This window comes from Anomaloglossus baeobatrachus, chromosome 4 (genome assembly GCF_048569485.1).
Source record: "Anomaloglossus baeobatrachus isolate aAnoBae1 chromosome 4, aAnoBae1.hap1, whole genome shotgun sequence".
Lineage (NCBI taxonomy): Eukaryota > Metazoa > Chordata > Amphibia > Anura > Aromobatidae > Anomaloglossus > Anomaloglossus baeobatrachus.
In genome coordinates this window covers 24013642-24085730 of record NC_134356.1, presented here as the reverse complement: position 1 = coordinate 24085730, position 72089 = coordinate 24013642, and the positions used below count along the sequence as shown (strand labels likewise).

General features: G+C 49.6%; 1 pseudogene; it reads left to right on the top strand.

Moving 5' to 3' along the window:
- Positions 1-34401: 34401 nt before the first annotated feature.
- Positions 34402-36015, top strand: LOC142301082 (E3 ubiquitin/ISG15 ligase TRIM25-like; annotated as a pseudogene).
- The last annotated feature ends 36074 nt before the right edge of the window (positions 36016-72089 follow it).

The following is a 72089-nucleotide window of genomic DNA, read 5'->3' as shown; positions in this document are numbered from 1 at the left end:
CAGCTCGGGCAAGTGCCCGCCGGTGGTCAGCCCAGGAGTCCTTTGGTCCCTTCTGCAGGGTCCGGAACTTCTTGCGGTAGGACTCCGGAGTGAGGTTGTACTGTTGGATCAGGGCCCGCTTGATGGTGTCGTAGCCCTGATCTGCCTCAGTAGGCAAGTCCCCAAGGATTTCCAGGGCCTTACCCCTTACCCCTTAGCCATTTGAAGAAGGCTATCCGAGCCTCCCAGGCTCGGTGGAATGGCACGTGGTGATCTGCGGCATGCTGCAGAGCTAGGCGATTCACTGTCCCTTTCAGAGCGGAGGACTGGCATCTGGCTCGTTGAGGACCCTTGGGTGAGCTCCTCCTCATCTTGTCCATGAGTGCCAGGTTGTGCACTGTCCTCTGCAGAGTGGCTCTCTGCAGTCGGGCTCCTGGAGGACTCGTGGTCAACCTCCTCATTACTGTCCACAGCACCGTCCTCCCTCTCTTCGGCTCCTGCCTTAGCATTGGCCAGTTGCATAGCTCTGCTCCTGGTGCCATCAGCCATTCTTGCAGACTTTGGTCACTGACACAGAACTGCCACCTGATGCACCCACACACCTTACAGTATCTGCACTCTGACACTCTAGTGTTGGTCTGGTCTGAAGACCCCAGCAGCCACAGCTGCTGCAGGCAGTCTTTAGTGTCTGGGAGTATGGGTCTCACACTCACACACACTATTATCTCGATCCCACCGCTATGCCCCCAATATGTCACGAACCACCGGGGGGGTCACTCAGAAATCCCCTGCGCTGGCTACCAGTACGTCACAATCGGGGGGTAACAAGTGGGGGGTCACCCCTCCTTTATACCTCCCGACCGACAGACAGAGCACGTGACGCGCTCTCTAGCGCCCCTCTTATAGTCAGGCCAATTATGGGATTGCCCGACAATAAGCAAGGAGGCCGCTATACTACATATGCCGATTATTGAAGGGTCCCCAGTGAGAGTAGGGTATATATTCCCCCGACCTCCGCGGGCGCAATATATAAAATCTTCCCGAATCTCACTGGCCTCCCCACAATAATCCTTGGCACAAACTCGCTGCCACCAACCGCTTCACGGTAACTATTAGCCGAACACACGGACGTGGGATTCAAGATCGAGATAACAGAACAGCCCAAGATTAATTATATAATTTAATCAGCCTAAAGCACACTAGAAACTACAATATATACAATAGGGAATCTACAGAATATACAGTTATGTCAGAGTACAGTTACATATAAAGCATGGTTTACAAACAGGCATACACAGTTCCAGCAGATACCTTGTGCGTCTGGCCACAGGGGGGCGCCGCGGACCAGGTTTCCAGGATCTCCCTCACAGGTCTTCCCTGACCAGACCCCCGAGCAAAAGAACACTGGGAAATGGCCGAAGTAGGGTTATCAACCTGGGCAAATCCAGGTCCCCTCCTACCTTAGTGACCTCACAGGGAAGCACTGCCACTCCCCCTGCATTGAGTCAGAGTAATATCCCAGAAGGGGCTATTACCTGCAACTCCGGACTGGGAGGTCCGATCGGGATGGTTCTGGTGCCATCAGATCCGCCCGGGTCCCCTCTGCATTTTGAGTCCAAGCACGACTCATTTACCGGACTCCTACTAGCAGTTCTCTATATCTCGCCGCCCCAGGGTGCCATATACACTCCGAGGATATGCACAGATTCGGCTCGAAGTCCCGATTCTAACGATGTAGGGGGTGTATGGCTGAGACGCACGGTAATATCATAACTGGGTATGATATTACGGAGCCAGCAGTATGCTCTCCTGTGGTGACTAGCTTCCTTTTGATTTTGCCAGGTCACTGTCCACTTTCTTTGATGAGTGGACACAGCTCCCAGGGGCTCTTCCTCTCTCTCTTTGTTTTAGAGGCCCGAGAGAACAAGCAATCTCCATATCAGAGGAGATGGCTGTTGGAGGTGTAAGTGGGACTTCACACCTTTCCAGATGCTGGACATTGAGAACAAGAAGGGAGGGGCACTGCCATGGAGTGATGAGAGCGATTATGACTGGAAATCATAATTCCTCTTCATATCCCAGGATTTTCCTCACAGGAGGTCCCCCATGCTAGGTAACACCAGCAGTCAATACTTTCCTCACTCCATGCCAGAAGGGGGAGCTCTAACCCAGTACATGGGAAGCTTCCCTATGCATTCTGACCTGGGGGAGTAGTTGGGGAGAGACAGGAAGTGAAACTGAAAAAGGAGTTGAAAGTAAACGGTCACTGAGAAGGGAGCTAGGACTGAGCTCCTATGGGTCGAGCACAGAGAAACAGGACACCGGGGTCCAAGGCTATGCGGGTGCTAAAGTCCCCGCAGCTGAATCCGGAGGGCAGGACCCTGCAGGTCTTCTGGCCCCACAGAATGCTCGGGCCATAGTAGAGCCAAGAGTCGTGACAGGAGGAGCGGTACCAGTACGGGGCTCACGCTACCTGCCATACGGGTGAGAACGAGTACCGACACAAGGGAGAGCACCGCAGAGTAGCTTCAAACCGCAGGGACCCATAAATTCAGTGCCAGAGGGAAGGCCTCTGAACATACCCGGCTGTGTGAATCCTCTCAACTGCTTCCAGGCTGACCGGACCTCCATCACTAGCTGGACCTGTCTCCCTGGCCTGTACCAACTATTACCGAGTAAAAGGTAAAGGAAACTACGGTCCCTGTGTTGTTCAGTTATTACCGGCGTCCTCACTCCTGCACCCCAACGATTGAGTCCCTCCATCAACTACAAAGACTACTACTCCCAACAGCCCTAGGGCCTAGCTCTACCTGTGGAGAGCTATTCCAACTCAGCTGCATCACCACCTGCCCCAGCGGTCCCATCCTGCAGTATCAGCCATTTGTGGCCCACTACCACAGGTGGCGTCGCAAACTATCATCCCCTGTAAATAACCCCCTCATCTTTAACGACACCGTTGGGGTCACGAAACCGGGTCTTGCCGCCACGACAACCTCTAGACAGACACCGGCTCCGTAACAAGTGTCCCACGATCCCGTTGGGCGTGTCAACTTGGCATCACGAACAGGATTTCGTGTCCGCTACAACGGGTATGGTGCGCCTTAAAGACTGTGTAAATAGCGTTCACTAACAACAACGCTTGCCATTAACCACGTGACGCGGGAAGAAAGGGGGCAGGCTATCATGGGTGGAACCCAAAAAAGCACGTGAAGAGAAGCCCCGCCGCCAGTGCGGCTGTGAGTTAACCCCGGATTCCCCAAGAGGGAGACGCGGAGCCTGGCTGAGGTTCACTAGAGGGGAGAAACATGTCCAACCCGGCTGGAGATCAGGCTGCTGCTGTAGTTGCAGCACCTGTAATGCTGCTCTCTATGCCATATATACAGGGAGAAATGTGGTTACCAGGGGATTTGCATAGCCTGAGAGACTTTCAAGAAATACTGTGTAGTTTATTTGAAGTATACCCCCTGGCTGAGGGCCAGAAAGCGAGCATTCTAATTGGCCAGTTTACCTCCCTCTGGACCGCACTGGTTAAGTCCTTGTCAGACACTGACAAAAGAATTGTAAAACAAATTCTGGCCAGGCTGAAGGACACCTTTGATAAAAATGAAGTTCTTCGGGTGCAAGCAAAGGGTGCAGGACAGCGTACGGGGCTATGCTCTGAACCTTCAAGAGACGATGAGGGCTGTTAAGCAGGTGGATCCCGACAGTGTGCATGATGAAGACCGGCTGCTAACTGAGCAGTTTATGGAGGGGCTCCTGTCTAACGCCTATCGGACACAGCTGCGCATTATGGCCCTAAAAAATCCTGACCTCGACTTTGCACAATTCAAGGTGCTGCGAGACTCGACCCCAGGTGACGCTACACCCCCTCCGGCTCCCTGCTATCACGTACACAGAGGTGATGCCCTCAACGCGGACCACCGTGGGGGCAGATGCAAAGACCCTAGGTAATGAAGTCGCGGGCGGAGGGGTTGAGAACGCCGCTCGCCTGGGAATCGCTGGCGCTCGGGTCCGGTGCTGCTGCTCCTCGGTGGCTCGAGCACGGGGCCGGACCCGGGGGCTCGAGCAGCGCCTCCTCGCCCATGAGTGAAAAGGGGAGGTTTGTGGTGGGATGTCGGTCGTGACGCCACCCACGGGGTTGTGGTGATGGTTGGGCACCACCACTGCTGGTGATGGGGGTTCTCGGGAGCGATGGCGGAGAGCAGCTGAGGTGTTGGCCCCTCCGTGGGTAGGGGCTGTTGGGGAGGGAAGGTATAGGTGCAGGTGCAGGGGCCAGATGCGGGGAGGCAGCGTGGGCGCGGGTGCAAGGTTGCGATGCAGCGCGGTGCCGAATGGCACTGTTGTACTCACTCAGACACAGAAGGACAGAGTCTCTGGTAAACCAAACGGCTGGATGGATGGGGCCCACAGTTGACTGCGGTGTTTTCACTCTCCCCGGACGGGTTGATGGTGGCTGTCGTTTCCCTGCACCTGTGTATGTGTTTGACTCCTATGGCTTCCACGAGTAGTCCGCTCCCCGGCGTGTACGTGTCGGGAGAGCCCGTTTTGCCAGCAGGCGCTGGCCCTTGGATCTCTGGCCCTTGGCGGTGGCTCTTATCCGGACGGGTTGGGCTGTTGCCTTCTGACGGGACTTGTTTGGGAATGAACCCCTGAGGTCCAGACCGCAATCAGGGAATGTGACCTTTTCGGCGGCTCCTAGCCTAGTCGGGGTCTGAGTACCCTGCCTTGGTGCTTGGCTTCAATCTGCTCCCCGGTTCGGTACCGGCGGGCCACCGCCCGACCCCGGTCCTACGGTTCCGCTGACCTCCACCAACTCCTGCAGACGGCCACCACCGTCTGCCAACCTTGCTGATCGTGCCTGGGCTCCAACCCAGACACGGACAGTTTTTGCTCCTCTCACTTCCACCTCTCAACTTCAACTTTCTGCTCAACTGACTTTTTCCGGCCTCCAGGCCTGTGAACTCCTCGGTTGGTGGGGCCAACCGCCTGGCTCCACCCCACCTGGTGTGGACATCAGACCCTGGAGGAGGCAACAAGGATTTTGTTTGACTGATGTACCTGGCCGGGGGAGGGTGTGTGTGTGTGTGTGTGTGTGTGTTGTTAGTGTACTGTGACCCCTGGGATCCAGGGTGTCACACTCCCCCTTGGTAAAATGCAGACCGTCCGCGGGCTGCCCGTCCATCACGGGTTTTCTTTTCTGAAAAGATAAATAACAGAGAAAACAAACAAACGGTATGCACTTTTATCAAATCTTCCCTGACAGGAGGCATTTTACTTTAAACATTGCAAAAAGTAGTAAAACATTTTTAATAACAACGGACGGGTACCAGTTCTTCCGCTTTCCCACCCAAACAACCTAAACCTTGATGCTGCCCCTAAGAAGCGGGCAGCACCCCTTTTCCCCAGTCCGGAAAACAGAACCTGGTTCAGGTTGCCCAAGCGGGAACGGGTACGGTGTCTCGCACCCGGCTGTCATTCAGGGGGCCCCACGTTCCGGGGGACCCCTGACCCCGGAGGATGGTCACCGGTCCTGGTGGTGACCGGACCCCAGCCTGCTCTCTCTGCGGGTCCCTCCTCCAACCTGCCTCTCCGGAGGCGGTTAACGGAACTCCACCCCGGAATTATTTACAAGCCCACAAGTTCGTGGGTGGCCTGCTAGTTCTCGGCCGTGTTCATGAGCATTTAATTAACCCAGATACCTCAAACAAATGTTGGAGAAACTGGAAATTCAGGCAACATAACTCACATATTTTGGTCGTGTCCAAAAATTAAGAAATTCTGGAGAGACAGTCAATCACTTATAAGGTCCATTACACAGCTAGATGTAGCTCTAATTCCAGAATTAGTTCTTCTCTTAACCCCTTCACCCCCGGCCACTAAAACACCCTAATGACTGGGCCACTTTTTGCAATTCTGACCAGTGTCACTTTGACAGGTTATAACTCTGGAACGCTTCAACGGATCCTGGCGATTCTGAGATTGTTTTTTCGTGACATATTGTACTTCATGTCAGTGGTAAATTTAGGCCGATATTTTTTGCGTTTATTTGTGAAAATTTAGGAAATTTTGCGAAAATTTTGAAAATTTCGCAATTTTCAAACTTTGAAAATTTATGCCCATAAATCTGAGAGCTATGTCACACAAAATAGTTACTAAATAACATTTCCCACTTGTCTACTTTACATCAGCGCAATTTTCAAAACAATTTTTTTTTTCGTTAGGAAGTTAGAATGGGTCAAAGGTCATCAGCAATTTCTCATTTTTCCAACAAAATTTACAAAATAATTTTTTTTAGGGACCACATCACATTTGAAGTGACTTTGAGAGACCTAGGTGACAGAAAATACCCAAAAGTGACCCCATTCTAAAAACTGCACCCCTCACACTGCTCAAAACCACATCCAATAAGTTTATTAACCCTTTAGGTGCTTCACAGGAACCAAAGCAATGTGGAAGGAAAAAATGAAAATTTTACTTTTTAACACAAAAATGTTACTTTAGCCATAACATTTTCATTTTTACAAGGGAGAAAAGAGAAAGTGCACAATACAATTTATTGTGCATGTTCTCCTGAGTACGCTGATACCCCATATGTGGTAAAAATCAATTGTTTGGGCGCATGGCAGAGCTCGGAAGGCAAGGAGCGGCATTTGAATTTTTGAGTGCAAAATTAGCTGCACCTGTTAGCGGACCTCATGTCGGGTTTGAAGACCCCCTAAGGTGCCTAAACAATGAAGCTCCCCCACAAGTCACCCCATTTTGGAAACTAGAGCCCTCAAATAATTATTCTAGATGTTTGGTGAGCACTTTGAACACCTGGGGGCTTCACAGAAGTTTATAGCGTTGAGCTGTGAAAAGAAAACATTTTTTTTTTTACCACAAAACGGTTGCTTCAACTAGGTAGCTTTTTTTTCACAAGGCTATCGGGAAAAAATGCACCATAAAATGTATTGTGCATTTTCTCCTGAGTACGCAGATACCTCATATGTGGTGGAAAGTAATTGTTTGGGCGCATGGCGGGGCTCAGAAGAGAAGGAGCGCCATTTGACAGCAAAATTGGTTGGAATCATTAGCGGACGCCATGTCACGTTTGGAGACCCCCTATGGTGCCTAAACAGTGGAGCTCCCCCACAAGTGACCCCATTTTGGAAACTAGAGCCCTCAAATAATTTTTCTAGATGTTTGGTGAGCACTTTGAACACCTGGGGGCTTCACAGACGTTTATAGCGTTGAGCTGTGAAAAGAAAAAATTTTTTTTTTACCACAAAACGGTTGCTTCAACTAGGTAGCTTTTTTTTTCACAAGGCTATTGTTACGGTTGCTGTGGCACTGGAGTCTATGTCCAGATTTCTTGCTACTGCACATGTGCAAGCGCTGGAGACTAAGTCCTATCTTGGAGCCATTGCACATGTGCGGGTGACATCATCGCTGACACGAGGTCACATGTCTCTGACACCTTCTATGCCGATTGGCCGCTGGTCATGTGCTTGTGACGCTTTGCTCGGTGATAGGCCAGCGTGACGTCATTCCTGTCGTTCTGGCAGCGGATTGGCTCTGGTGTCCTCCATCTTGGATGAGGCACAGAGTCTATATAAGACCCTGACGCACGCCGCACGGCGCTCAGTCCTCTTGGTTCATACATGAGAGTAGACGCTCTGTGCACGTTCCTCTAGGCATCTCTCTGTCTATGCTAGGTGAGCGCTACCGGCAGGGTAGCGTTCTTATACCTTACAGCTTCGGCTGCAGTCCGTATCCTTACCTCTTAGGTTAGCGGACATAGGCAGGTGCCTGAGGCACATGGTCCGGCTGGGCTTTGTGATTCTACTCGTAGGTGGACGTTGACGCTAGGGTAACGTTCCTTATACTGCGTCTGGCAGTTGTTCGTATCCTCGCACACTAGGGGAGCGAACAGAGGTAGGAGCTTTGTGCGGCTTATGTTGCTGTCCGTCTCTTTTGCACCACTAGAAGAGCGGACCTAGGCAGGTGCCATATCTAGTGGTTCGTGTCCTAACACACTAGTGGAGCGAACGCAGGTAGGAGCTTTGTGTGGCTTACGCTGCTGTCCGTCTCCTGGCACCACTAGAGGAACGGACCTAGGCAGGTGCCATTTCACACTCACTGCTTTTGTCTCTGTGATCATTAACAGAGACCATTCCACACACCCTAAAAGTAAGGGAGGAATTGCCTTATTTACTAATTATATTCCTCTGTGAGTTTAACAGAGGTATTGCACTCTGCCATAGTCTGCAGCAGAGTCTTTGCATGGTGGACCCTGACTGTCTGATATTCCTTTAGGTTTTATTATCAGACAGCCCCCCGTAACATTAGGACTGAGCCAAGGGTCTGGCAGTTATGGCAGAATATCAGCAGTTACACCGTTACATACAAGTACTTGAGTCGCGGCTCAAGAGTATAGAGGATAAACCTCAGACCATGGTGACATCTGCACATGATCCTCGACTTGCTCTGCCAAACAGATATTCTGGCGATGCCAGATCATGTCGTGGTTTAATTAGTCAGTGTCAGATACACCTAGAGGTCAACTCTTCTCGCTTCTCTATGGAGAGGTCCAGAGTAGGCTTTATCATCTCCTTACTTCAGGACAAAGGCTTAGAATGGACGACTTCCCTATGGGAGCGCTCTGATATGGTTACTCTGAGACATCAAGACTTTCTTGATGCTCTTAAGGCGGTATTCATGGGTCCACAGGTTACCCATGATGCGGCTCTGAGACTGTTAGATCTGTCTCAGGGATCGTTATCCACTAGTTCTTATGCCATTGCTTTTAGAACTCTGGTGGCAGAACTAGATTGGCCAGAGAAGGTGTTGATTCCTATCTTCTGGAGAGGGTTGGCAGGCTATGTCAAGGATGCTCTTGCTACTCGTGAGGTCCCTGCTTCTCTGGAGGACTTGATCACAGTAGCAACGAGGATCGACATACGCCATAGGGAACGTAGACTCGAGGTCTCTTCCTCACGCCCTAAGCTTCGGGCTATTCCAGTTGTTGAGGGTCCACTACCATCTTCCTCAGCATCTGAAACATCTCCCACTCCTATGGAGTTAGGTCATACGTCCTCCAGACTACGCAAGTCTGGTCCTCCTATATGTTACGTATGTCGTCAGGCTGGACACTATGCCAACAAGTGTCCTAGCCGTCAGGGAAACTCCCAGGCCTAGTAACCATTAAAAGGGGGTTACTAGAGACGTCTTCTGCACCCTCTAAGTGTAGTATCCCAGGTCAGCTCTCATTCTCTGAGAATACATGGCCTATTATGGCTTTTGTGGATTCCGGAGCTGACGGGACTTTTGTGTCCTTAGCATTTGTAAAGAGACACAATATTCCCTCTATCATGTTAGAGGCGCCTATTCCTGTCCGTGTTGTTAATGGGACTATGTTGTCTGACTCCGTTACATTGAGGACAGTTCCCTTGCGCCTTTCCCTGTCTCAGGGTCACATAGAGGAGATTTCTTTTCTTGTTTTGCCTGAGGGTATAGACAACGTTCTTCTGGGTCTCCCATGGCTTCGGACCCATGCTCCTTTAATTGACTGGGAGTCTGACAGCATTATTAGTTGGGGTTCGAAATGTCAGTCCCGATGTCTTCCCTTACCACCTAAGGTCGTGGCGGTTGCATCAACTGATCTCTCTCCCATACCTACACCCTATTTGGATTTCGCTGACGTGTTCTCCAAACAGGGTGCTGAGGTTCTTCCACCCCATAGGCCGTATGACTGTGCCATAGACCTTATCCCAGGTTCGGTTCCATCCAAGGGCAGGGTTTGCCCCCTGTCAATACCTGAGTCTGAGGCCATGTCGACCTATATAAGAGAGAGTTTAGAGAAGGGGTTCATTCGGAAGTCTGCCTCTCCCGCGGGAGCTGGGTTTTTCTTTGTTCGGAAGAAAGAGGGTGATTTGCGTCCCTGCATAGATTACAGGGGTCTCAACGCAATCACGATAAAGAACAAATACCCGTTACCTTTAATTTCGGAGCTCTTTGACAGACTGAGGGGAGCTCAGGTTTTTACGAAGTTTGATCTGCGAGGTGCGTATAACTTGGTACGAATTTGAGAGGGTGACGAATGGAAGACCGCTTTTAACACCCGAGATGGTCACTATGAATGCCTCGTCATGCCTTTTGGTTTATGTAATGCACCCGCAGTATTTCAGGACTTCGTAAACAATGTGTTCAGGGATTTACTGTTATCCTCCGTCGTGGGGTATCCGGACGACATCCAGATTTTTTCTCCTGATCTGGAGACTCATCGTCAGGATGTCGTTCGTGTCCTTTCCCGTTTAAGGGAGCACTCTTTGTTTGCTAAACTCGAAAAATGTGTATTCGAGCAGTCATCCTTGCCTTTTTTGGGTTACATTATCTCACAAGAGGATCTGGCTATGGATCCTGCGAAGCTCTCTGCTGTCCTGGAATGGTCCGAACCTCATTCCTTGAAGGCGGTGCAACGCTTCTTAGGATTCATAAATTATTACAGGCAGTTCATACCCCATTTCTCTACTTTGGTGGCCCCTTTGGTGGCCTTGACTAAGAAAGGTGCTAATCCAAAAGTCTGGTCTACTGAGACATCCCAGGCTTTTGAGGCAGTAAAAAGACACTTTTCGACTGCTCCCGTTCTTCAAAGACCCGATGAGAATAAGCCCTTCCTCTTGGAGTTTGATGCCTCTTCAGTGGGTGCTGGTGCGGTCTTGTATCAAAAGAACGGTGCAGGTAGAAAAAGGCCGTGTTTCTTCTTTGCTAAAACCTTTTCACCGGCAGAGAGAAACTATACCATTGGGGATAGGGAACTGCTCGCCCTGAGATTAGCCTTGGAGGAGTGGCGTCACTTGCTGGAAGGAGCGAAACATCCTTTCCAGGTCTATACAGACCATAGGAATCTGACGTACTTACAAACTGCTCAGCATCTGAATCCTCGCCAAGCCCGCTGGTCCTTGTTTTTCTCCCGCTTTCACTTCTCCATCAACTATCTGTCTGGAAGTAAGAATAACAAGGCAGACGCCCTGTCTCGCTCTATGGTTTCTACCCAGGAAGAGATTGACGAACCTCGTCTTATCCTTCCCTCCAGGGTTTTTCATACGCTCTCCCCTGTGACGACAAATCCCACCGGGCAAGACCTTTGTTCCGCCGGATCGACAGAATGATATACTGTCGTGGGCCCACACCTCAAAGGTGGGTGGGCATTTTGGTATTAGACGGACACGAGAGTTACTCGAGAGGTGGTATTGGTGGCCACACTTAGCCAGCCACGTCAAGAGATATGTCGGTTCCTGCTACTCGTGTGCTCGCAACCGTTCGTTACGGCAGAGACCGGCTGGGCTCTTGCATCCTTTACCAGTGCCAGATAGACCATGGGAGGTGGTAGGCATGGACTTTGTGGGTGATCTTCCGTGTTCACAGGGACATAGATTTGTGTGGGTCATTACGGACCATTTCTCCCCGATGGTTCATCTCGTACCGTTATCGAGAATCCCATCTTCCAGGGTACTAGCCAAACTATTCCTCAAGCATGTCTTTAGGCTTCACGGGATGCCAGATCGTATCATTTGTGATAGAGGCCCGCAATTTGCTTCCCGTTTCTGGCGAGATCTTTGTAGCCTTCTGCAAATTGAGTTGAATCTCTCTTCGGCATACTATCTGGAGACCAATAGTTGGTTGAGCGTACCAATCAATCCATGATTATATACCTTCGACACTTTGTTGCTGAGAACCACGATAACTGGTCCTCCCTCCTACCCTGGGCAGAATTTGCCCTTAACAATTCGGTGGCTGAGGCCACTGGGCAGACACCGTTCGTACTCAATAATGGGCAACACCCTAGGGTACCGGTACCGTTTCCCGCTGCTGCACCTCCTCCTCTTGTGGCCGACTGGGCAACTAATGCCAGAGAGGTTTGGGATTGGACTCAAGAGTCGATCCAAGCAGCTAAGGACCGTATGAAGATGGTGTCCGATCGGTTTCGTCGCCCGACTCCTGTCTTTTCTCCAGGGGACTTTGTGTGGCTCTCTGCAAAACACGTGAAACTTAGAGTGAGCTCTGTCAAATTTGCTCCTCGCTTCCTGGGTCCTTATGAGGTTCTTTGACAGGTAAATCCTGTAGTCTACCAATTGAAGTTACCCATCCACCTTAGGATCCATGACAAATTCCATGTTTCACTGCTAAAGCCGGCAATTTTACCTCACGCTCGTGAAGTGCACTCTCCTGCCTCTGATTCCTCTCGCTCTAGCTATGAGGTACGAGCCATAGTTGGTTCTAAGATGGTTAGAGGGCGCAGGTTCTTCTTGATAGATTGGGAGGGCTACGGCCCGGAACATCGCTCTTGGGAGCCTGAGGAGGCTGTCCATGCTCCCGACTTAGTTGCCGATTACCTGCGTCGCCGGAAGGGGGGCCCTTGAGGGGGAGGTACTGTTACGGTTGCTGTGGCACTGGAGTCTATGTCCAGATTTCTTGCTACTGCACATGTGCAAGCACTGGAGACTATGTCCAGATTTCTTGCTACTGCACATGTGCAAGCGCTGGAGACTAAGTCCTATCTTGGAGCCATTGCACATGTGCGGGTGACATCATCGCTGACACAAGGTCACATGTCTCTGACACCTTCTATGCCGATTGGCCGCTGGTCATGTGCTTGTGACGCTTTGCTCGGTGATAGGCCAGCGTGACGTCATTCCTGTCGTTCTGGCAGCGGATTGGCTCTGGTGTCCTCCATCTTGGATGAGGCACAGAGTCTATATAAGACCCTGACGCACGCCGCACGGCGCTCAGTCCTCTTGGTTCATACATGAGAGTAGACGCTCTGTGCACGTTCCTCTAGGCATCTCTCTGTCTATGCTAGGTGAGCGCTACCGGCAGGGTAGCATTCTTATACCTTACAGCTTCGGCTGCAGTCCGTATCCTTACCTCTTAGGGGAGCGGACATAGGCACATGGTCCGGCTGGGCCTTGTGATTCTACTCGTAGGTGGACGTTGCCGCTAGGGTAATGTTCCTTATACTGCGTCTGGCAGTTGTTCGTATCCTCGCACACTAGGGGAGCGAACAGAGGTAGGAGCTTTGTGCGGCTTATGCTGCTGTCCGTCTCTTTTGCACCACTAGAAGAGCGGACCAAGGCAGGTGCCATATCTAGTGGTTCGTGTCCTCACACACTAGTGGACCGAACGCAGGTAGGAGCTTTGTGCGGATTACGCTGCTGTCCGTCTCCTGGCACCACTAGAGGAACGGACCTAGGTAGGTGCCATTTTAAACTCACTGCTTTTGTCTCTGTGATCATTAACAGAGACCATTCCACACACCCTCCAAGTAAGGGAGGAATTGCCTTATTTACTAATTATATTCCTTTGTGAGTTTAACAGAGGTATTGCACTCTGCCATAGTCTGCAGCAGAGTCTTTGCACGGTGGACCCTGACTGTCTGATATTCCTTTAGGTTTTATTATCAGACAGCCCCCCGTAACAGCTATCAGGAAAAAATGCACCATAAAATGTATTGTGCATTTTCTCCTGACTACGCAGATACCTCATATGTGGTGGAAAGTAATTGTTTGGGCGCATGGCGGGGCTCAGAAGAGAAGGAGCGCCATTTGACAGCAAAATTAGTTGGAATCATTAGCGGACGCCATGTCACGTTTGGAGACCCCCTATGGTGCCTAAACAGTGGAGCTCCCCCACAAGTGACCCCATTTTGGAACTAGACCCTCAAATAATTTTTCTAGATGTTTGGTGAGCACTTTGAACACCTGGGGGCTTCACAGAAGTTTATAACGTTGAGCTGTGAAAAGAAAATTATTTTTTTTTACCACAAAACGGTTGCTTCAACTAGGTAGCTTTTTTTTCACAAGGCTATCAGGAAAAAATGCACCATAAAACGTATTGTGCAATTTTTCCTGAGTACGTAGATACCTCACATGTGCTGGAAAGTAATTGTTTGGGCAAATGGCGGAGCTCAGAAGAGAAGGAGCGCCATTTGACTTTTCAAACGCACAGACGCAGTGCACTGATCAGCCGCTGCAGGACGCACGGTCGTATGCGATACAAAAAGCGTCGGGGATACGTAAAAAAAAAAGTCACGCCAAAAATTGAGCAGGGATGCAGATACGTTATCTGCATCCCTGATCAGCGCTTGGCGAGACGCACGGAAGGATGCCATACAAAAAGCGTCGGGGAAACGGAAAAAATAAAAAAAACGCCAAAAATTGAGCAGGGATGCAGATACGTTATCTGCATCCCTGATCAGTGCTCAGCGGGACGCACAGACGGATGAGGTGTAAAAATGGACAGGGGATACAGAAAAAAAAAAGTTATACTCACAGTACCCAGAGGATCACTGACCAGAAGAGCTGCAGGAGGAACAGATGGCAGAGAGATGGACAGCTTTACAGGAGCAGCAGGCAGATCAGCAGAATGCCCAGGAAGGACCCAGCGATGGAGGCAGATGTGATCGGGCCGGTGAAGACAGGTAAGAGGACGTTGGGGGAGAGCAGAGGGGGGGAGAGCAGAGGGGGAGAGAGGGGGAGAGCAGAGGGGGAGAGGGGGGGTGAGAGCAGAGGGGGGGGAGAGCAGAGGGGGAGGGGGGAGAGCAGAGGGGGAGACCGGAGAGGGAGCTGCAGAAGCAGAATAGAGATAATGGGGGAGGCAGTCAGATCGCGGGGGGAGCAGATCGGGATGTCGGGGGGGGAGCAGATCGGGATGTCCGGGGGGCAGATTGCAGGGGGGCAGGGGCTATCACGGGAGCGCGCAGAGGCACCACTGGAGCGCGAACGGGCTGCAAGGTGAGCACAGTACTCACGTGCAGCAGGAGCGGTGACCTCAGCTACGGCGGCGGCGGCAGCAGCAGCGGCGGCATGGTACCACAAGTACCAGCCACTGCACGCTGCAGACATGTTGGGGGAGGGCTCGCAGGCCAGCACAGGCCTGGGGAGGGCGGCCACCGGCAGATCAGACCGCCCCACTGCACACTGATTGGAGCGATTGCGCGTCATAGCACGATCGCTCCAATCAGTGCTGCAGGGGCTGGGGGCGACGTTTGAGGTCCACCTATGATATGCTGCAGCAGCTGCAGCATCCCATAGCTGGATCTCACAGTATCGCACTAATTCGGGCATTATTTTTGCCGAAATTAGTGCGAACGATGTGGTTGGCGGTTCAGATTTGAACAGCCAATCACATCGATCGTCGATAGGAGGTGGTGATGCCGCCCCACCTGGGGTCAAGCAAAGGTCCCCTGCTGTAAGAAACAGCAGGGGACATCATTTGAAAGCCGTTGCTATGGCCACGGCAATCAAATGAAGTTTAGGCAGTAAAATTATGTCCCTGGTCGTTAAGTCATGTTAAAATAGGACGTAATTTTACTGCCCGCGGTCGTGAAGGGGTTAAACATTGAAGCAATACCTAAACATTTTAGGCCCATAGTAATACATATTCTACTAGTGTCCACTAATGTCATTGCATCCAAATGGAAAAGTGAGAAAGCTCCTAATATTCAAGAAGCTAAGGAGAAACTAACTACATAAAACTTGAGTACTACTATGCCATAAAAAATAATACTCAAACAAAGTACCTCACCAAATGGGACCCATGGCCAGAGCCCAATCACCGACAGACTACCGTATTTTTTGAATATTTCGAAATAGGAAAATAAACTTTAAGCAAAAAAATGTGGTCATGACACACTGTTATGGGGCGAGGATCTGCTGCTGACACTGTTATAGGGGTAATGTCCCCAAATTCTCTACTAAGGTACCCCATCCTGGTAATGATCCTCCTGCCTTGTATATGATCCTGCTATAAACCCCCATCCTGCTCATATACCCCTATCCTGCTCATATACCAGCATCCTGCTCATATTCCCCCTTCCTGTTCATATACCCCCATCCTATTGATATACCCCCCATCCATCCTGTTCATATACTCCCATCCTGCTCATATACTCCCATCCTGTTCATATACCCCATCCTGTTCATATATCCCCATCCTGTTCATATATTCCCATCCTGTTCATAAATTCCCATCCTGTTCATAAAATACCCCCATCCTGTTCATATACCCCCCCATCCATCCTGCTCATATACTCCCATCCTGTTCATATATCCCCATCCTGTTCATATACCCCCATCCTGTTCATAAATTCCCATCCTGTTCATAAATTCCCATCCTGTTCATAAAATACCCCCATCCTGTTCATATACCCCCCCATCCATCCTGCTCATATACTCCCATCCTGCTATATGCCCCCATCGTGCTCATATACCATCCTTGTATATGGCCTGTATCCTATAGCACAGAGAAAAAAAAAATAAACGTTTATACTCACCTTCTCCTCACTCCCTCCAGCACCGATCATCTTCCACTCTGCGCCACTGATCTGTGTGTGTGGAGCCGTTCCCCTGCAGCATCGCGATGTCTTCCTGTCTGTGCCGATCAGCTGATCAGCACAGATCAGCTGACCGGCACAGACAGGAAGACATCGCGTGCTGCAGGGGGACGGCTCCACACACGAGGATGGGTGAGTACACTGATTCACTGCACCCCGCGCTGATGATGACGTGCGGGGAGCAGTGAATACAGCCGCACATGATCACTCCAGGCTGTAATTGCCAGGGGTGATCATGCGGACCGGCTCTTTACTATACGCGCGTCCCCGCTCGTCCTCCCGCCCACCTGTCAGTGTCGGCTTCTGCGCTGAGAGATGGACGGGAGGATGGGCTTGCATATGTAATGAGCGGGCCCACGTGGTCACGTCAGGCGCTGCTACAGCCTGCTCGTGCCCCCGATGACCCGCTCCACCCTCATTCCCGGCCGCAGCCCTATAGTCAGACCATAAGATGCACCCCCAACTTTCCCCCAACATTTGGGGGGAAAAAGTGCGTCGTCTTGTCCAAAAAATATGGTATATAGCCTAACCGACGTTAAGAAAACACGAACTATATTCGAGAAATACAAGCTCACTAATTCCAGGCTTGAAGCTCTAGTCTTTGATACCTCCCTGATCTAAAACTCACTAGAATTATATGTTTCTGATCTCACAAATTTGCTGGACTGTCTACGGAATCCATGTCAGGAAGTTGTTAATTTTATTTGTTGTTTAGTTATGTTTTGCAAAAAGTTAATTCATAAGCAATTGATTTGAGCAACAAAATATACTGCTTGATGTATCAACACTAACAAACTGTAGGGTCAAAATATGTGCATTCTCTTAACCTTGTTATTGTGCTGTTTCTATTTGTCTTAGTTAAAACTGTTATTTAATATTTTTCATGCCTGTCTCTGCTGCCATCTACTGGTCAGACCTTTCGGCTCCTGTTTCTTTTGTCCAGCCCATGGGAGTGTCTGATGACCCTCTTGCATCACATCCTGGTATGTTCATTCCAGCCAGAGTTTTGTGAGAATCACATCCCTTATTGGAGCTGCTGAAGCAAAGTCTTCTGACCACGTAGTAGCTTCAGAGACAAGCATCGCAGGAGAACTACAATGCCAAGTACTTGGACCGCTGAACCCCTGTATGTCCTTAACCTTTGGAGAAAATAAACCACCATTGTTTCATCTCAGCTTGTGCATGTGTAACTCTGGAGCGCTCTGGTGCTGTCTGCCTCACCTATAGGAAAAACGAAGGTAAGATTCTCACAACCTCTCACAACTACGCGCCTTCCATCGCCTTTAAGTGGGGACAGACAAGTCAGAAGTCTGCTTAAGAGCCCACAGCAAAAACTTCCTGGAGAGCCCAATCAGTCAGAAGACTGCTTAACAGCTCAATACCCCAGCTACAGATCCCTAAGAACCCTGTAACTTCCCCTGTAATCTGCCTAGCAACAAGCCTTGTGCACTAGTCTGCCTGCAACAGTGCATGCCTGGACAAGCCTAAGGGGAAGCTCTCCCATCTGCCACGTCCTGTATCACCTCTGCTTGCATTGTAAAGGGACAGTTTATGCACCTGCTGTTTCCCTCTTGCTATACTCCTTCTATAGACTTGCAGTACATTATACCTCATTACTGCACATTGCTGGACTGCGAACCCCAAGTTTTGCTAAAGACACCTTGGGAATCTCATCAGGGAGTCATTGCAGAGCCGCACAACAATTTTCGGACCCCTAATCAAAAGTCAAGTTTCTTAAAGAGACAGTACACCTTAAATCAAAATGGCCGAAAAAGACCTCGGACAGTTCCCCACTGCTGAAACAGAGCAAATACAATCTGATACTGTCCATTATGAAGCCCAGGAGGCAGATCCCATGCTTCCAGCAGACCAAGTTGTCCGACCGAAGCGCTCTTCCAAACCCACGATAAAGGCCACTGAAAACTATCACACTATGAAAGATGAGCTATGTGAACACCTGGAGGAACTGTGGGAACGAGTCACCTATTACATGTCAAGACTTGAATCCTCATCAGCTGATGCCGCATGCTTACAAGCCGCTATGGAACGGTTGAACACAGCTCACGAAAGATACAAGAGACTGTCAACAAGGTACATTACCTTTCTAAAAGACTCTAAAATTGATAAGCTCTTTCAGACCTGAGCAAGGCAGAAGAGGTGGACAAGGAAAGAGATGCTAAGGTGCAAAATGCCATAGACAAGGCCGAACACCGTATCTCTCACCAGCAAGAAACCAGATCACAACGATCAACCTCATCTAGACGTTCCTCTTGGTCATCCGGATCATGATCCTCAAGAAGCTCAGCCCTGAGCGACAGGATACTAGAGGCCCGCATAAGAGCAGAGGAATCCAAGGTGAGACGTTCCTTCACAGAAAGAGAAGTAGAGGAAGAAGCCAAAAGGGCAGAAGCCCTTGCAAAAGCAGAAGCCACTAAAGCAGAAGCCCTTGCAAGAGCAGAAGCTGCTAAAGCAGAAGCCCATGCAAAAGCAGAAGCCGCTAAAGCAGAAGCCCATGCAAAAGCAGAAGCCGCTAAAGCAGAAGCCAAAAGGGCAGGAGCAGAGGCTCGGATAAAGATTCTTCGGTCACAGATGGAAGAGGAAGTTGTGACTCGCCCACCCCAGGGCTATGGGACACCCGGTGCCGGGCCGGACTAGTCCGGTGGTAGTCAGTGGTGGCTGGGCCCGGCTCCGTGGCCCTGGTGGGTGTCAGTATAATATGTGGCTGAAGTTAAAGTTTGTGTTCGTGACGCCACCTGTGGTATGCGGCTACTAGGCCGCCGCTGCTGTGTGAGGCCTCCGGGATGATGTTGTGGCAGCAATGGTAGTACTGCTCCCCACAGGTGGAGCAATGCCCGGGGCACAGTTGGTGCTTGTGAATGTCTATGCAGATGAAATGACTGAGGCAACTTCAGAGGTGCAGTTCAAGTTCTTTACTCACAGTTCTTGTCAGGGCAGGCAGGGCCCTTGGACTGCTGAGACCACTGTCAGGGACCTCCGTCTTCTGGGTGATTCTGAGCGTGAAATCCGGTACCCTCTCTTAGTGTCTCTTTCTCTGCTGTCTTCACTAGCCTCGCCTTAGGTAGATGGACTTGGCTTGGCCTCCATTACAGCCTCCAGGCTGGGGGGTCACCTGTCGGCTGATTACCCCTTTTCTGAAGGTCTGCTCTGGGTTCTGGCCCTGGGAGCTTGCAATTCCCTGGGCCTCGGTTTTTACTGTCTGGAGATTGTCTTTTCACTCCTCCAGTCTCTAGGGACCGTCCCCTGTCGCAGCTAATCACTCCACCGATGTCACTGTGGAACGGGCCACCGCAGCCTGCAGCTACCCGTAGCGCCTCTGGGCCCTCGGCGTCGGTACCCAACAAGGACTGCTCGTGGTACCTTACAGGACTACCCGCGGCCCTGCGACCCTTTCTTTTCTTCTCTTCCTACATGCTCATTCCTCACTCTCCCACTCCCTGAGCGAACTAACTAAACTTGACCTTCCCATCTCTGTCTGCTGTCCGTGGCTCCTCCCACCTCCCCAGTTGCTAATCTGTAACCTATGGGAGCAGGGATGGGTCTTACAGCCCCTCTCAGCATGCAGCATGGGAGGGTTGCCTGCCACTTTCCCTGGTCCTGTGTGTCCCTAGCAATGGGTGTAGTGTGAATTTACCAGGGGACCGGAGTTCACTCTCTTCCTCTCCCAGAATGGGGCATCACACCGCAGATGGGGTGCAATGACCTGTGGCGACGGAAGCCTCAGGGGCGCCACACTCCCCCACAGCAAATCCCAGCACGTCCTCGGGCTGAAAAACAACAAAAACATATGGAAAACTGCAAAACATTTTTGGTATGCAATAACATAAACTGTAAAACATTTCTTCCCTTTATGGGAGGCACATCTCATGAACGTTGCGAACTTCTTATAAAGAAAACTCTAAGTGTGCACTTCCAGTCCATTGCACGGTTCAGGCAAATCCCCCATAATTCTGGTAGGGGGCGCAACGGGTGCAACTAATTACATTTTTGGCTACTACAAGTCCAGTAGCCCGGCAGTTCGTTTCAATCAAACAAAAACGACATCATCAACCAGCCATTAAGTCCAATGGCCTGGTTACATATAACATCTCACCAACATACCAGCCACTAAGTCCAGTGGCCTGGTAGAACATGACACATACACTTCCACCGGGGCCCACATTCCAGTTCAGTGGCCCGGTAACACATAACATGGGGGGTGACGTCTTCAAAAAGCATAAGGGGCAGTACAGCAGGATAGGGTGTCATCTTCGAAAAGAATGAGGGGCAAAACAGGGGCTATTTACAGTTCAGCAGCTCTTCATCTTTACTCTTCATCGCAGGGGTCCTTCTTTGGCAGGGCCCTGGGCAGCATGTAGGCCATGGAGATCCTGGTCCGCGTTTCTTGCGTGGCTGTCGCAGGACCTCTGCTCAGTTCTGTGACCTGGGTCTGCCTTGAGGTAGTGTTGTGGCTGCTGTTGACAGGAGAGACGCCGCACGCTGGCATAGTGCGGCGCCACTCCGGTTCTTCTGAGGCCGTCTCCTCCCAGGCCTCCCGCTCCTGCTGGTACTCCTGCACCAATCTCCGGCAGGTCAGCTCGTTTGGCAGTGCGGTTTCCTTGGGGCGCAGGGGCTTTTGCAGTCCCCTACTCTCTATGGGCGCTGCGTCCCAGTGCACTCCCGGGGATGTCGCTCCCAGGAGACTCACAGGGGGACTCGGTAAGGGGCCCACTAGCTGGTCGGGGTCCACCCCTCCCCAGGCTCCGTCTGCGGGGGTTTCGGGCAGGCCTCAGGTGCCCCACCGGGCATCAGCGGGGCTGGCGGGGAAGGCCTGCGGGACAGTGGAGGGACAGGGCGGTGGCGCTTGGTGGGTCAGTGGGTCCGGACGGGTCGGGGCTTCACATTGCTCACCCGGTCGCTGCTCCGCGGCCTCCATCCTGTGGCCCACACTCTCCGGCACCATCGATGTTTCACTCCGCCGATCCACCTCTGCTTGCAGGTTACGCAGTCTCCGAGCCAGGATTCGCATTTCCTCCCGGAGCAGGTCCAGCTCGGGATCCATCTTCCCGGTCCCTGGGGTACACTCCTGCAGCCTCTCTGCCATGCTGCCGACCTGGGGAACGCTTGCTGGATCACTGCTCGGGTGCTCGACCACGCCACTCGGCTTCTCCCTTTCCCTTCTCGGCGGCGGGGCCGGAGGCTGCACTTGCATCTGGCGCCAGACTGGCGCCCAGCCCATCACGGCCGGCACCGCTCCACTTAGTATCAGGTACATTTTCTTTTTCTTTATCTGTTGGTCGGGCGTTTAAGCTTTTTCTGCCAGCCGGCCAGCTTATTTGGTCGCCGCTTCCTTTTCTTCCGCTTTCTATGGCGGGCACCGCTTCGCGCGCTTTTCTTGGACAAGGGGGCGGGGCTTCTCTTCGCGCCCTTTCTTCTTACACGCCCCCCTTCTTCCCGCTCTCAGCAGCGCTAATGGCGGCGGTTTCTCAGTAAAGTACACAGTCTGTCACACGGTTCTCCAGGCGCACAGTACCCGGTTAGACCGGGCACGAAATCCTGTTCGTGACGCCAAAGTTGACTCGCCCACCCCAGGGCTATGGGACACCCGGTGCCGGGCCGGACTAGTCCGGTGGTAGTCAGTGGTGGCTGGGCCCGGCTCCGTGGCCCTGGTGGGTGTCAGTATAATATGTGGCTGAAGTTAAAGTTTGTGTTCGTGACGCCACCTGTGGTATGCGGCTACTAGGCCGCCGCTGCTGTGTGAGGCCTCCGGGATGATGTTGTGGCAGCAATGGTAGTACTGCTCCCCACAGGTGGAGCAATGCCCGGGGCACAGTTGGTGCTTGTGAATGTCTATGCAGATGAAATGACTGAGGCAACTTCAGAGGTGCAGTTCAAGTTCTTTACTCACAGTTCTTGTCAGGGCAGGCAGGGCCCTTGGACTGCTGAGACCACTGTCAGGGACCTCCGTCTTCTGGGTGATTCTGAGCGTGAAATCCGGTACCCTCTCTTAGTGTCTCTTTCTCTGCTGTCTTCACTAGCCTCGCCTTAGGTAGATGGACTTGGCTTGGCCTCCATTACAGCCTCCAGGCTGGGGGGTCACCTGTCGGCTGATTACCCCTTTTCTGAAGGTCTGCTCTGGGTTCTGGCCCTGGGAGCTTGCAATTCCCTGGGCCTCGGTTTTTACTGTCTGGAGATTGTCTTTTCACTCCTCCAGTCTCTAGGGACCGTCCCCTGTCGCAGCTAATCACTCCACCGATGTCACTGTGGAACGGGCCACCGCAGCCTGCAGCTACCCGTAGCGCCTCTGGGCCCTCGGCGTCGGTACCCAACAAGGACTGCTCGTGGTACCTTACAGGACTACCCGCGGCCCTGCGACCCTTTCTTTTCTTCTCTTCCTACATGCTCATTCCTCACTCTCCCACTCCCTGAGCGAACTAACTAAACTTGACCTTCCCATCTCTGTCTGCTGTCCGTGGCTCCTCCCACCTCCCCAGTTGCTAATCTGTAACCTATGGGAGCAGGGATGGGTCTTACAGCCCCTCTCAGCATGCAGCATGGGAGGGTTGCCTGCCACTTTCCCTGGTCCTGTGTGTCCCTAGCAATGGGTGTAGTGTGAATTTACCAGGGGACCGGAGTTCACTCTCTTCCTCTCCCAGAATGGGGCATCACACCGCAGATGGGGTGCAATGACCTGTGGCGACGGAAGCCTCAGGGGCGCCACAGTTGCACTAGCTAAAGTGAGACTACTTGAGCAAGCATTGATCCAAGGTCCTGATCCAGCTCACTCGCCACCACTAGAAGCAGACAATCCAGTTGATCGCCCAAGAGACTATGTACTGAATCAGTTACCTGTAGCAACCCCGGTTTGCAGTACCGTCCAAGCCGACAACACCGACACCTCCAACTTACCCCTACCAGTGCCAGTACCACCTAAAGCACCCGAGCAAATTAAAAACAGTCACCAAGAGGTGCCCTCCCAAACACAGTCACCACGGCAAGATGGCAACCAAGTGTTTCCTGACCCACTTCCACAGCTCAAGCAGCGGTCATCAGAATCTACAGAGGCTAAACCACAGCTCAACCCTGCAGCAACGTCATTCTACCCGGGAACATCTCATCCATTCACGCCAGGCAGCCCATACGCCCCAGGGGCATCACGAGTCGTCATGGCAACAAGTGGTGAGAAATCAGATATGTCTGAGTTTGCCAGGTTCATGGTGAGCAGAGAGCTAATCAACACTAGTCTCACGAAATTCGATGATCGTGCAGAGAGCTACAGGGCCTGGAAAGCAACTTTCAAGGCAGCCATCGCCAATCTCAACTTAACTGCAGAACAGGAGCTCGACCTCCTGATCAAGTGGTTGGGCCCAGGCTCTACAAACCATATCAAGAGCCTCAGAACCGTCTATGTGGGACAAGCAGAAGCAGGTCTCGCTGCTGCATGGCAAAGACTGGAACGCACCTTTGGCAGCGCAGAAGCAATAGAGAAAGCCCTATTCAAGAGACTGCAGGACATCCCAAAGATCAACCTTAAAGAAGTCCACAAGCTTCAAGACCTAAGTGATCTGCTCATGGAGCTGGAGCTCGCCAAAAGAGATCCTCGTCTGTCTGGGCTGTGCTACCTGGATACAGCCCATGGAGTGAACCCAATCGTGGTGAAGCTGCCATACAGTCTGCAGAAGAAATGGGCAACGTCAGTCTCAAGGTACAAAAGAGTGCATGACGTCACCTTTCCCCCATTTATTCAGTTCTGCAAGTTCATCGACGAGCAGGCCCAGATGAGGAACGACCCCAGCCTCGACTTCCTAGAGTTCAACACTTCGGCAGCTGCAACATCATCATCATCAAGGTATGAAGGTGCCATACACAAACGCAGAGACATTAAGAACACTGTGAGTGTCAGGAAGACTGAGCTACCATCACCTGCAGCACCCACAGATAAACAGTACACCATCTCATCACGAGATAAGTCTTTCAATCAAGAATGTCCCATCCATAAAAAAACGCACTCACTGAACAAGTGCAGGGGGTTTTGATCCAAAACCCTACAGGAGCGCAAGAAAGTCATCACAGAGCTTGGGATCTGTTTCAAATGCTGCGCATCACTTGAGCACATGGCCAAGGACTGTAAATCCATCATCAAGTGTGAGGAGTGTCATAGCGAAAAACACGTTTCAGCCATGCACCCAAACCAGCTACCAAGAGACACACCGGCTGCGGTCACCACCACTCCCACTCCAAGTCATGGCGGGGAGTCCAAGAATCAGACTGACACCACCACAGCCGTCTCCTGCTCATGCTCAGAGGTATGTGGAGAGGGCCAAACGCAGAAATGTTGTGCCCGAATATGCCTCATCAAGGTTTATCCCGAGGGACATCCAGAAAAGGCAATGAAGGTGTATGCCATCATAGATGACCAAAGCAACCGGTCCCTGGCAGGAACCAAATTCTTTGAAGCCTTCGGAATTAATGGACCATCAGAGCCCTACACCTTGAACACCTGCTCGGGTCGCATAGTGACTAACGGCAGAAGAGCCCAGGGATTCATTGCGTCTCCTATCAATGGGAAGACTGAAATACCTCTACCAACGCTCGTTGAATGTGACCAAATACCCAGCCACAGGAATGAAATTCCTACCCCAGAAGCTGCATTTCATCAACCACACCTAAGACACCTCGCTAGTGTTATCCCACCTCTAGACAATAACGCAGAGATTCTACTCCTGCTCGGCAGAGACAATCTAAGGGTACACAAGGTGCGACAGCAGTGTAATGGGCCTGACTATGCACCATACGCCCAGAGACTGGACTTGAGATGGGTAGTCATAGGAAATGTGTGCGTTGATCGATCAGGAATTGATTCCTTCAAGACTTACGTGCATGGAGATGGGCGCACAACCTGCCTAAAGCCATGTCCTCATCATTATGTAGTGAAAGAGAAGTCTCCAGACACAATACAGCTACCTGACATCGCTTCTTCTCTGCATATCGACAACTTGGGAAGATCAGTCTTTCACACAACCAAGGACGACGATAAAGTAGCCTTGTCAGTAGAGGACAGAGAATTCATCGGAATAATGGACTGTGAGTTTTCTAAAGACGAAACCAACCACTGGGTCTCTCCATTACCCTTCCGATCTACCAGGGTAAGACTCCCAAACAACCGAGATCAAGCTCAGACTAGGTGTAACTCTCTTCAGCGTTCCATGAACAGCAAGCCTGCAATGAGAGAACACAGCGTCGCCTTTATGGACGAGGAAGTCTGCAACAACCTAGCAGAACCTGTACCATCTGAACTCAATCCGGCAGATCACGCAACCAGACCTATGTCTATAAGTTCTTTTGCTAACTCTTCTTGGCTTACAGGTCCAGAGTTCCTGCTGAGACAGTCAGAAGAAAGTGTCCAGGAAGCCTTCAGCATCCTAGATCCAGACAACGATCCAGATGTCCGAGCTGAAGTCAATACCCTGGCCACCAGTGCAGAAAAGACTTCCTACCTCGGTTGCCAACGTTTTGAACGTTTCTCCAGCTGGATGAGGCTCGTCAGGACTGTCGCTAGGTTAGTGCACATCGCCAGATGCTATCATACCGACCTTAAAAACAAAGACTGTCATCGCTGGCATGTCTGCCACAAACCCCTTTCTGCTGAGGACATCTCCCATAGCGAGTCCCTCATAATGCGCCACCTCCAACAGAGTGAATTCGCCATAGAATGGTAGTGTTTACACAACAAACAGCAGATTCCATTAAGAAGCCCTCTTGCCAATTTAAACCCAGTTATCGACAGTTTCGGCTTACTGAGAGTTGGCGGTCGTTTGAACCAGGCTCATCTTGGAGTTGCAGAACAACATCCTCTTATCATTCCCAACAAACACCATGTTACAGGCTCCTGGGAGAGGATGATCGGGATTTCACGCAACATCTTGAACTCCATGCTAATGGACGTCAATTCCTCAAGACTCACGCATGAGACTCTAGTCACTCTTTTAGCTGAAGTCTCAGCCATTATCAATTCAAGACCCCTTGTGCCGGTGACCATGGATCCAGAAACACCAACCATATTGACTCCTACTATTCTTATTACCCAAAAAACTGACAACGCGGTAATGCCCAGTGGAGAGTTCACCCACGCAAACACTTATCAAAAACACCGGAAACGGGTTCAATACTTGGCTGACTATTTCTGGAACCGATGGAGGAAGGAATACCTCACCATTCTTCAAGGAAGAAAGAAGTGGCGGCATCCCAAGCCAAACCTCAAAGAAGGAGACCTAGTCCTCATGAAAGACCAGACCACAGAAAGGACTGACTGGCCTATGGGACTGATTACTAGGATACTGCCTAGCCAGGATGGCAATGTTCGGAAGGTGGAGCTAAAGGTCATCAGGAAAGGTGAGACGAAGACCTTTGCAAGGCCAATCCACGAACTTGTTCTGCTTTTGCCCATAGAGAGCGTCATAACGGGATGAACGCTACCGGACCTGAACTTTGAGCCATCCTTCTTGTTTGAACTCAATTGATCTTGTTTTGCATTTAACATGCCTTTCCTTTCAGGTTATATTATGTACTCAATAGTGAAATCCCCAAAGTGAATTTTAGACGGGGAGTGTGCTGTTTCTATTTGTCTTAGTTAAAACTGTTATTTAATATTTTTCATGCCTGTCTCTGCTGCCATCTACTGGTCAGACCTTTCGGCTCCTCTGTTTTTTTTACGTCCTCTAATAAAATTGCATCAGTTTTACTACTACGCCGGAAGCTGGATTTTTCTTTCTTCTACTGGACCCTTGCACTGCCAGAGTGTTATCCCTGCATGCCGGACTTTGCCCCAGTTGAGCTGGATCACTTGTTTTTCCTTCTCATCGATTTCTGACACTCCGCGCTCCTGGTGGTAAGCTGGACGTTTGATTTATATTACATTACTTATAAATCAATATTTCATGAACGGACATTATTATGGCTAATAGGGAAGCCAAACCTGCCTCTGTGTTTGAAAGCGTTAATCCTCAATCATCATCAGGCTCCATGTTATCAGATATGCGTGAGCTGGAAAAATTATTATTTATAGAAAATAAAATGTGGTGGGATTGTATAACCTTAAACAAGTACGTTTCAAAGGACATGATCCCAAGAGGTCTTCGCATTAAAAAATCACCTACCACGATTTTCTGTTCTGCCTTTCAAGAGGAATGGAATCAGATTCTTAGTACCTGTTCATTGAACCTGATGCGACTCATTGTCAAGTATGAGGAGCTCAAATTAACAGAACTTCAAAAGGATATTTCCACATTAAAGCAGAGTGTTGTCTCACAATATAACAAACTGGAATTTGATACTGCCATGGAACGAATTCATAAATCAGTTTCAAATTTGGATGACAACATTATGTTTTTAAAAAAGAAAAGGTTCCAAAGGGACCTCAATGACTATGCTGCAAACAAAATTTATGATTGGCATGAAGAATTCTTCTATAACAGGACGCCAAAATCCATTCTCAAGAAGAAAAAATTTAATCGAGTTTCACGTGTAAGTTTCAGTTCTTCTGAGGCAGAAATGTCTGATGTACATAATGTGGACACTGATAATGTTTCCAATAATTCCTCCTTCAATGAATTGCCCAGGACTTTTGTACCTTCCAAATAAAAAAACGGAGGAGGGGGAGGAAACATCGGAGGAACCTACAATGTTATAACAAGAGGCAAGAAGCACAATTACCGCTAAATCAGAACAGTGTTCTTAATTTGTCATCGCGTCTTTTATCAGATGACCATATTGAACTCCTATCATGAGGTATGAACTTTGTTCCTGCACGGGACTTTAATCTATTTTCAACATTACTGGATATTAACAGGTTTATGAGAATTCTCACTGTTAAAAAAACATTTTTTTCATGATGCTGTTGGGAAAAATTTTTCTAATGTGAATAATCCTGTCAGTATTAACCCTTATCGTTCTTATGACTCTTCAGAACAACGTGCAGTGTTGTGCTTGGAGGATTTGAGTGTGAATACTGCTGATGATAATCCCATTGATCAAGCTACTCAGTTTTTTCCAAAAAACCCTGCATTTTATCCAATAAATTCACGGGCTGAATGCATGGATAGATTTCAGGATTTAATAGAACAGGATTCAAAAAAGCTGCATGACAGTGTTCACACTCTATCTTCCAGGCACAATTTGTCTTTTAAATTAAGAAAAGCACTGCAGGATCTTGAAACAATGACTGATATTGTAATTAGAATGTCAGATAAGGGTGGGGTTGTTGTAGTAATGGATTCACTGGCTTATTGCACCCAGGTTGAATCCATGCTCATGCTCAATGACCCCACTGTATACAAAAAATTGGATTTTGATCCTACTGAGAAATTTTCTGCATTGATTGTCCGATTGATTGATGAAGGTGTACATTTGAATTATATTACTGAGAAACAAAAGGTGTATCTCATTGTACAACATCCTGTTACCCCGACTCTGCACGCTTTACCCAAGACACACAAGGGAATATCACCTCCCCCAATGAGGCCAATAGTCTCAGGTATCGGCTCTTCTAATGAACACATGAGTGAATGGCTGGATTCAATACTGCAGCCTTTAACCCATAGAACTCCAGGGTACATCAAAGATAGTATTGACATTCTTGATCAGTTCTCCAATAAAATTTGGCAAACAGGCTTTAGTTGGCTTAGTTGCGATGTTATATTACTGTACACTACCATTCCTTTATCTGTAGCTATACAAGCTTTGATTTTTCACTTGAATAAATATAGCTCCTATTCTTCAGCGTTTCAAAATTATATCGTACAAGTTGCGCAATTTTTGATGGAGCATAATTTTCTCGTGTTCAGTAAACAGTTTTATTTACAGTACCACGGAGTTTCTATGGGTGCTAAATTTTCGCCTTCAATTGCGAATTTGGTTATGGCTCACTGGGAGGAAAAATACTTATGATATTAATAACCCTTACTGTAAATTCATCCACTGGTACGGTAGATTTATTGATGACCAGTTATTCATTTGGAATGGTCCCACCTTATTAATTCCGGAGTTTATGAATTATTTAAACAATAATCAATTCAATCTAAAATTTACCCATTTTTGTGACAATAATAAAATTTAATTTTTTGGATTTGACTTTCACAGGCATGCCTAATCAGATTATATCCACTTGTATTTATCGTAAACCACTGGCCGGAAATACAATTTTACATGCTATGAGTAGTCATCCCAATCATACAATCAAAGCTGTACCAGTGGGTGAATTTACCAGGGTTTTGCGTAATTGCAGTGAGCATTCTGTATATAACAATGAAGTCAGGTCAGCTGAATCCAGATTAAGTGCAAGGGGTTATCCATCCTGGACACTTCAGAGAGCACGCAAGATAGTAGAAAATAAAAAACGTGATCATTTTTGATAGATTTTTCAAATAAAAACTCTGAATGTAAAAATAATAAGAATAATATGAAATTGCATAACAAAACAGTGCTATCTTTACAATACAGCACACAATTTAATCACATCAAAAATATTATTAAACGGTATTTACCCGTTTTAAATGAAGACCCTGTTCTTGCAACCATACTGCAATCTGGTTGCAGTGTGGTTGCTAAAAAAGCACCTTCACTGGGCAACATTCTTTCACCCAGTTTTTTTGTAAAAAATAAACCTGTTTCCACCTGGCTTGAACACAAGGGATTTTTTAGGTGCGGCACCTCACGCTGCCGCACATCACGCTGCCGCACATGTGAATTTGCCTTACCTTGTAGCTCATTTTCAAATACTGGTGAGACTGTCACATATTCCATTTTGAGGTACATTAATTGTAATACCACCAATGTGGTTTATTGCATTAAGTGCACCAGCTGCAACCTACTTTATATTGGTTGTACAGTGAGAAAACTCAAGGTGCGTTTTAATGAACATATCCGGGATATTTATAATTCTAAGGGCACCGTTATTCCAGCCAGAAATCTCTCATCGGCATCCAGACATTTCATTTCACATCACAATTGCAATACTGACTCCCTGCGTGTTTTTGGTTTAGAAAAAGTTAAAATCGCTCCTCGTGGTGGTGATATCCAACATCAGGTTCTCACACGTGAGGCTTTTTGGATATTTCATTTGGGAACTAGAATACCCAATGGTCTTAATCTGAGACAAGATGTCACGTTTCATTATTAAATCTTATTAAATCTTGGTAGATAATGTTCACATGTACATTTCGGATGATAAAGTTTTTTTTTTTTTTTCTTTTTTATGTGGAATTTTAATATCAAAAATCTTTTCTGTATATATATATATATATATATATATATATATATATATATATATATATATATATATATATAAAAAAAGCTGTTCACTTATTGTTGAATTTTTGTATTGTTGTTTTGTATGTTATCTACCCCATGCTGGCACATGTGCTTTCTGATTAAACACACTCCTCCCATTGGTAGGAGTGAGTTTAAATGCTTGTGAGCAAGACATGTTCACTCAGGCTTGACAAAGAACGCAGGCAGCGTTCGAAACGCGTAGCCTTACGCCGCATATGGGCTCCCTATTTTTGTCATCGCATTAATTTTTACGTCCTCTAATAAAATTGCATCAGTTTTACTACTACGCCGGAAGCTGGATTTTTCTTTCTTCTAGTAGCTTCAGAGACAAGCATCGCAGGAGAACTACAATGCCAAGTACTTGGACCGCTGCACCCCTGTATGTCCTTAATCTTTGGAGAAAATAAACCACCATTGTTTCATCTCAGCTTGTGCATGTGTAACTCTGGAGCGCTCTGGTCCTGTCTGCCTCACCTATAGGAAAAACGAAGGTAAGATTCTCACAACCTCTCACAACTACGCACCTTCCATCGCCTTTAAGTGGGGACAGAACAGTTATTACTATCTATATGTCCTTAAATTTTGTAACGCATGATTTCAAGACTTGTTAACTACAAAACCTAATAAAAATCATTTGAATAGAGAAGGTGTGTCCAAACTTTCGGTCTGTACTGTGTGTGTAAAGATATATGTATATAATGTATATATATAATGTATATTTTATATTTACAGTATTTGTCCCTTCCTGATTTTTTATTTTGCATGTTTGTCACACATAAATGTTTCAGATGTAGCAAATGTAAATATTAGACAAAAATAACACAAGTAAAACAAAATGCAGTTTATTAATGGAGATCTTTATTATTTAGGGGAAAAGAAATCCAAACCTACAGGGCCCTGTGTGAGAAAGTGATTGCCCCTGAACCTAATATCTGGTTGGGCCACTCATAGCAGGAACAACTGCAATCAAGCACCAAATTGGAATATGACAAAATTACATATTTTTATTATATACTAGACACACAGAGCAAGAGGTAGAACCTCATAAAAACATATACAGAGGTACAGTGCAGTGCGGTCAGACATATACAGTATTTATATTCAAAGTATACACAAACACAACATGGTTCCTGAATAATCAATGATTTAACCCACTGGGAGGATGTTAGCTAAGTATAAAGATATTGTGACATATATGCAATGTTAGAAAACAAATAGAAGACTCCAAACCCCGTAGGCATCATAGGAGGACAATACATAAAGACCATAAAAAGTATTTGTGCTATAATGCATTAGATAAGGAAACCTTTGAATAAGGAGAAATCATGGACATACAAAACCAACATATAGGGACTATGTCCAGCTAGCCCCAGAAGTTATAAGCAGCATATTAGCCCCATGTCCTGATACCAACCAGCGGCAGCCATTGACCCAGTGAAGACGACACTGCCCTGCACCTCGACGCGCGTTTCGCCAGAGCTTCGTCTGGAGGCCTGTGACATTTCAGTATGGTTGTCATTCTATTTATTTTGAATTTGCTAGTCGTCATTTTGATTTGTTATTTTATGTCTGTATTTGCTTATCTTTACCATTTGTCTTAGTTCAATACCATCCAGTTTGGTATTTAATACCATCTTACTGTTCATTCTGTGTGACATCTGTACACTGCATATTTGTTTATTTGTGCCTCAGCATCTACTTTGGGGACATACAGTTAGGTCCAGAAATATTTGGACAGTGACACAATTTTCGCGAGTTGGGCTCTTCATGCCACCACATTGGATTTGAAATGAAACCTCTACAACAGAATTCAAGTGCAGATTGTAACGTTTAATTTGAAGGTTTGAACAAAAATATCTGATAGAAATTGTAGGAATTGTACACATTTCTTTACAAACACTCCACATTTTAGGAGGTCAAAAGTAATTGGACAAATAAACCGAACCCAAACAAAATATTTTTATTTTCAATATTTTGTTGCAAATCCTTTGGAGGCAATCACTGCCTTAAGTCTGGAACCCATGGACATCACCAAACGCTGGGTTTCCTCCTTCTTAATGCTTTGCCAGGCCTTTACAGCCGCAGCCTTCAGGTCTTGCTTGTTTGTCGGTCTTTTCGTCTTAAGTCTGGATTTGAGCAAGTGAAATGCATGCTCAATTGGGTTAAGATCTGGTGATTGACTTAGCCATTGCAGAATGTTCCACTTTTTTGCGCTCATGAACTCCTGGGTAGCTTTGGCTGTATGCTTGGGGTCATTGTCCATCTGTACTATGAAGCGCCGTCCGATAAACTTTGCGGCATTTGGCTGAATCTGGGCTGAAAGTATATACCGGTACACTTCAGAATTCATCCGGCTACTCTTGTCTGCTGTTATGTCATCAATAAACACAAGTGACCCAGTGCCATTGAAAGCCATGCATGCCCATGCCATCATGTTGCCTCCACCATGTTTTACAGAGGATGTGGTGTGCCTTGGATCATGTGCCGTTCCCTTTCTTCTCCAAACTTTTTTCTTCCCATCATTCTGGTACAGGTTGATCTTTGTCTCATCTGTCCATAGAATACTTTTCCAGAACTGAGCTGGCTTCATGAGGTGTTTTTCAGCAAATTTAACTCTGGCCTGTCTATTTTTGGAATTGATGAATGGTTTGCATCTAGATGCGAACCCTTTGTATTTACTTTCATGGAGTCTTCTCTATACTGTTGACTTAGAGACAGATACACCTACTTCACTGAGAGTGTTCTGGACTTCAGTTGATGTTGTGAACGGGTTCTTCTTCACCAAAGAAAGTATGCGGCGATCATCCACCACTGTTGTCATCCGTGGACGCCCAGGCCTTTTTGAGTTCCCAAGCTCACCAGTCAATTCCTTTTTTCTCAGAATGTACCCGACTGTTGATTTTTCTACTCCAAGCATGTCTGCTATCTCTCTGATGGATTTTTTCTTTTTTTTCAGCCTCAGGATGTTCTGCTTCACCTCAATTGAGAGTTCCTTAGACCGCATGTTGTCTGGTCACAGCAACAGCTTCCAAATGCAAAACCACACACCTGTAATCAACCCCAGACCTTTTAACTACTTCATTGATTACAGGTTAACGAGGGAGACACCTTCAGAGTTAATTGCAGCCCTTAGAGTCCCTTGTCCAATTACTTTTGGTCCCTTGAAAAAGAGGAGGCTGTGCATTACAGAGCTATGATTCCTAAACCCTTTCTCCGATTTGGATGTGAAAACTCTCATATTGCAGCTGGGAGTGTGCACTTTCAGCCCATATTATATATATAATTGTATTACTGAACATGTTTTTGTAAACAGCTAAAATAACAAAACTTGTGTCACTGTCCAAATATTTCTGGACCTAACTGTATCAAGGATTATTATATCCATCCCCTATCCCAGTACTGTTTGTTCTGTTGTTTTTCAGGTATTTTTAACCATTGTGTTTCTGTCAGTTTTTTTGCATTTTGTTTGTCAATAAAAAACATGTTTTTCGTATGATTATTGGGAATGCACAGTTCTTTCTATGCTACTTCTTTCTCACTACCATTAACAGCTTACTGGTGATGGCCACAGTTTCTAGTGGACAAATCTGGTGACAGGTTGCCTTTAAGTGTCAGGGACTAATTGTGTGCACCTGAACTCTGTCCTGTATTAACAAGTATAAACCGCCATTGTCTCTGAGTATCAGAGAATTAGTTTAGTTTCTCTCTTCCTCCTTCCGTCAGCCATGGCGTCTGCTGATCTGAGAGACGAGCTGCTCTGCTCCATCTGTCTGAGCACTTATACAGATCCTGTAATGCTGAGATGTGGACACAACTTCTGCCGGGTCTGTATTGATCGTGTGCTGGATACACAGGACGAGTCTGGAGTTTATTCCTGCCCTGACTGCAGAGAAAGGTTTCAGGATCGGCCGGCGCTGATGAGGAACATAGCTCTGCGGAACATAATGGAGAATATCCTGATTACTCAACCAACACTGACAGAAACCGAAGTCTGCTGCACTTACTGTGTGGACTCTCCTGTACCTGCTGTTAGATCCTGTCTACACTGTGAGGCTTCTCTGTGTGAGAAACACCTGAGGGTTCACAGCAAATCACCAGAACACGTCTTATCTGATCCCAGCACTTCTCTGGAGAAAAGGAAATGTTCTGTCCATAAGAAGATCCTGGAATATTACTGCACTGAGGACGCTGCTTGTATCTGTGTGTCCTGCAGTTTGGCCAGAGAACACCGGGAACACCGGGTGGAGATACTGGATGAGGCCTCATAGAAGAAAAAGAAAAAAATGAGAAATGTTCTTCAGAAACTAATCAAAAAGAGACAGGAGACTGAGGAAAGAGTCCGGAGTCTGGAGGAGCGCAGGAGAAAAGCTCAAAAGAAAGCATCTGAAGAAGCCGAGAGAGTCACTGCCCTGTGTACAGACATCAGGAGACGGGTGGACGACCTGGAGAAGAAGGTCCTGAGTGAGATCTCCAGGCAGGAAAAGGAAGAGTCACTGTCACTGTCTGCTCTGATCCATCAGCTGGAAATAAAGAAGGACGAGCTGTCCAGGAAGATGAGGCACATTGAGGAGCTGTGTAACACGAGTGATCCACTGACCGTCTTACAGGAACCAGACACCGGGGACTTGTGTGATCCTGAGGAGGAGGAAGGTGATGAGGACACAGGGGGACATGATAAACAGCTCCATGATGGAGATGACCTGGATGTGGCTGTGATCTCACACACATTACACACATTATGTGAGGTAATAACAGGTATAAGGAAGGGGATCTATGTGGAGGGTCCTGCAGACATATTACTGGATGTAAACACAGCTGGTAATAATCTGCTTATATCAGACGACCGGAAAGCTGCAACCTGGACAGAAAGGGACCAGAATCGTCCAGAAACAGCAGAGAGATTCCAGTGTAATCAGGTGATGAGCAGGAGGGGATTTACCTCAGGACGACATTACTGGGATGTGGAGGGCAGTAGATCAGGGAATTGGATGGTGGGGATGTGTTACCCCAGTATGGACAGGAGGGGGCAGCATTCATATATTGGGCATAATAACAAGTCCTGGAGTTTATGGAGATATAATAATCAGTATTCAGCGATGCATGACAGGAAAGTGATCCGGTTACCTGACGAGATCTCCAGTGATAGATTTAGGATCTGTCTAGATTATGGGGCCGGGCAGCTGTCCTTGTATGAGCTGTGTGACCCCATCAGACACTTACACACCTACGCCGCCACCTTCTCCGAGCCCCTTCATGCTCTATTATGTGTACATCATTGTTCTTTAAAGATATTGGGGGGTAAACAGTAACTGGGAGAAATTATCAATATGTAAGATATCTTGGCAGATACTAGAGACAGAGATAAGCTTTTATAGCTAAATCATTTGGCCAATTGGCCAATGGGATGAATAAGATGGTGGGATACAGGTGATGATCCCTACATGGCAGCTGTCACTATGAGTAGATGATATGAGTGTAGGATCTCTTCTGAATATGTTTTTTTATGTGTCCATTTTCTTATTGAGCAATTGTTTATTTTCTGCGGGGGGGGGGGGGGTTTACAGGTTTAACAAAAATAAAAATCACAGCAATGAAATACAATGCACTGAGGAGCCCTGATGTGAATACACTTAAGCCCGCTTTACACGCTGCAATGTATCTTACAATGTGTCGGCGGGGTCACGTCGTAAGTGACGCACATCCGGCATCGTAAGGTACATTGCAGTGTGTAACAGCTACATGCGATTGCGATTGAACGGTAAAACGTTCATCGCCCGCATGTCGTTCATTCCTCATGAATTGAATGTCAGATTGTTCATCGTACCCGGGGTAGCTCACATCGCAGTGTGTGACACCCCGGGAACGATGAACAGATCTTACCTGCGTCCTGCGGCTCCCGGCCGGTAATGCGGAAGGAAGGAGGTGGGCGGGATGTTTGCGTCCCGCTCAGCTCTGCCCCTCCGCTTCTATTGGCCGTTTGCCGTGTGTGAGGTAGCGCGGTCGGCTGCGCGGCCGAAGACACGGGATCCAGGCACCAAGGGTCACAGCACACGGTTTATTGCACAAACCAAAAGTCCAATACAGCATATAGTTGTGTCTCCGGCAGAGACTCAGGGAGTTGTGTTCACTCCCTCACACACTAGGCACCACGCCCATGTTCCTGTTTCCTTTTAACCCTACTTTCAGCCTGTAGGGAAATAGGATTAACCCTGGAGTGGAGTTGCTTTCTATACATGGAGGGAGCACAACCGGGGCGAGACGTACCGGCCGTCATGGACCAGCCCGGTCACAGTCTCACATACCCCCCCCTCAGTTCAAGCGTGCGGGGTTGAACTCCCGCCATCAAACACGGGCCGCGGGACAAGGCATCGGCGTTGCCCTGCAACCTACCGGCCCGGTGTTCAACCGTAAACCGGAAGTTCTGCAGAGAAAGGAACCACCGGGTAACCCGGGCATTCCGTTCCTTGGCGGACCTCATCCAGACCAGCGGAGAGTGATCAGTCACCAAGTGAAACTGCCGTCCCAGCAGGTAATAGCGTAGGGACTCCAAGGCCCACTTAATCGCCAGGCACTCCTTCTCCACTACGCTATAATTCCGCTCGGGAGGGGTGAGCTTCCTACTCAAGAAGGTGACTTGGTGTTCCTCCCCCTGAACCACCTGAGACAGCACTGCCCCCAGGCCGACCTCCGAGGCGTCAGTCTGTACTATAAACTCCTTCCGGAAATCAGGGTTGACAAGAACGGGCTGTCCGCACAGGACCCCCTTCAAGGCCCGGAAGGAGTCCTCGGCCTGCGGAGTCCAGCGCACCATGACGGACTTCTTGCCTTTGAGAAGGTCCGTCAAGGGGGCCGATAGACCCGCAAAATTCTTTACAAACCTCCTGTAGTACCCCACAATACCCAGGAAAGCCCTAACCTGCTTCGTGGTCAGGGGTCTAGGCCACTTCTGGATCGCCTCAACTTTGTTAATTTGGGGCTTAATCACTCCTTGGCCTATTACGTAGCCCAAGTAGCGGGCTTCCGTGAGTCCCAACGCACATTTCTTGGGATTGGCTGTCAATCCGGCTGTTCGGAGCGCGTTCACCACCGCTTGTACCTGGTCCAAGTGGGTCTGCCACTCGGAGCTGTAAATAATGATGTCATCAAGGTACGCTGATGCATACGCCTGGTGGGGTTCCAGCACCAAGTCCATCAACCTCTGGAACGTGGCTGGAGCGCCGTGTAACCCAAAAGGCAAGACAACATAGTGGAAGAGACCCTCCGGCGTAACAAAAGCGGTTTTCTCCTTGGCGGACTCCGTCAGTGGCACCTGCCAGTACCCCTTGGTCAGGTCGAGCGTGGTGAAATATCGCGCCTGTCCCAGCCTATCAATCAGCTCATCCACCCGGGGCATGGGGTAGAGATCGAACTTAGATATTTCGTTCAATCTCCTAAAGTCATTGCAGAACCTTAAGGAGCCATCGGGTTTTGGTATTAAGACAATGGGACTAGCCCATTCACTCCGGGATTTTTCGATGACCCCTAGTCGTAGCATTGTCTTCACTTCCTCTGATATGGCTTGTCTTCGAGCCTCCGGTATCCGGTATGACTTCAGGCGTACCTTCAGGTGAGGCTCGGTGACAATGTCATGTCGTATCAGACTTGTCCTACCAGGCAGCTCGGAGAAGACATCGGGGTTCTGCTGAACCAGCCGTCTGGCCTCTCGCCTCTGTTGCTTGGTGAGGGCTTCTCCAATCCTTACTTCCGGTTCGTCCTCTCCGGAGGTCGCTGGAGCCGGGGTAGAACGACCCGAAGAGGAGGGAGATGGGGAAAAATCAACCATCAGGCTTTCCCGTTCCTGCCAAGGTTTTAACAGGTTGACATGGTATATTTGTTCAGGTTTCCGCCTACCGGGCTGCAGTACCTTATAGTTGACCACCCCGCTTCTTTCCTTTATCTCGTAGGGGCCTTGCCACTGAGCCAGGAATTTACTCTCCGCCGTGGGGATTAATACCAACACCCGATCCCCGGGTTTAAAGGTCCGCACGGTGGCTTGTCTATTGTAGCGGCCGCTTTGCGCGGCCTGAGCCTCCTGTAAATGCTTCTTCACAAGTGGCATGACCGCGCTTATGCGGTTCTGCATTCCTAAAATGTGTTCAATCACACTTTTATGGGGGGTGGGCTCCTGCTCCCATGTTTCCTTTGCCAGGTCCAACAATCCCCGGGGATGTCGCCCGTATAACAACTCAAAAGGCGAAAACCCCGTGGATGCCTGTGGCACCTCTCGGATGGCAAACATCAAATAGGGAAGCATCATATCCCAGTCTTTCCCGTCTTTGGAAATCACCCTTTTGAGCATGGTTTTCAGGGTTTTATTGAAACGCTCCACTAAACCGTCCGTTTGAGGATGATACACAGACGTACGCAACTGCTTGATCTGGAGCAGCCGGCATAGCTCTTTGGTCACTTTAGACATGAATGGGGTCCCCTGATCCGTAAGGATCTCCTTGGGCAACCCCACCCGGCAGAACACAGCAAACAACTCCCGAGCTATAAGCTTTGCTGCAGTATGTCTGAGAGGTATCGCCTCTGGATACCGGGTGGCATAGTCAACGATCACTAGGATGTGTTGGTGCCCTCGAGCGGACTTTACGAGGGGCCCCACCAGATCCATCCCTATCCGTTCAAAATGGACTTCTATAATGGGTAACGGTACCAACGGACTGCGAAAGTGGGCCAGGGGTGCGGTAAGCTGACACTCCGGGCAGGTTTCACAGAACCGTTTTACCTCCCCAAAGACCCCGGACCAATAGAACCTTTGCAATATTCGCTCCTGCGTTTTCTTGACCCCTAGGTGGCCACTCATCAGGTGTTTATGAGCCAAGTCGAGGACCCGCCGGCGATACGGCTGGGGCACCACCAACTGCTCTACCCCCACGCCCCGTATTTCATCTACCCGGTAGAGTAAATCCTGCTTAAGAGCGAAATGGGGGTACCTTACCTGGGCACCGGGCAGCTGTGCCACCCCGTCAACCACTGTCACCCGACTCCGGGCATGTATTAATGTAGGGTCCTGGAGTTGGGCTGTCCCAAACGTATCCGGGGACGTCTCCAACTCCGGGATGGGCTCGACCAACTCAGCCTCTCCTGCCAATACCTCTAGGGGCGACCTATCGGGTTCACACTCTGTCCCTATCATGGGGACCCCTACGGCAGGCGTCCCGGATTCGGGATTGTCGGGCTCAGGTGCCGGACTGTCCAATACCTGAGGGGACTTAGGAGGCCCCTTCCATAGAGTCCAAAAATACGGCAGATCCCTTCCTAGGATCACGTCATAGGGAAGAGAGTTCATAAGTCCCACCTCATGTTGCACCTGCCCGCAGGGTGCTGTGATGGTGACATCTCCCGTGGGATAGTCTCGGCGGTCCCCATGTATGCAAACCACCCCCACGGTACGTCCTGTGGCCTTTATTTTAGCCCTTAGGGTTGATCGCACAAGGGTCACTAAGCTTCCGGAATCCAACAAGCCTATAACCGGACATCCATTCACCTGTATTTGGCACAAGTGGGGCTCAGTCCCGGGGAGACAAGTTCCGCGGTATACACCGCCTGAGCATACATTGAACCCCGCCGGGTAACCCCACAATCCATGGGCTCCGTGGTGAGTGGACACTGAGCTTCCATATGTCCCACCCGCTGGCACCGCCAACATCTAATAGGGAAGGATACCCCCTTGACGAGTTGTCGTTTAGGGTACATAGCCTTCCGGACCTCCGGGACGGCGGGCGCGGCCTCAGATGGGACGGTAGCGGACTCCCGCATCGGTGTCAGCGGTGGGTCCTTGGCCCGAGGCTTAGAGGGGCCGGACCGACGGGCGGCACGCAAAGTCTCGGTGTCCCGTATCAAGTCCTGCGTAGCCACATGCCGCTCCACCAGGCTCACCAATTGGTCCAGGGTACTTGGGTCACCCTGTCCTACCCACCGTTGAATGGTGACGGGTAAAGTACGCACAAAGCGATCAACCACTACCCTTTCCACCATTTGCACAGGGCTCAGAGTGTCAGGCTGCAACCACTTCTTTACCAGATGCAACAAGTCATAGGCCTGGGAGCGTACGGGTTTGCCTTCCTCATAGAACCACTGATTTACCCGCTGAGCCCGTACATAGGTATTCACCCCCAACCGAGCAAGTATTTCGGCTTTCAGGGTCGCATAGTCTATGGCGTCCTCGGTACAGAGGTCCAGGTACGCTTTTTGGGGCTCCCCCGTCAGATAGGGCGACAATACCTCAGCCCACTGGAGGGCCGGCAGCTTTTCCCGCTCGGCCACCCTCTCAAACACCGCCAGGAACGCTTCCACATCATCCCCCGGGGTCATCTTTTGCAACGCTTGTCTCACCGTTTTCCGGATGCTGCCGTCGTCACCCGGTCCCGGGGTTGTTGCTGCCGGTCCGGCACGGATCGCCTTGGCCAGTAGAACCATCTGTTCTTGGTGCCTTTGTTCCTGCAATTGCAAGGCTTGCTGCTGACGTGCATTGGCCTGAACCAGCTGCTTTAGTATGTCCTCCATGGCGTCGCCGGGTTTGGGCTGTAGTATAGCCGCTTGAATCCAGGACATGTGCCACCGGGTCACCAGAAATGGAAGCTACACCTCACCGGGCTGGCATGCCCGCATTCTCCACCATATGTGAGGTAGCGCGGTCGGCTGCGTGGCCGAAGACACGGGATCCAGGCACCAAGGGTCACAGCACACGGTTTATTGCACAAACCAAAAGTCCAATACAGCATATAGTTGTGTCTCCGGCAGAGACTCAGGGAGTTGTGTTCACTCCCTCACACACTAGGCACCACGCCCATGTTCCTGTTTCCTTTTAACCCTACTTTCAGCCTGTAGGGAAACAGGATTAACCCTGGAGTGGAGTTGCTTTCTATACATGGAGGGAGCACAACCGGGGCGAGACGTACCGGCCGTCATGGACCAGCCCGGTCACAGTCTCACACGTGTGACGTCGCTGTGACACCGCACGTCCCTACCACTCCAGGAAGTGGACGTTCGCCGCCCACATCGAGGTCGTATGGACGGGTAAGTACGTGTGACGTGGGTAATCGTTTGTGCGGCACGTTCTACAAATTGAACGTCCTGCACATACGATGGGGGCGTTGCAAATCGCATACGATATCGTATGCGAAATTGCAACGTGTAAAGCAGGCTTTAGATACAACTAAAAAAAATGTAAAACTGGCACAAAAATGGGCATCAAAGTGGGCACTGAAGTATATTATTGAAGGGTTAAATGACATGAGCCATTGATGTCACATCACCATTACATACATAGTGATGCCCCGCATTTAACTCACCAAGCCACCTCTATTCTTCACTATAGGCATCACTGAACCTCCGCCATGTTTCTTTGTAGACACCACTGAGCCCCCGCCATGTTTCACTTCAGGGTTTTCTTTTAAATGGATGCTTCATTCTTCTTCCATTAAATATACTTCTGATCCATAGGCTTGAAAACTTTGGTTTCATCTCTCATCACTCCCAAAACTTCTGTGGCTTACTTACATGGTTTTCAGCATATTGGAGACAACTCTTTATGCAATGATATGAGGTGTCTTTTTTGGGGGATTGGAGGAGCATGGAGACTTTCCTTTGCATTTAGTACGTGTCTTAAGGCCCCGTCACACTAAGCAACATCGCTAGCAACATCGCTGCTAACGAACAACTTTTGTGACGTAGCAGCGATGTTGCTAGTGATGTCGCTGTGTGTGACATCCAGCAACAACCCGGCCCCTGCTGTGAGGTCGCTGGTTGTTGCTGAATGTCCTGGGCCATTTTTTAGTTGTTGCTGTCCCGCTGTGAAGCACAGATCGCTGTGTGTGACAGTGACAGAGCAACAACTAAATGTGCAGGCAGCAGGAGCCGGCTTCTGCGGAGGCTGGTAACCAATGTAAACATCGGGTAACCAAGAAGCCCTGTCCTTGGTTACCCGATATTTACCTTTGTTACCAGCCTCCGCCGCTCTCACTGTCAGTGCCGGCTCCTGCTCTGTGCACATGTAGCTGCAGCACACATCTGGTAATTAACCCGATGTGTGCTGTAACTAGGAGAGCAAGGAGCCAGCGCTAAGCATTGTGCGCTGCTCCCTGCTCTGTGCACATGTAGCTGCAGCACACATCGGGTAATTAACCCCATGTGTGCTGTAACTAGGAGAGCAGGGAGCCAGCGCTAAGCATTGTGCGCTGCTCCCTGCTCTGTGCACATGTAGCTGCAGCACACATCGGGTAATTAACCCCATGTGTGCTGTAACTAGGAGAGCAGGGAGCCAGCGCTAAGCATTGTGCGCTGCTCCCTGCTCTGTGCACATGTAGCTGCAGCACACATCGGGTAATTAACCCCATGTGTGCTGTAACTAGGAGAGCAGGGAGCCAGCGCTAAGCATTGTGCGCTGCTCCCTGCTCTTTGCACGTGTAGCTGCGTGCACTGGTAACCAAGGTAAATATCGGGTTGGTTACCCGATATTTACCTTAGTTACCAAGCGCAGCATCTTCCACGCGGCGCTGCTGGCTGGGGGCTGGGACACTGGTTGCTGGTGAGCTCACCAGCAACTCGTGTAGCCACGCTCCAGCGATCCCTGCCAGGTCAGGTTGCTGGTGGGATCGCTGGAGCGTCGCAGTGTGACATCTAACCAGCAACCTCCTAGCAACTTACCAGCGATCCCTATCAGGTTTGATTGTTGTTGGGATCGCTGGTAAGTTGTTTAGTGTGACTGGGCCTTTAGGTCTCATTCAGACGTCGTTTATTTGCGTACATGTTCTATACGTGGTTTTCACAGATAGCACTGGTACGTATTATAGTCTTTACAGATGTTCACATGTCCATACATTTTTGTAGACCAAGTTGTGCCGCCCCGGAGGCCTCTGATGTCACGGTGGTGGCTCCGAGCAGCGATGTGGCCGTACCAAGCGCGAGTAACAGGCTTTTTGTAATGGGGAGTGAAAATAATATTTAAAAAGGAATAAATAAAATAAAGAGTTTGTGACGCCAGTTGGGATGTTTGGCTGCGGTATGGCCGGGCACTGCTGGTGGCCCCAGGAGGTAGGTGGTGATGCGCAGTGCCAGAGGGTTGTCCTCTTGCCCCCCCAACTATGGCTGGGTCCTGGGGGATGTGTTGTGGTAGGAATGGCACAGCAGAAAATGATTCAGCCATAGACAGGACAGGGAGCTTTTACCTTTTACTGAAGCTCTGCAGGGTGTTATCACAGCATACAATGATGGGGGTACTTCCTGCCCTGATGAGAGTTGGTTCCTCTGCTGTTTAGTGATGGTGTACTTTCCCTCTGACACTATTTCCCTACCTGGGAGTAGGTATCTTGGTAACCTGGGATTCCCAAGACAATAACAATCTGGACTGATTATCCCTTCTGGCGAGCAGGTGACTGGAGTCCTGAAGGAAGACTCTCTATTTCTTCTAGAAACTTCCAGACTCACACGTGCCACTATACTTCCAGAAGTTCACTGCCCCTTGTAATAAAGCTGCAGTCTCTCAGTTTTGTCACCGACCTTGAAGGCATCGGTGACCTAGGGACTGATGCCCCTGACAGGTGTAGCCGCCCCTCCAGAGGTTTTTAGAAATCACCTCAGGACAGGACGCCTCCTCAGTACGCTCTTCACTTCACCTCACACGTCCCTAACTGACATTTTACCTCAGAGGTAAGCTCCTCCCATTTTTCCTTTTAGGCCTCTGCCTCAAGCACTGGTTTTCTCTCAAGGGAATAACCCCAGTAATGGAGCGTGTATCAAATGTCTTTTATAATGCATAAAATTAGAAGCCATATGCAGATTATGCTGGAGAAGCATCGGTGGCTGCTCAATGCACTTTTAACGGCTTCTTGGTGAGATATTGATTGTGTAAAGCTCATTATAACACATTGAGGTCAAACGTCTTTCGTAGTGCATAAGATTACAGAACTACAACTCCCAGCATGCCCTCTGTACCCATTGTCCAAGTACACTGAACAAAAATATAAACGCAACACTTTTGTTTTTGTTCCCATTTATCATGAGCTGAATTGAAAGATCTAAGACTTTTTCTATGGACACAAAAGGGCTTTTTCTATAGAAAATGGTTCACAAAGTTGCCTAAATCTGTGTATCAGCATTTCTCCTCTGCCAAAATAATCTATCCACCACAGGTGTGGCATATCCAGATGCTGACTAGACAGCATGATTATTGCACAGCACAGGCGTGCCTTAGGCCGATCAGCATGATTATTGCACAGGTGTGCCTTAGGCCGATCAGCATGATTATTGCAAAATGTGAAGTTTTATCACACAGCACAATGCTACAGACATCACAAGTTTTGAGGGAGTGTGGAACTGTCATGCTGACGGCAGGAATGTCCACCATTGCTGTTGCCTGTGATTTGAATGTTCATTTCTCTACAATTCCCCTTGTCAAAATATGGCTGAATTGTAGTTTTTTAATATCTCCACAGAGTTTCACATAAGCAATGCTAAAGTACACTGGTAAAAAGACTAGAATGGAATACACAGAGATACAGTATGTATATAAGCTTGAAGGTAGCAAATAGTAGGTCCAAGCTACAAATGTATATATATATGTATATATATATATATATATATATATATATATATATATATATATATATATATATATATAAAAATAAAAACAAGCAATGGTAAAAACCTAAAATAGCTATTAAGTCCAAAAAGTCCACTAATGTGTCCACTTGTGTGAGTGTTGCAAAGGGGAGAGTAATTGCAGGTACTCAATCCAAGTTAGCTCCTTAGATGAGGACGTCTGCCCATGTAGATCCGGACTGGCAGGTGCTGGCAGACGCTGTGTGCATAGTGGAAGTTAAGCCTCTGGTCTGTGATGCGATCCGATCAGTGGTGCAGGTTGCTGGCACATCTGCAGGGACTACATCGCTGGGGACAGGTGAGTGTGTGTGTGTACATGCGGACTGTGGGAGGAGGCGGAGCCGAGCGGGGAAGTGTTGGGTTCCCTGCACACGTAGCCAGGGTAAATATCGGGTAACTAAGCAAAGCACTTTGCTTGGTTTCCCGATATTTACCTTGGTTACCAGAGTACACCGCTTAGCTCTGGCTTCTTGCACTCGTAGCCAGGGTAAATATTGGGTAACTAGGCAAAGCGCATTGCTTAGTAACCCGATGTGTACCCTGGTTATGAGTGCAGGGAGCCAGAGAGAGCATGCGCAGCGAAATCCTACGGATTGCGCTGCTCAAAAAACGTTACATGCTGAGTTCCTTCGGCCCGGCGGAAGCAATGCAGCGTCGCCCAGCGGAAGCAACGCAGGTACTTCACTCGCAATCTGTCATCCATACAAGTTTATGGGAAGCAGTGGATTCCGTTAACGGATTCTGCTGTTTTCCAAAACGGAGGATTGCAACTGAAGGAAAACAACGCAAGTGTGAAAGTACCCTAAGCCCTATTTTGAAAAGGACCACACCTCTATTAGCGCAGTATCATTATATTGTTTTTTTTATATATATATATATATATATATATATATATATATATATATATATATATATAATTATATATACTTCCGTACGTTCACTGCCAAGCTCCGTAATAACCAAATTAAGATATCATACAGGCTGCTCAGACAACATTTCCTGGCAACGTATGGCCTTAGAGGCTTCAAGGGTATGATTTATAGAGCAAGGGGAATTAAGCTGTTACATTGTATATATATTTAATTATTTAATCCAACCATTAGGCAGTTTACTAAAATATACAAACGATATTACAAAGGGGAGAAACAATACCGTATATATAGTTACATAAATATAAAAGGAATAAACAAAAACAATTACTAGATCTAAGATCACAGGAATAGGGCAGATTTTTGTGGAGTGAAGCAGTCCGATTAGTAAACAGCGCAGCCTTGCAGCATGCTGAATCTCTCAGAATTGAACAATGGCTCTATACCAGAATCTGCTTTTACTAGGTAATAGTCACACCCCTTGATGACATGAGATGGTGGCTGTTAAATTGAATATGGCTCAGGTACCAAAAATTATGAGATCACCCATTTTAAGGATATGAACCCACCTGGAGGCCCCAGATCATAATGTTAGCTTCCTATAAAAATGAAACATGGCACATACAACGTTATCCATCTGGCCGATAATAATTGAGAGGTGATGCACAGACCGCAAGTAAATTAGTAAATGTGTTGTGTTCTCCGCTTTGTTACAACACTGAAAATACAGTATGTCTTACATAACTATAAGACCTACACCTGTCACACAAAAAAAAAAAAATCAATATTCATAACTGGTATCTCATGTCAAAGTGTCTGACATTTTTCCTTTGCAGAAAGAAAAACTTATTTGCCCAGGTGAGAAATGTGTCATTACACAGCCTGTTGTACATTACATGAAGTCCTATAGACAACTGCAGTATATCAAATAACATGTACCATAATATTCAAGTAGAGTAGAAACGCAAAAGACATAAATGTCGCGGGCGGCGGGGCGCTGCGCTCCCTCGCGCTCGGGTCCGGCGCTGCTGCTGCTCGGTGGCTCGAGCGGTGGGCCGGATCCGGGGACTCGAGCGGCGCTCCTCGCCCATGAGTGAAAAGGGGGGTATTTGTTTGGGGATTTGAGTCCGTGACGCCACCCATGGTGTGTGGTGAAGGTGGGCACCACCGCTGCTGGTGACGGGGATCCCGGGAGCGTTGGTACGGAGCAGCCGAGATGACACCTGCAGTAGCTCTGCTCACTTCAACTCCTGAACACTATCTGATTACTGTTCCTGCCTCCAGGACTGTGAACTCCTCAGTGGGTGGGGCCAACCACTTGGCTCCACCCCACCTGGTGTGGACATCAGCCCCTGGAGGGAGGCAACAAGGGTTTTGTGTCTGGCTAATGGACCTGTCTGGGGGTGTGGGGTGTGTTGGTGTCTTACCTGTGACGACCTGGCTAGTCCAGGGCGCCACACAAATGCTACAGGAAGAATGTTTGCGATCAATATCAGCCATAGCTGTAGGATAAGGAACTAAAGAATAGAAAGTTGAGAATCCTGCTCCTAAGGAAAGAGCAGAATATGATGGATTGTTTGATTGTTGTCCCCTGTGAGGAACCCGCACCTAGGGCTCCTCCCGCCTTTTAAATCTGCACTAAGTTCTAATAAAAGTTCTCCGGCACAGCGGCTGAGTGCGGTCAGTTTTTCTTCCTTACCTGGATTGATGCAGAATATGATGGAACATACCTTGACGATACTGCGAAAGTTTCATAACATAGGTGTTTATGCAAGGTGTATGGGCAATAAAGATAAGATAACTGCAGCAATAAAGAAATGAACCAAAGAACCAGCTGTGCTGTGCTCAGGATCAGCTTTGCACAGGCTGCTGGTGAGTAAGGTGAGAAACTGTCACAGCCCTATGCATATTGCCACGCAAGTGGCTTTCTTAAGGGTATGACCGCACTTTGCGTCGTCCAAAACGCATGTAAAAACGCACCCTCTGGCAGTAATTGATTTTGCCCAAAGTTGCTTTTGACCACAAATTAGCGCTAAAAACGCATGCGTATTTACCGCGTTTTAGATGCGTTTTTAGCGCTTTTTACATGCTTTTTCAATTGCGTTTTGAGAGATGCGTTTTGAACATATAGACACTGCTTAATAAAGTTTCATTTGTCAAACTCAATGGAAAAAAAGGAAAAAAAAGAAGCAAATCTATATTTTTAAGAAAATTAATGGAAATAGATTTATTTCATAAAATTATTGCGGTAATATATTTACCGCAAAAATAGCAACAAATTAAGAATTTTCTTTATTTTAATTGTCGGACTATGTGTGTATGTAAAGGGACATATTAAAGCATTATTTTGATGTCCAAAAAGCATGCGTTTTTTAAGTCCAAAACGCATGTTTCCTGCACCTAAAAAGCAGGTAAAATGCTGGAATTTTGATGCTTCTTGTTTTTTGCCATTTCTCATAGACTTCAATGTTAGCAAAACGCACCCAAAATAGCAAAAACAATTGACATGCTGCTTCTTTGACCGCATGGTTTTTGCGACAAAATATGCAAATTAAACGCTGCGTTTTAAAACGCAAAGTGCGGACAGGAAATCCACATTTTCCATAGACTTTGCTGGAAAATCAAAATGCATGCCTTTTCGCATGAAAACAGTTCAAAACGGACCTAAAAAGCACCTAAAACGCAGGTGGAAGCACAAAGTACGGTCTTACCCTTAGGGCAGAAGTTCTTGTATATCCTACAGGTTTTATCAAGGAAGATTTATATAGCCAGAAAAAGAACAAATGAAGGTGTAGCCTGTGAGAGACGTCTTCTATTGAAAATGGGCCGCTATGACGCAATCTTTTTTCCTTGTTCTATGCCACATGCTCCTTTGTGCCAAGGTAAACTCTGGAGTGTTTAGGTGCCCTCCTTCAACTTTGCATTATATAGACATTAAAGGGAACCTGAAATGTAAAGTAATGCTATTAACCTTCACATATGGGGTTAATCTGCAGGTTAATAGTCTTCTCAATCTGCCCAGCGCTGGCACTTTGAGAAAAATAACTTTATTCTTGGCAGCATTTGGCTTCCACTCATAGGGGAGACGAGGGAGGGTTCAGTCACTGATCAGTAACTGGAAGCCGAATGCTGCTGGGAGGAGTAAAGGTCATTTCCTCCTGGCAGTGAGGCTCAAACTGCTGGCGATGGGCAGATTCAGAACACTAGTAACCTGCAGATTAACCCATAGCTGCAGTTTAATAGTGTTTTTTTTTTCACATGACAGGTTCTCTTTAAATAATTAAATATATAGCTCTGCTAAGTGTATCACACATGATAGGATTACATACATAGCTCTGCAGACTGCATGACACATGATGTCAGACGCTACTCAAAGGCAGCGCGCTGACCAATCAGAGGCTTCTGCCTTTGACGTCAGCGCACTGGGTGCGGAAGTTCCTCCCTCGTCGTCATGGTTACCCAATGCACAGCCCGTGCTACTGAACAGCAAGTCCCAGCAGGCCGGCGATGAAACGGAAAGTAAGGTGAGCATATAATATGTTTGTGTGAGTTTGTGTGTGTTTGTACGTGTTTGTACTTGTTTGTGTGTGTTTGTACGTGTGTGGAATTGCACAACAGGGGACCAGGATGGGACATTTAACAAGTTGTGGAACGAATTGTCTGCATTGCAATGATTTCCTATGGGAAATCTTGCTTTGCTTAACGAGTAACTTGGTTAATAAGCACAGTCCCAGAACGGATTGTTCTCGTTAACCAAGGTTCCACTGTAGTTCTCTTTTATTCATCTATAAAGATTTTTTTATATTTGTTTGCTGAAATTTTGTTTTGTCTAATTTCCCTGGAACTGGCGATGAAACTGTGAGTTTCTACCATATACGACAAAATGCCTTCTATTTCAATGAGATATTAGAATTCCTTCTGTTTGCTAAAATAAAAATGACAGGCCCCAACAGCTCCGTTAATAAGTTCTAAACAATGAATTTCACTATTTCAATTTTATACATTTGAAAATAAACTTTTTAACAGAAAGTCCAAAATGTAAAAAGAAAAAATACATTTTGTGACATATTCCCTATAAGAAACTTTACTGTAAAGTTGTTTATATGCAAACACAATGTAAGTCCTAAAAAATCATAAGATATTATATATGGGTACTTTAAAGGGCACCTGTCACTAGATTTGGCGACTATAAGCTGCGGCCACCACCAGTGAGATCTTATATACAGTATTCTAGAATGCTGTTTAAGGCTGTGTACACACGCCGCGTTTTTTTCACTTTTTGTAATGCGTTTTTTGTTGCTATTTTTCAGAAATCCACAAGGATATCCTGATGCCAGTAAAGTCTATAAGAATTCTGAAGGGCTGTGCACAAATTCAGGCATTTTTCCATGCAGATTTTGGTGTAGAAAAAATCTGTAGCATGTCAATTCTTTCTACATTTTTTTCCTTAATTTTGACCATTAAAAGCAATGAAAAAACGCATAAAAAAAAAGGCAGCAAAAACGCAGAAAACCGTGTAAAAATGCACATTTATTTTTCTGCAGCGTTTTTCCTGCCAGAACATGCAGATTTGTGTTTAGATTGATTGCAACCAAATTTGTATACTGTCTTTATTTATAACAGGGAAAATGGAAAGGGAAAACATAAAATGAGGTGTAGAAAGCATTGAAATTACTTATTTTACAATTTTTGTCATTTTTTAACAAACAATAGGCTTTAGATATAATTTGAAAGGCAAAATTAAAAAATAAATAAATAAATAAAAATATACAACTCCAGGACTCCTAGCAACTATTACTATGCCAAAGAAACATACTGCAAAAATAAGGCAAATTTTGCAAACAGTAAGAAAATTCAAACAACTAATATATGTAGAAAAAAACCCCAAAAAACCCAAGAGAATAACATCAAAGGTCATATATCTTAAGGGTTGAGTTAAATTTAAGAGACCACAGATACCACCTCTCAGCATATCTAGAAAAGTTACCTTCCTTCAGGGCTATGTTGTACTCATAGATGTTGTGTAAGGAAACCCTATCTATAACTTCTTGTATTGAGGGGACATCTATTTCCTTCCATTTGGACGCTAGTAAAGATTTAGTGACCAAAAGAATATGGCAAGTAATTTGTCTACACCGCTTTTTCAACTCCTCCAAACCAATAGATAGGAGAACTAGCTCAGAGGTCAAATGAATTCTAACCGAGGTCACCATATATATAAGATGTTCTGTGTCTTTCCATAGGGTACCTGTCACGCTCCCCGGCTCCTCTGCCATGCTCCCCGGCTCCCCTGCCATGCTCCCCGGCTCCCCTGCCTTGCTCACCGGCTTCCCTGCCACGCTTCCCCGCTCTCATGTCATGCTCCGTCGCTCCCGTGCCATGCTTCCCGATCCCCCGCTCCACTGCCTCCGCGCCCCATCACCTGCGGTCTCCAGGCAGCCCGGTCCCCGCTCCCGGCGCCCGTCGGCAACGCTGAGCCAGCCTGGCACTCCTGCCTCCTGTGCACCGCTCCCTGCTCTGGCTTCTGGCACCCGGGCCTCGCGCATGCGCATTAGAGCGCGTGCGCGGTCATTGACCCTCTCTTAAAGGGCCAGTGTCCTCCAACAGGATATTGAAGAATCAGGTACAGGGTATATAGGGGGATCCTTTCCAAGTGGGCGGGGCCTGTTCTTCGTGTTTGCTAAGCTAGGAGTCAGGTCTCCCTGTGTCTTGTTCCATACTTACCTATCTCTCTTGTAGAGTCGCTCCTGTCTCGCCAACCGGTCCTGACGATTCCTGAACCCCGAACGGTGACTGTCTGCCATCTCGTCAGTCCATACCATCTCCGATCCCTGGATCCGTGTGGTGACCCACCTCCTCGCTCCGTTGGTTCCAGATTCTGCCTGACATCATCTCGGCCTCCGAACCCTTAGCTCCGTCACCCGGACTACCTTCAGAGACTCCGTGGTCCCAGGGACTTCTTCACTCCACTCCTCTGAACGGACTGTCCTTCTACCCGTAGTGCTCCGGCTACCGGGCACCTTGCCCTCGGTGAGGTGTTCAGCCCAGTGGATCCACCTCCTGGGCCTACCCGTCCACCTGGTCCTAACAGTAAGAACAGGCCATGGATCCCGCCGAAGCACTAGCGGCCCAGCTGGGCAACTTGCAGCAGGAACTCGGACGACAACGCGAGACCCAGTCCCGCATGCTGGCCTTCATGTCCTCGGTGGATACCCGCCTGAACACGCTGCAAGCAACTGCCACGTCCCTGGCATCTCAGGCTTCTACAGCACAGTCCACGGCCGCAGTTCCCGTGGCGGCTTCCTCGGAAGCTTCTAAACTCCGCTTGGCCTCTCCACCCCGATATGCCGGAGATCCTAAGACCTGCAGAGGATTCTTGAATCAGTGCTCCCTCCACTTTAAGCTGCTTCCGCACCTGTTTGCCTCCGACCAAGCCAAGGTGGCGTTTGTGATGTCCCATCTGGAGGGTGAGGCCCTGGCCTGGATGAACCCCTTGTGGGAGAGGGAGGACCCTGTAACTGCTAACATCCAGGACTTCCTGCAGGCGTTTAGAACCACCTTTGACAAACCTGGACGTGCCGCCGCGTCCGCCTCATCACTCCTCAGGCTACGTCAGGGGACCTTGACGGTGGGCCAATATGCCATCCGCTTTCGCACCTTGGCCTCAGAATTGGGGTGGAACAATGAAGCCCTCACCGCCGCCTTCTGGGAAGGACTCTCCAGTCGTATTAAGGACGAGCTGGCAGGCCGCGATGTTCCTTCCACTCTGGATGCCCTAATTGCACTAGCCACCCGCGTTGACCTCCGTTTTCAGGAACGATCCAAAGAGGTGTCCCGCGAGAGACGTCCGATACGGCATTCCTCTCCTCCGCAGAAGTCCGTCGTACCTCAGTCGGCATCGTCTGGCGTCTCTGTCCACGAACCCATGCAGATTGACCGTCTGAGGCAGTCCGAACAACGCCGAGCAGAACGGCTCGCTAAGGGTCTCTGCTTCTACTGCGGAGAGGGCACACACCTGCTACGTTCCTGTCCAGAGAGGCCGGGAAACTCCAAAGCCTAGGGTTGGTAGGAGAAGCCACCCTAGGTGCTGGGACTCTCTCAGACCCGGTTACGTGGACTGTTCAAGTGACAACGGGAAAGATGCGGTTCACGGCCGAGGCGTACCTCGATTCCGGGGCAGCAGGCAATTTCATCCAGCAGGCCACGGTGGACAAGTACCAGGTGCCGGTTACTCCACTCGACAAACCCCTTGTGATTGCCTCTGTAGATGGGAGACCCCTCTCTGACACCATCTCGTGGATCACCAAGCCAGTAGAACTACGTATCGGTGCCCTGCACACCGAGAACATCACTCTCTACGTCCTCCCACACATGTCTCATCAAATCCTGCTGGGACTCCCCTGGTTACGGACACACGAACCGTCGGTCAGCTGGCGTACTGGTGAAATTACCCGATGGGGCTCCTCTTGCCACGAGAACTGCCTGAAGTCTATACAGCCCATCCGACGACCTCCGGTTCCGGAGTCCCTACCAGGACTGCCTTCGGCCTATTGGTCCTTCGCGGACGTCTTTGATAAAAAGGAGTCAGAGGTACTGCCGCCACATCGTCCTTACGACTGTGCCATCGACCTACTCCCGGGAACTACACCACCTCGAGGACGGATATATCCTTTGTCCCCTGCTGAAACAAGAGCCATGTCTGCCTATATCACTGAGAACCTGGCAAGGGGATTCATCCGGAGATCCTCCTCTCCTGCTGGAGCAGGCTTCTTCGTTAAGAAGAAAGAGGGCGACCTGCGCCCATGCATTGACTACCGGGGATCGAACCAAATCACCGTGAAAAATAAATACCCCCTGCCGCTCATCCCCGAATTGTTTGATCGGCTTAGAGGAGCTCGTGTGTTTACCAAGTTGGATCTTCGGGGTGCCTACAACCTGGTCCGCATCCGCTCTGGGGACGAATGGAAGACAGCATTCAATACTCGCGATGGGCACTACGAGTATTGTGTGATGCCCTTCGGCTTGTGTAATGCACCAGCAGTCTTTCAAGAATTGGTGAACGACGTGTTCCGGGACCTTCTCTACGTCTGTGTGGTGGTATATCTGGATGACATCCTGGTCTTCTCTCCGGACCTCCAGACCCACAGAGAGAACGTGCAGCTGGTACTACAAAGACTGAGAGAGAATCGTCTGTACGCCAAGTACGAGAAGTGTGTCTTCGAGCAGTTTTCTCTTCCCTTCCTGGGTTACATAATCTCCGATACCGGCCTGCAGATGGACCCAGAGAAGGTCTCTTCCATTCTCAACTGGCCCCCTCCTTCCGGACTGAAGGCAATTCAACGGTTTCTTGGATTTGCGAACTATTACCGTCAGTTCATCCCTCACTTCTCTGCCCTGACTGCGCCTCTCTCCCCCTTGACCAAGAAGGGGGCTAATCCAAAGGACTGGTCACCTGCGGCCGACGCCGCGTTTGGCTCCCTGAAACAGGCATTTGCTTCCTCTCCTGTGCTCCACCGTCCTGAGTTAAACCGACAGTTCACCTTGGAGGTGGATGCCTCCTCCTCTGGAGCCGGAGCAGTGCTCATGCAGAAGTCCTCCTCCGGGAAGATGGTTACTTGCAATTTCTACTCCAAGAGCTTCTCAGCGCCTGAACGCAACTACACCATCGGTGACCGAGAGCTATTAGCAGTCAAACTGGCTCTGGAGGAATGCCGCTACCTTCTGGAGGAAGCAGTGTACCCCGTGATCATTTACACTGACCACAAGAACCTGGAATACCTGCGGTCTGCTCAGCGACTGAACCCACGACAAGCCAGGTGGTCCTTGTTCTTTGCCAGGTTCGATTTTCAGCTCCATTTTCGGCCCGCGGATAAGAATGTGCGAGCAGATGCCTTGTCCAGGTCATTCGTGTCCATGGAACAGGAGGAGGAGACATCCCAGCCCATCATCTGCCCAAGTAAAATCATTCCGGTGGCCCCTGTCACTCTGGCCCAGATACCGCCCGGGAAGACCTATGTCTCTGAGACTGACAGACAAAAAGTGTTGCATTGGGGCCATGCCTCGAAAATAGCCGGCCATGCTGGTCAGAAGAGAACATAGAGTACAATTGTACGTCACTACTGGTGGCCATCCCTTCGCACGGACGTCGCGTCTTTTGTCTCAGCCTGCTCCTCTTGTGCCCGGAACAAGACGCCCAAACACCTGCCATATGGTCGCCTTCTGCCCCTGCCAATTCCCTCCGTTCCGTGGCAACACATTGCAATGGACTTTATTACAGACTTGCCCTTGTCCGCCGGACACACAGTCATATGGGTCGTGGTGGATCGGTTCTCCAAAATGGCTCATTTCGTCCCTATGGCTGGACTGCCCTGTGCCCAGGAACTCGCTGACGCCTACATACAGCACATCTTCCGGTTGCATGGCCTTCCATCACACATTGTGTCCGACAGAGGAACTCAGTTTACCTCCCGCTTCTGGAGGGCCCTCTGCAAACATCTGGGAGTGGCTCTGGACTTTTCTTCAGCCTACCATCCTCAGTCGAATGGCCAAGTGGAACGAGTCAATCAGATCCTGACCTCCTTCTTGCGTCACTACGTTAATACCCATCACGACGACTGGTCCACGCTTCTTCCTTGGGATGAATTCTCCCATAACCACCACGTCAGTGAGTCCTTCTCCAGCTCTCCCGTCCATGTCGTTTACGGACTTCAGCCTTCCGTCCCATTACCTGTATCTTCTTCCTCGGATGTCCCTGCTGCTGATGCTGTAGTCCGTGACTTTACAACGATTTGGGACTCTGTCAAGACGTCCCTTGGACGTGCTTCCCTGCGGATGAAGAGACACGCAGACAAGAGGCGTCTGGATCCTCCGTGTTTCTCTCCAGGAGATCTGGTCTGGCTTGCTTCCAAGTACGTCCAATTGAAGCTACCATCGTACAAGCTGGGTCCTCGCTACATCGGGCCGTTTAAAGTCATCGGGAAAATAAATGAGGTCTCCTACAAGCTGCAGGTCCCAGCCACGATGAGAATCCCCAACTCCTTCCACGTCTCCCTGCTCAAGCCGGTTGTCCTTGGTCCCTTCTTCGCTGCTGCCGGTTCTGCTCCTCCTCCTATTGCTGATGATGACATCTATGCGGTAAGGGATATCGTGGCCATGAAGACCGTGCGGGGCCGACAGTTCTTCCTGGTGGACTGGGCTGGGTATGGTCCTGAGGATAGGTCCTGGGAACCCCGGGAGAATGTGGGTACTCCCCTGATACGTGCCTTCCTGTCCCGGTTGCAGGGAGGGGGCGTGGGGGAGGGGGTACTGTCACGCTCCCCGGCTCCTCTGCCATGCTCCCCGGCTCCCCTGCCATGCTCCCCGGCTCCCCTGCCTTGCTCACCGGCTCCCCTGCCACGCTTCCCCGCTCTCATGTCACGCTCTGTCGCTCCCGTGCCATGCTTCCCGGTCCCCTGCTCCACAGCCTCCATGCCCCATCACCTGCGGTCTCCAGGCAGCCCGGTCCCCGCGCCCGGCGCCCGTCGGCAACGCTGAGCCAGCCCGGCACTCCTGCCTCCTGTGCACCGCTCCCTGCTCTGGCTTCTGGCACCCGGGCCTCGCGCATGCGCATTAGAGCGCGCGCGCTGTCATTGACCCTCTCTTAAAGGGCCAGTGTCCTCCAACAGGATATTGAAGAATCGGGTACAGGGTATATAGGGGGATCCTTTCCAAGTGGGCGGGGCCTGTTCTTCGTGTTTGCTAAGCTAGGAGTCAGGTCTCCCTGTGTCTTGTTCCATACTTACCTATCTCTCTTGTAGAGTCGCTCCTGTCTCGCCAACCGGTCCTGACGATTCCCGAACCCCGAACGGTGACTGTCTGCCATCTCGTCAGTCCATAACATCTCCGATCCCTGGATCCGTGTGGTGACCCACCTCCTCGCTCCGTTGGTTCCGGATTCTGCCTGACATCATCTCGGCCTCCGAACCTGAGCTCCGTCACCCGGACTACCTTCAGAGACTCCGTGGTCCCAGGGACTTCTTCACTCCACTCCTCTGAACGGACTGTCCTTCTACCCGTAGTGCTCCGGCTACCGGGCACCTTGCCCTCGGTGAGGTGTTCAGCCCAGTGGATCCACCTCCTGGGCCTACCCGTCCACCTGGTCCTAACAGTACCTAACAAAGGACAACTCCAAAAAATATGGAGAAAAGAGCCAGTACAGCCACAACCCCTCCAAGAAAGACTTGAATTAGAGGATGAGATGATATTCAATCTCTGAGGTGTATAATACCATCTACTAAGTAATTTATAGTGTGTTTCCTGCAAATTAGCACAAGCACAATTCGTATATGTGTGTTTCAAGGAAGTTTGCCATCGTTTAAGCGAGAATGAGCAATCCAGATCTCTTTCCCAAGATTTCATATACTATAATTTAGTCAATTGGAGATCATCATTGAATATTCTGTAAATGTTACTAGTTTTCCAGAAGATCTCATTAGTCGGATTGTGCAAAAGAACATTCAGTAATCTTGGAATCTTGAAGGCAGAAGTTGTTGTATCTGCCAAGAATTCACTTATCCTAACCAAATTAATCTTTTTTGTATTAGGCAGATGGTATACCTCAGCAAGAGCCTCAAATCTTAAAAGAGAATTATGTCTTAATAAATTACACATACCGTATTTAAAATTCCCTTCTTTTTCCAACCATCTAGTTTAATACGTGGGATTAATAATTCTAATAAATCTAACGAGACCTCTCTAATCTCGCTGAGGGGTTCGCCCTAGCGTAATAAAATGTCTTGCAGTAATCTCCACACTCTTATTTCTACCTTGGTAGTCGGATTATCCACTAAACGTTTGTTTCTTTTTATTAAATATGACAAGATCACATCCCGTTTATGATGATTATGGCACAGGCCTTTCTCAATGTACATCCAACTATTGTTGAAATGATCCAGTAATGTGTTTTGGGTTTGCTTGACCAAATTCGTCAAATAATAGGCTTGGATATTAGGCAAGCCAATACCTCAATTTTTCTTATGCTTAAATAAGGTAAGTTTAGAGATTCTGGGAACCTTCCCCTGCCAAACAAACGATGAGATCTGTGCTTGTATTTTAATCAATATTTGTTTAGGAATAGTCAAGGGCAGACAACGCATTATATACAAATTTTTGGTAGAATAAAGGCCACGTCACACACAGCAACATCGCTAGCAACATCGCTGCTAATGGACAACTTTTGTGACGTAGCAGTGATGTTGCTAGCGATGTTGCTGTGTGTGACATCCAGCAACAACCCGGCCCCTGCTGTGAGGTCTGTGGTTGTTGCTGAATGTCCTGGATCATTTTTTAGTTGTTGCTGTCCCGCTGTGAAGCACACATCGCTGTGTGTGAAAGCGAGACAGCAACAACTGAATGTGCAGGCAGCAGGAGCCGGCTTCTGCGGACACTGGTAACCACGGTAAACATCGGGTAACCAAGAAGCCCTTACCTTGGTTACCCGATATTTACCTTCGTTACCAGCGTCCGCCGCTCTCACACTGTCAGTGCCGACTCCTGCTCCCTGCACATGTAGCAGAGTACACATCGGGTAATTAACCCGATGTGTACTGTGGCTACGAGAGCGGGGAGCCAGCGCTAAGCAGTGTGCGCTGCTCCCTGCTCTCTGCACATGTAGCTGCAGTACACATCGGGTAATTAACCCGATGTGTACTGTGGCTAGGAGAGCAGGGAGTCAGCGCTAAGCAGTGTGCTCTCACACTGTCAGTGTCGGCTCCCCGCTCCCTGCACGGGTAGCTGGAGTACACATCGGGTTTGTTTGTACTGTGGTTACCCGATATTTACCTTAGTTACCAAGCGCAGCATGCTTCCACGTCTCTTGCTGTGAGATCTGCCTGTATGACAGTGTGACGCCCTGGGCAAGCCAGGGGTCACAGGTCATCACACCACCACACCCTACACCCCAGTTAGGAACACCAAGGCTACCAAAATCCTTGTTGCCTTCCTCCAGGGGCTGATGTTCACACAAGGGGGTGGGCCAGGCAGTTGGCTCCGCCCACCGAGGAGTTCACAGCCCTGGAGGCGGGAGAACCAGGCAAATAGAGTTTAGCTCAGGCAGAGCTTGAGTGAGGAGCTAAGTGAACAGAGATGAGTTAAGGAAGTGGAAGTGAAGTAGTAGTGGAGCAAAGGAGAAAAGCTGAAGTGACAGAAAAAGTGAGAGTAGTAAAGCCTGAAGTTGGTCCGGGTGTGTGCCCGGACAGTGTCAGCAAGGTCAGCAAACGGCGGTGACAGTCTGGAGGGGGACTGCTCGGAGGTTGCTGGAAGGACCGCGGACGGGTAGTGACCCGGCGGTCTGGAGTAGTATACGAAGAACAGTCAGCACCAGGGCAGGGGCCTCTCGGACCCCGGCAAGGCTAGGAGTCGCCGAAAAATTTGCCAAATCCGTCAGTGAAGGGGACGTCTGTCTCCTAACAACCAAGTCCCGATTGAAGGCAACAGTCCAACCGTAACAGAGAGACACCGCCACCGCCAGGGCACCAGTTTCTCAGGGCCAGCGCCTGCGGGCAAAGTAGGGCTCCTCCGGCCCATATCCAAGCCGGGGAGCGGGTTACCGGTGGGAACCCATCGCAACCATTATCAACTTAGGTGCAGGACAGAGGGACCGTCACCGTCACCTACTGGGGAAAGCAAGTGCAGCCGTCCGTGGGAACCGTCTTTCCAGCCGTGTGTTTTACTGAGAACTGTGTCATCGTCTCAGGCTGAGTGAGTACCACAGTGCCGCAAGGCACAGCGCTGCCCCCGCGTCCCTGCGCCCACCAAGCCCTGCATCTCCCACCTCATCACTGGGCCCCGGGATCACCAACCCCTACCCACGGAGGGGCAACACAACAACTGGCTGCTCCATACCATCCTTCCCGGGATCCCCCTACAGAGCAGCGGTGGTGCCAACAAATCACCACAACCGTGGGTGGCGTCACGGACAATAAACAATCCCCACACCCGAAAACCCCCTTTCACTCACGGGCGAAGAGCGCCGCTCGAGTCCCTGGGATTCGGCCCATCGCTCGAGCCACCGAGCAGCGGCAGCAGCAAGCCGCGGCAGCCGGACCCGAGTAGCAGTGGGAGAGCGCAGCGTGCCCTCCTCCGCCCGCGACAACAGCTCACCAGCAACCCATGTAGCGACGCTCCAGCGATCCCTGCCAGGTCAGGTTGCTGGTGGGATCACTGGAGCGTCGCAGTGTGGCATCTCACCAGCGACCTCCTAGCAACTTACCAGCGATCCCTATCAAGTTGTATCGTTGTTGGGATCGCTGGTAAGTTGTTTAGTGTGACGGTACCTTAAGAGCTTTATAAGAGACTTTTTTTCCCTACCCAGGACAGTGATTTTTAAGGTATTCAAAGTGGCTTGAATAACATCTAAGGCGCGCCTGACATTAACCAAAATTATTTTCTGTAAATTAGAAGGGATAATTATACCTAAATATAGAAGATCATTGGACGACAAGTCGAACGTAAATTCTAACTGCAAAAAATTACATAAATATGGATCTAAATTATACTCCAACATTTTAGATTTGGAATGAAAGAATGTCATCCGCATATAGTGAGATCTTGTATTGTCTTCTATTATAATGGATGCCCCTAATATTTTCATCTAATCTAATGGATTTAGCAAGCGGTTCTATCATAAGGGCAAAGAGTATAGGGGACAACGGACAGCCCTGTCTAGTACCATTAGAAATGCGAAACTTATTTGAAAGGAAACGTTTCACCAAAATCCGTGCCGTGGGGGTAGAATATAATTTTAAAATTAAATTTAAAATTTTCCCATGAAAACCAAATTTGTCAAGAGTGGCGGACATGTAACCCCAATGAATGCGGTCAAAGGCCTTTTCGGCATCTAAGGAGAGCAAAATGGTGGGCAGTTTCTCTTTTTCTACATGGGACAAAAGATGAAGTAATCTTCTAGTAGCATCTGAAGCCTGTCGATGTTTAATAAATCCAACTTGATCCATATTAATTAAACTAGGGATAATTGGCAGCAATCGATTGACTATAAATTTAGAAATGATTTTGGTATTAGTATTAATAAGAGAAATGGGCCTATATTTAGAAATGTTTAAAGTATTGTCTGTGCTCTTTGGGAGCAAGATAATGTTGGCTTCCAGCATTTCATTCGGGATATTTGTTCCATTCAGAAAAGAATTTATGAGCTTAGTAATATAGGGCATAGAGTTGTGTCAAATGACTTGTAGTACTCATTATTAAACCCGTCAGGACCAGGTGATTTTTCTAACTTTAACTGTTTAATAATACATGATACATAATGATAATTGATAATGATAATGATAATTAATGATACATTTTTATTACATTTTTTATGGGTTTTAATAAAGAAAAATAATAAATTGCGCCATTTTTTTCCGCCATTTACCAATCCCCATAATTAATCTGATTGCTGCGTTGTTCGGGTCGTTACGATTACAGGGACACCAAATATGTCCATGTTATTTGCTGATTTGTGATGTTTATTATTTTATAAAAAAGTGTAATAAAATGACATTATTCTATTTTTTTTATTATTTTTAGTAATTTTATTAGAAGAGAAAAAAAATCTCTTTTCCTCTCCCTCCATTGTACAGGAGACAGACTCTGCTGTGTACAATGCATCTCTGTGTCCTGTGTAATCTACTCTAATCAGGGCTTCATTGTAGGTCCATATATGTAAAATCCTCCCTCTGACATCACTGATTCCCAGTGGCTAAACAGCTTAGCTCAGGTAGAAAGCCTAGGAGGCCGCTGAAAGTTTGAAACTGTTTGAAAGTTGCTGGTTTGAATCCAAGGTGGAGAACATAAAAAAAAAAAATTTGTTCTTGTTTTTTTTTCCTTATTTCTTTATAGTAGTTTTATGGGAAGAAATTAATCTGACTCTTTCACCTACAAAAAGATGCAGTATTTATCTGTTATCTATCTATTATCTATCTATCTATTATCTATCTCTATCTATTATCTATCATGTATCTATATATCCCTCTATCATCCATCCCTCTATCATCCATCCATCCCTCTATCATCCATCCATCCCTCTATCATCCATCCCTCTATCATCCATCCCTCTATCATCCATCCCTCTATCATCCATCCATCCCTCTATCATCCATCCCTCTATCATCCATCCCTCTATCATCCATCCCTCTATCATCCATCCCTCTATCTTTGCAGCTGAATAATCTGCTTCTGGTTCCTCTACTGCAATATAGAGGTCAAGATAACCAAATCTTCCTATACTTTCCAATTCAGGCAGTGGCTCAGTGGTAGAGCTGCTGCCTATGGAGCAATTATCTTCACGGGCTCGAGTCCTGGCCGCCCTGAGGCGATGAAAATTTAATTTATTCACTGCACTGAGGGGAGGAGCTGGGACATCAGCTGTGAACCATGGGAGTGCGGGACAGACCTGAAAAATCGTGGCAGTCCCGCAGAATCCGGGACAGTTGGGAGGTATGTTTTATCTGCTGTATACCGAATAAAAGAGCTTCCTCCATTTTATCTGAGGTACACTGTAGAAGTCTGCGGAGTTTTGGGGTGCCAGTTAATCATAATTAACAAGAGCTACTGGATTTTACTGGACTTTAAAAGGTGATTTATTACAAATAGGGAATTTACAATGACATACATAAGGGAAACCTAACTAAGGCTATGTGCGCACGTTGCGTTCTCTGCAGAGCGGAAAAGAACGCACCCTCTGGCAGACTGGACACTGCGTTAATAAAATAAAATGCATCCACAACGCATGCATTTTGGATGCTCTTTCCATGCGTTTTGCATGCGTTTTGGATGCATTTTTGACAGTGCGTTCCCCCGGCAATTCAGCTCTGCTACATGCCGGCTGACAGCCGACACAGACAGAGTCGCGTGATGAGAATGAACTCGGGTGAACTGCACCCGACTTCATTGTCATACCGCGGCTCTGTCTGTGTGTGGCGTCCCGATTATCATCTTCACCGCACACATCCCGACATTACTGCTTACATCCCCGCACACATCCCGACATTACTGCCGACATCCCTGCACACACCCCGACATTACCGCCGACATCCCTGCACACATCCCGACATTACTGCTTACATCCCCGCACACATCCCGACATTACCGCCGACATCCCTGCACACCTCGACATTACCGCCAACATCCCTGCACACACTGAGACATTACCGCCTACATCCCCGCACACATCCAGACATCCCTGCACACATCTCGACATTACCGCCGACATCCCGCACAAAACCCGACATTCCCGCACACATCCTGACATTACCGCCGACATCCTCGCACACAACCCGACATTACCGCCGACATCCCCGCACACATCCCGACATTACCGCCGACATCCCCGCACACACCCCGACATTACCGCCGACATCCCTGCACACACCGCGACATCCCTGCACACACCGCGACATCCCCGCACACATCTCGACATTACCGCCGACATCCCGCACAAAACCCGACATTCCCGCACACATCCTGACATTACCGCCGACATCCTCGCACACAACCCGACATTACCGCCGACATCCCCGCACACATCCTGACATTACCGCCGACATCCTCGCACACAACCCGACATTACCGCCGACATCCCCGCACACATCCTGACATTACCGCCGACATCCCCACACACAACCCGACATTACCGCCGACATCCCCGCACACATCCCGACATTACCGCCGACATCCCTGCACACATCCCGACATCCCCGCACACATCCCGACATTACCGCCGACATCCCCGCACACATCCTGACATTACCGCCGACATCCCCGCACACAACCCGACAATACCGCCTACATCCCCGCACACATCCCGACATCCCCGCACACATCTCGACATTACCGCCGACATCCCGTACAAAACCCGACATTCCCGCACACATCCTGACATTACCGCCGACATCCCCGCACACAACCCGACATTACCGCCGACATCCCCGCACACATCCCGACATTACTGCCGACATCCCCGCACACACCCCGACATTACCGCCGACATCCCTGCACACACCGCGACATTACCACCTACATCCCCGCACACATCCCGACATCCCCGCACACATCTCGACATTACCGCCAACATCCCCGCACAAAACCCGACATTTCCGCCGACATCCCCGCACACAACCCGACATTACCGCACACAACCCCGCACACATGCTGACATTCCTGCACACATCCCGACATTACCGCCGACATTCCTGCACACATCCCGACATTACCGCCTACATCCCCGCACACAACCCGACATCCCCGCACACATCCCGACATTACCGCCGACATTCCCGCACACATCCCGACATTACCGCACACATCCTGACATTACCGCCGACATCCCCGCACACAACCCGACATTACCGCCGACATCCCCGCACACAACCCGACATTCCCGCACACATCCTGACATTACCGCCGACATCCCCGCACACATCCCGACATTACCGCCGACATCCCCGCACACATCACGACATCAGCACACACGTCCCGACACTACAGCCCTCATCATCACCGCACACACACCGGCATTACCTCAGTGACGTCCCGCTGACAGCGCGATTCACTTCAGTTGCTGCGTATAGCTCACAGGAGCAGCGGTGTTCTACGGCCGCTCCTGTCAGCTTTATGTAACAGTGCTGGATGCGTCGCGGGACCTCTGGATTATGCCGGACCTGGAGGGGTATTTGGGGATTTTAATAAAGTGGTGAAAGAGGGTGTTGTTTTGTCTTTTATTCAAAATAAATGATTTTTTCGGGTGTATGTGTTTATTTACTTTCACTTACAGGTTAAATATGGAAGGTATCTCGGGGAGACGCCTGACATGATTAACCTAGGACTTAGTGGCAGCTATGGGCTGCTGCCATTAATCCCTTATTACTCAGACTGCCACCGCACCAGGGCAATTCGGGATGAGTCGGGAAAAATCCCGGGACTGTCGCATGTAATGGATGCGGCAATTCCAGGCGGCTCCTGGCTGATATTGTTAGGCTGGGGGGCTCCCCATAACGTGGCGCTCCCCATCCTGAGAATACCAGCCTTCAGCCGTGTGGCTTTATCTTGGCTGGTATCAAAATTGAGGGGGACCGCATGTGGTTTTTTTAAATAAATTATTTATTTATTCTACTGCACGATATATAGACCCGCCCACCTGCGGCTGTGATTGGTTGCAGTGAGACAGCTGTCACTCAGCGTGGGGGCGTGTCTGACTGCAACCAATCATAGGCACTGGTGGGCGGGGAAAGCAGGGAATACGAGATTGAATAATGAGCGGCCGGCATTTTCAAAAGAGGAAAAGCTGCCGGAGCAGTGTGAACGCCGTGCAGTGCCGCGCTGGTGATCGGGGATCAGTGAGTATGAGAGAGGGGGAGAGACTGACCGACGGACAGAGAGAGGGTCAGACAGAGAGACCGACCGACAGAGAGAGAGAGACAGACAGAGCGACCAACTGACAGAGAAAGAGACCGACTGACCGACAGACTGAGGGAGATTCACCGACATCCACAGACAGAAATTGACCGACATCACAGAGACTGAAAAGACCTGCGTTTTGCTTGTCAAAAAAGCATGCAGAACGCAACAAAAATGCAGTCCAAGTGCATTTTGGTTGCATTCTGACCCACATCATTGATTTCAATGGGTGGAGACTGCACAAAAGAAGTGACATGCTGCTTTTTTTCCGCATCCAAAATGCTGCGTTTACAAACGCAGCGTGTGCATTGATTTTTCGGCTTTCTCATAGACTTTGCTGGGGAAGCTGAATGCATGCAGTTACGCTGCAGTTCAAAACGCTGCTTTTCCGTGGAAAAAAACGCAACGTGCGCACATAGCCTAAGGGAAAGGGTACAATGAAAGGGTAACGGTAATGGGAGAGGGTGGTGGAAGATGGGAAGTGGATAGACTAACTAGTAACTAGCTTGGTGGGCTACCTTTATATCAGACACCCAATCAAACATGGCCCATACAGTGCCCATCCCTGTAACACCTCCACATATTAGTACCATCCAATCAGGTCACAGTCTTTTGAGTTGTCCAGGACCCTGCAAATGGCTGCTGATGTCAACGCTCTCCTGAAGGAGGCCCTCCGAGGTCAATTTGTTAAAGGATTAAGAGGAGTCTTGACAAACCTGTGGATCCTGTGGATAGTGTCCTGTATATAGCAAAGGTCTTTCATATCACAAAGCCTTCCTCAAGTTTACATTTCATTCAGGTTGGAGACTTGATGGCCATCTCCAGAACAATGGCTTCTATTCCACTTGAACAAGGGATTGTTTACCAATGTACATTTTAATAGGCCATAAATAGGACACTCAATTCATGAACACCCCAAGAGTTGTGTATCTTCCAAGAGGCTAAGGGGTGCTTCACACACAGCGAGATCGCTACTGAGATCGCTGCTGAGTCACGGTTTTTGTGACCTCATTAGCGATCTCGCTGTGTGACACTGAGCAGCGATCTGGCCCCTGCTGTGAGATCGCTGCTCGTTACACACTGCCCTGGTTAGTTTTTTTATTGTTGCTCTCCCGCTGATAAGCACACATCGCTGTGTGTGACAGCGAGAGAGCAACAATCCTGAATGTACAGGGAGCAGGAGCCGGCGTCAGACAGCCTGCGGTAAGCTGTAACCAAGGTAAACATCGGGTAACCAAGGTGGTTACCCGATATTTACCTTCGTTACCAGCCTCCGCAGCTCTCACGCTGCCAGTGCCGGCTCCTGCTCCCTGCACACACTAAGCTAAGCGGTATGCGCTGGTAACTAATGTAAACATCGGGTAACCATACCCGATGTTTACCTTAGTTACCAGTGTCCGCAGCTTCCAGACGCCGGCTCCGTGCAAGCGCAGCGTCGCTTGCACGTCGCTGCTGGCTGGGGGCTTGTCACTGGTCGCTGGTGAGATCTGCCTGTTTGACAGCTCACAAGCGACCATGTAGCGATGCAGCAGCGATCCTGACCAGGTCAGATCGCTGGTCGGATCGCTGCTGCATCGCTAAAGTGTGAAGGTACCCTAAAGGCACCCTGTTTAATTCACATGAAGATGCAACCTTTATCATGTTGATAGAACAAAGGTCAGATCATCACAGAACAAACAATGGCCTCCTTGCCTCACAGGTTATGAAACTCCTCACTAAACTTAACCGATTCCTTTGATGTAAAGTCCTGGTGATATTGGTAGCCCATAGATACAATATGGAGTCCAGTGATTCCTTATGATACATACATTGTCCATGTTGGCTTCCAACATACACCGAGAGAGATAGAACCTCCTTCATTTTATCTAAAAAAAGCCTCCTCTGTTTAAACTGAGGTACACTGACCTAAAGAAAGAGACCATCTGCTTTTGACTCCCAAACCTTTATGCGTCTGTCGCGGGCGGAGGAGGGGACCCTGCACTCTCCAACTGCTCGGGTCCGGCTGCCGCTGCTGCTGCGGCCTGCTGCTGCTCGGTGGCTCGAGCGATGGGCCGGATCCCGGGGACTCGAGCGGCGCTCCTCGCCCGTGAGTGAAAGGGGTTTGGTTGTTGGGATAGTTTATTGTCCGTGACGCCACCCACGGCTGTGGTGATTGTGTGGACACCACCGCTGCTCTGGCTGGGGATCCCGGGAGTGGTGGTATGGAGCAGCCAGTTGTTGATTTGCCCCTCCGTGGGTAGGGGATTGGTGGTCCCGGGGCCCAGTGATGGGATTGGGATGGTGGACAGGCGGGTTATGGGGCCTGTGGAGGTGCAGGGGCAGCGCTGTGCCGCACGGCACGGAGGTACTCACTCAGCCAAAAGATGATGACAAAGTTCTCGGTAAACAAACGGCTGGTTGGACGGTTACCTCGGACGGCTGCGGTGTTGATGTTCCCTGCAGTTAACGGTGACAGTCCCTTCCCTGCACCTATGTTCAACGTTGGTAGCGATGGATTCCCACCGGTAACCCGCTCCCCGACTTGGATATGGGCCGGAGGAGCCCCACTCTTGCCCGCAGGCGCTGGCCCTGGGAAACTGGTGCCTTGGCGGTGGCGGTGTCTCCCCTTCACGGTTGGACGGTTGCCTTCAATCGGGACTTGGTTGTTGGGAGACCTAGTGGTCCCCTTCACTGACGGATTTGGCAAATTATGGCGACTCATAGCCTTGCCGGGATCCGAAAGGCCCCTGCCCTGGTGCTGACTGTTCTTTGTATACTGCTCCGGTACCGCCGGGTCACCACCCGTCCACGGTCCTTTCGGCAACCTCCGAGCAATCTCTCCTGCAGACGGTCACCGCCGTCTGTCAACCTTGCTGTCTCAGTCCGGGGCACACACCCGGACCAACTTCAGGCTCTTTGCTGTCACTTTCTCTGTCTACTTCCAAAACTGTCACTTGCTCCTTCTACTTCAAACTCCAAACTCTCTCTCTCTCTAAACTAAACAAAACTCAACTCCTGGTTTTCCCGCCTCCAGAGCCGTGTACTCCTCGGTGGGCGGAGCCAACCGCCTGGCCCACCCCCTGGTGTGAACATCAGCCCCTGGAGGAAGGCAACAAGGGTTTCTGGTCTGACTTTGGTGTACCTGCAGGGAATGTGGGGTGCGTGTGATGTTGTGACCTGTGACCCCTGGCTTGCCCAGGGCGTCACATTCCCCCTTAGCAAAACGCAGACCGTCCTCGGGCTGCCCGTCCAACACCGGTTTTATTTTCCTTTTGTTTTTTGAAAAAGATAAAAAACGGTAACATATATACAAGTAGAAAAACATCATCCCACATCGGGAGGCACATTTCTTAAACGTTACGGTATAAACGGTGTACGGTTACGGTCTCCGCTCTCTCCCACCCAAGCAACCTGGCCCTGATGCTGCCCCTAAGAAAACAGGCAGCACCCCTTGACCCCAGTCCTGCACCAAGTTACCCGAGCGGGATCTGTCCTTCCCCTCCAGAGGGTAGCCACCGGTCCCTGTGGTGGCTGGGCCCCAGCCGGCTCTACTGCGGGCCCTCCCTCCAACCTGCCTCTCCGGAGGCGGCAATTGCGGAAACGGTACCGGTAACACAACTTATTTACATGCCACTTAACGTTTGTGGTTGCCCTGCAAGTTCACGGGCTTGTCCATAGAAAGTTCTCTATGCAGCTTTTAAGCGGTCCCCACGGGGACAACGGTGCCGGCAACGGCCGGTTTTCCCAATCACGGTAGACAATCAGGTTACTGTTCGGTTCCATTTACTTATCATTTTCAAAACTTTCAAACTTTTTCAAACACAAACTTTCTGGTCCCAACGGGGACTGGACAACGGGGTTCCGCTGCCCTACTCAGAGACTTCGGCTTCTTCTGGGGGAGGAGGTGCAGCGCCCACACGGGACTCCTGGCTGCCCCTCAACTTTGTATCAAGGGCGAACCATCCCCTCTCCCCACAGTGCCGGGTGTACTGGACTATGTCGCCCGGCATCAGGCTACGACCGGGGTGCTCCTCGGGCAGGTGAGCATTCACATCCCGCCGGGCTATAAACACTTCGGCCTCCAGGCCCGGTTCATAAATAAATCCATAGCCCCGGTGGACATCAAACCGCCTCACCTGTCCTTCATACAGCGGGCCCCGGACACGGAAAGTCGCCTGACGGAGGTTCTCCTTTTCCCGGATTGCACGGGCCACCAACTCCGCCTTCTTCCTTTCCCTTTCGCCGATCTCCAGGCCCAGCGGTACCGGCTCCCTGTCCCAATACGGCACTGCTGCGAGCTCCGGCGCACGGGTCGGGCCCCGCGGGACATTTTGGATGCTGCCCACTGTCAGGGATCTGGGCGGCAGGTACCGCGGCGTCTTGGCCTTGGGCGCTGCCTTGCAGCAGCAACCCGGCGCTACCTCAGCCGAGGTGTAGGGGATGGGCACAGGGGCTTTCCGCTGCTGGGCCTTCGGCACAGAGCGGGTTGTCGGCTCTGGCTTGGGGGACTTCTCAGGGGACGCCTCCGGCTCGGGCTTCGGAACCTTCCAGGGCAGCACCTCCGGTTTGCTACGGGCTCCGGCTACAGGTCGGTCCGCTGGGGCGGGCATGCTGGGTATCGCTACCGGTGGCGGTGGCAGCGGGCCTAGTGGCGGGGTCACTGCTTCCGGGATGGGTGGCGAGGGAGGCAGCAGGGGGAGAGGGTCTGGACCGAGTCCCGCAGCCGCGATGACCGGCCCTTCAAGGGCATCGGGGCGTGGGTCACTCACCCTCCCTTCCTCAGCTTCCTCCTCGCGTCTCCGCACGGTTGCTATCACGTCCGCCATGTAGGCCTCCCACTCCTCCATGAGGAGCTGCATTTTGACCTGCAGCCTTTGGTAGAGCTGCGCGGTCCGGATCTCCACCCACGCCGCGGTTCCCGGCGCGGGGGCTACGGTGCTTCTAGACGGCATCCACATGTTGCTGGCGGTCTCTCCCAGGAACAAGATGGTTGCAGGGTCCTGGCGTCCCTGCTTTTATAGCTGCGTTCACATGCAGCCAGCCGCCATTCCGTCTCTCTTAGCTTCTTTCCGGCCCCTCCTCTATCGGGGCGGGGTTTTGGCCTTCGCGCCTCTGCTACTCGAGAAGACGCTCGAGCGGGAACTCTTCGCGCCAAAGATGGCGGCTTCTGAAATGTTTCGGCCGGACACCTCCGGCGGTCACAAGGCGCACCTCTACCCAACGGCAGAGCGGTAAGATCCTGTTCGTGACGCCAAGTTGTCGCGGGCAGAGGAGGGGACGCTGCGCTCTCCCACTGCTCGGGTCCGGCTGCCGCTGCTGCTGCGGCCTGCTGCTGCTCGGTGGCTCGAGCGATGGGCCGGATCCCGGGGACTCGAGCGGCGCTCCTCGCCCGTGAGTGAAAGGGGTTTTGTTGTTGGGATAGTTTATTGTCCGTGACGCCACCCACGGCTGTGGTGATTGTGTGGACACCACCGCTGCTCTGGCTGGGGATCCCGGGAGTGGTGGTATGGAGCAGCCAGTTGTTGATTTGCCCCTCCGTGGGTAGGGGATTGGTGGTCCCGGGGCCCGGTGATGGGATTGGGATGGTGGACAGGCGGGTTATGGGGCCTGTGGAGGTGCAGGGGCGCAGGGGCAGTGCTGTGCCGCATGGCACGGAGGTACTCACTCAGCCAAAAGATGATGACAAAGTTCTCGGTAAACAAACGGCTGGTTGGATGGTTCCCTCGGACGGCTGTGGTGTTGATGTTCCCTGCAGTTAACGGTGACAGTCCCTTCCCTGCACCTATGTTCAACGTTGGTAGCGATGGATTCCCACCGGTAACCCGCTCCCCGACTTGGATATGGGCCGGAGGAGCCCCACTCTTGCCCGCAGGCGCTGGCCCTGGGAAACTGGTGCCTTGGCGATGGCGATGTCTCCCCTTCACGGTTGGACGGTTGCCTTCAATCGGGACTTGGTTGTTGGGAGACCTAGTGGTCCCCTTCACTGACGGATTTGGCAAATTATGGCGACTCCTAGCCTTGCCGGGATCCGAAAGGCCCCTGCCCTGGTGCTGACTGTTCTTTGTATACTGCTCCGGTACCGCCGGGTCACCACCCGTCCACGGTCCTTTCGGCAACCTCCGAGCAATCTCTCCTGCAGACGGTCACCGCCGTCTATCAACCTTGCTGTCTCAGTCCGGGGCACACACCCGGACCAACTTCAGGCTCTTTGCTGTCACTTTCTCTGTCTACTTCCAAAACTGTCACTTGCTCCTTCTACTTCAAACTCCAAACTCTCTCTCTCTCTAAACTAAACTAAACTCCTGGTTTTCCCGCCTCCAGAGCTGTGTACTCCTCGGTGGGCGGAGCCAACCGCCTGGCCCACCCCCTGGTGTGAACATCAGCCCCTGGAGGAAGGCAACAAGGGTTTCTGGTCTGACTTTGGTGTACCTGCAGGTAATGTGGGGTGCGTGTGATGTTGTGACCTGTGACCCCTGGCTTGCCCAGGGCGT